Source organism: Phlebotomus papatasi, chromosome 1 (assembly GCF_024763615.1).
Source record: "Phlebotomus papatasi isolate M1 chromosome 1, Ppap_2.1, whole genome shotgun sequence".
NCBI classification, from domain to species: Eukaryota; Metazoa; Arthropoda; class Insecta; order Diptera; family Psychodidae; genus Phlebotomus; species Phlebotomus papatasi.
The window spans coordinates 85282513-85354601 of NC_077222.1; the positions used below are offsets into that span (position 1 = coordinate 85282513).

General features: G+C 32.9%; 4 protein-coding genes and 1 long non-coding RNA gene across 5 annotated transcripts in view; 3 read left to right on the forward strand and 2 right to left on the reverse strand.

Annotated features, from left to right (window-relative positions):
• Positions 1-11286: 11286 nt before the first annotated feature.
• LOC129797897 (uncharacterized) lies at positions 11287-19226 on the forward strand. Its single transcript, XM_055840768.1, has 3 exons — positions 11287-11811; positions 14607-14790; positions 18820-19226. Exons 1-3 carry the CDS (start codon positions 11652-11654, stop codon positions 19004-19006), a joined length of 531 nt encoding a protein of 176 aa, XP_055696743.1. The 5' UTR covers positions 11287-11651; the 3' UTR covers positions 19007-19226.
• Positions 19227-27193: 7967 nt separating this feature from the next.
• On the forward strand, positions 27194-32071 carry LOC129807989 (uncharacterized). Its single transcript, XM_055857661.1, has 3 exons — positions 27194-27403; positions 28000-28198; positions 31930-32071. The coding sequence occupies exons 1-3, from the start codon at positions 27202-27204 to the stop codon at positions 32069-32071; spliced, it is 543 nt and encodes a 180-aa protein (XP_055713636.1). The 5' UTR covers positions 27194-27201.
• Positions 32072-33251: 1180 nt separating this feature from the next.
• LOC129797891 (uncharacterized) lies at positions 33252-47861 on the forward strand. Its single transcript, XM_055840761.1, has 4 exons — positions 33252-33517; positions 35449-36084; positions 36141-36261; positions 46082-47861. Exons 1-4 carry the CDS (start codon positions 33438-33440, stop codon positions 47654-47656), a joined length of 2412 nt encoding a protein of 803 aa, XP_055696736.1. The 5' UTR covers positions 33252-33437; the 3' UTR covers positions 47657-47861.
• LOC129797898 (uncharacterized) lies at positions 41737-45830 on the reverse strand. Its single transcript, XR_008751370.1, has 2 exons — positions 45088-45830; positions 41737-44890 (listed from the first exon to the last, which is right to left on the reverse strand). It is a non-coding gene; the product is annotated as an uncharacterized LOC129797898 (long non-coding RNA).
• Positions 47862-58927: 11066 nt separating the features above from the next.
• LOC129797899 (cell death protein hid) overlaps positions 58928-72089 on the reverse strand; it is a 20996-nt gene continuing 7834 nt past the window's right edge. Inside the window, exons 2-4 of the mRNA XM_055840769.1 lie at positions 69735-69942; positions 66991-67198; positions 58928-64408 (exon numbers count right to left, since the gene is read on the reverse strand). Of these exons, the coding sequence (XP_055696744.1) occupies positions 64334-64408; positions 66991-67198; positions 69735-69942 (491 nt within the window). The 3' untranslated portion in view covers positions 58928-64333. The remainder of the gene's footprint in view (positions 64409-66990; positions 67199-69734; positions 69943-72089) is intronic.

Consider the following 72089-nt stretch of genomic DNA (forward strand, 5'->3'; position numbering starts at 1 on the left):
TATAATAAAATGTGTTTGTCATAAGACAAAGTTTAATTAAAATTTACCACCTTAAAGTTTTTGGTCGATTTTTTTTGCATCGTTTTGGGTGATTCTGAATTTTGATTTGATCACAAAAGTTTACGATTGGGAATTTTTGCCATTATGTATTTAGTCAAGTAGGAAGATATTGCTGAAAGGACATTAAGTATTCATATCACACTTCCCGATGGCATGGTTAATTACTTTTCTGGAAATGTTTTACTGTTGTAATCCAGACGTCATAAAGCAATAATGGCACAATGTTAATGATGAAGTGTTATTTACCTCATTCTGATTGGATGTGATTCACCTCATTGATTGTCTTCCACGTGCATCCACCACGAGATATACACCACTTTTATGTCTCCTCAGAATGTCCAGAATTGTCGGAATCAGTGGATGTCTTGTAATCCAAATGTGTGACAGTAACATGTGTTCCTGTCGTCAAGTGCATGCGTCTCAAATATTCCTGGCATCTTCTGGCAACCCCTGAAGAGAATGTTATTGAAACTATCCGATGTACTTCATAGCTGCTTCTGAAGTCAACCAAACGGCTTCAATTTAATATGTTCATGAATTGGGAGGACTGTCGGCTTCGATATATGTTTCTGGATGTCGTAAAATTTGCAAATTGACCATATGAGGATGTATACACAGTCAAAAACGGTAAGAAACCGTGACGAACAGATTAGTAACTGATTTGTGGAGCATTATTACTCCAGCATTTATATAACACTAAATGCAAAAAATATGGAGGTAAAACGACCGCAATTCGAATTTCAGTATATAAGACAAGATTCGTAAAATAAAATAAAAAACATAATTTAGAATAGAGTTAGGAAAAGAAAGAACAGCTCCGGATAATCGGAAATTTCGTGGAATTAGTGAATAATCTTATAAGTACAGTGCCCGCTTTCTAATCCGGATCGCCGTAATCCGGACAAGTTCACGACGGTTACATTTAAAATATTTTTGAGGTTATGTTTGAATGCGTGTTCGGCAATGAAAATGAACTATTCTGTGATGTTTTTATTTAATAAATGAAGTATAATAGAATAGACTTCTCCAATTATGTCTTTTTAATCTTCTTTGAAACTTTTATTCTAATTCTACAAAAAAAACCTTGTATTATATTTTCGAGACGTTGAACAAATTCAAAAAATCCATCTGGATTACGAAGTGGACATCTGTCATTTTGTCTCCCAATCATCCGGATTACAAAGCGGGCACTGTATTTTTTATCGACAGAGATTTTGGTAAACCATTGAGCCGATAGGGATTGGTGGAAGAAGGCCCGTCTTGACGAAAAATCCCAAGCTAATTAGTTGTCTTTATGAATCCAAGAAGTGCTATAATATAATTAGCCTTGAAGGTCATTATATTTCTAGTCTACACTGCGCGGAGTTATCGTTCGTGCAGTTATCCTAAAACGTATTAAAATGTCTTTGCAGTCGTCTGTTACCATTAAGATGAAGCCTTCTTCAGAAATTACTCGTGACGTAACACGTTTCGGAACGGACTTTAGGGGCTTTATTCCAGGGGGATACCGATGAGCAGTGGTCCAGAAGGTTTGTAGTATGCGTACTACAATACGAAAGCTACAATAGATTTCGAGATATTTCGAGAATTGAAATAGAGCCTTACATTATCTTTTTACAATTATTACATTTCGTTTGTAGGAGACGGTGGGGAAATTTCGTGCACTCATAAACTTTGATAATGTACGATTTTAAATTTACATTTTGAAATAGTCAATATAAAAAAAAAACCTAGCTGTAGTTTACAAACGGTGGGCAAATCAGTCTTGATACAAACTTTAGTTGTGTGAACAGTCAGCATTATATAATTGGATAGGAAATTTGACCGTTTTAGGAAGTAATATGACTCTCTAATGACCACCAAATGACTCATTTTCAAAATTTAATTCCTCGCTCTAAAACAATGTTTTTGTAATTGTTCGAAAACTGTTTTAGAGATTTCCCAGGCGGTCATTTCGTTATTATACGAAAATACCGTTAAATCATTCCTAATACCCTTTTTTTAAAGGTCAAATGTTTAAAAGGCTCTGGACAGTGCACTTCTCAACCGAATGGTACCGTTTGGACTCGTTGGGAAGATCTTGGAATTTCTGATAAATCTGAAGTGGTTCCAATCGGTTCAGAATCGGTTCATAACCGAAAACTAATTTTTATTCGAAAAATATTTTAAATCAGTTGAGAACCGGTAAACAGTGAATCATGAGAAACACTAATGAGATATAACACCTAAGTCAGGAGTTCAAGTATTCCGCAAAGCCTGGGACGCTTCGCCACCCCTTTTATTATTAAATGAAGTAAGTAACTTCAGGAAATACAGCTAGATAAGATAGACAGATTGATGGACAAGTTTAACGGAGAGTTAGGTATTTAAAATTAAATAAATAATAAGACTGAAATATGACAGACAGATAAATAGCGCTACATAGTGTAGCAAGATTACTACAGGTGTCACACCAAAACATACTGGAGCACCCTTCATTGGTTGTCTCGGGAAGTGAGTCCCCACCGCATTGCCCATTATAAGCGAGCCCCGAATCTGGCGTCCTCCTCACTTCACTGGTGAGGACCAACTGAGGAGCCGATTCGATTGTGCCTTCGGAATAACTCGTCTAGTACTCACACTCCATCTAGTGGAACTATAGCTATATCATAACTTCAGGTTAGCCGCCGTTATAGCATCCTTCAGAGTTACCACCCCAGCTGAACAGTGATTGGTACCGTTGGCTTAAAAGAGTCTCTATCAGGACGGGCTTTCTCCCTCCAATTGCTCTAGGCTCAACAGTCTTACTAACAGTAGACAGATTAACTGACAGAGATACGAAAAGATTGTGTTTTCTATTCTCCAGTATAATATTATTTGTGTACATTATGTTATTGCTCTTTAATTTCTTACAGTGTACTTGTATAGTAAGGCTGTTTTATCGTTTCCCAAGCAACCTAAAGAAAGTGCCAAATGCCTCTTGTGTAGAGGACACAACGGTGTAAATATTAAGCTATAAATTTTCATAAGTTTATTAATTTCAGACCGTCCAGTGTATAGACATTGAATTTAAGAAGGTATGCTATATTGAAGATGCATGAACTAAGTGTGAATTCGATCCACTCACGTTAATGCATAGACCCCATTGGCATTTTCGTTTCTGCAACACCATCCGACATGAGAGTAAATATTTTTATCGTTGTCAAGAATACAACTTTTACAGCACTTTTGATTGCACTAGTGTCACATACAATGCGACAATCAATATTTTAGCACTCTCTGTGTACGAAAAACTATAAACTCCCTGCAATATCTTAATCCAAGTCATTTTATATTGGAGCATGAACCCTTCGCAACAATTTTCTCTCAATGCAATTTTATGATCCATCCGGTTTCTTTTTGTTCCTTGGGTTCTTCTAGGTATTTCGAAGGAGGAGAAATAGAGTATTTCAAAGAAGAAAAAAAAAGGTTTTATTTTTTTAAGAAAATTATTCGCTTAAGTGCAGAGAACTTTAACGATTGTCTAAATAAATTACTGTGCGCTTTTTTGTCTCTTCCATCAATTAAAATAATTCCAGGGTGCAATTAAAAAGATGTAAAAATGCACAATAATTCCGCCTTTAGCCGCACCTCCACTGTTATGGTAAATTCTTGTCCCATTGACGCTTCTGGTATCTTTGGACGAGGATATGAAACTCATATTTTTACTATCGTAAAATTCACTGAAATACTCCTGAAGGCAACACATGGCTTTATCAAGAGATTTGGTGGAGGGATGCTTTTCATTCGTTGGGGACATTCGTTTAAAAATAAATGTATAAAATTAACCAAATGTGGAGCATCTTTCTGAAAATGTATTCGAGGTCATAAAAGTGAATTTTAATTTTCATTTTGGCCATAAAAGAACAACGGGTTAAGGGGTTGAGATGCTGCCGCAACCCCCCAAATGAGTTGAATATTTGAAACTGGGCTTCTACTTTTGCGTTTTTATCACAAAAAGCATAAGAAAAAGTCGTAAATATAACTCTTCATTTCATAAATAATTCTATCTCAAGTCTCCAGAGAGTCTTATCAGGGTTTACCGAAGACGATGATGAAAAAATACACAATATAAAACTCAATTTCGAGAAGAATAAAGGGAATATTTAAGAATGTGGCACGGGAACCAAATCAAAATTCACCCCATTCCTTGACTCTTTTTTTTCCATTTTCCTGGGATGTCAAAATAAGCCACTGAAGTGAGCAAAAGTGAATTTTTCAATTTTGCCAGGAAAAAAAAAATTCAAATGCACTTCTGCGTACTTTTTCGCAATTTTGTGGTACATTGAGTAAAGAGAGTGTGTTGGTTTGTTTGTGCAATATCGCGAGACACGCATATAAATTATTTTAATCGAAAAATCATACCGCATGTCAACATATGTGAACAGCAAATTTGATGTATGTCCCACTCGGTTGAAAGGGTGGTTGACTCGAAAATCCCCTCGTTTGGCCTAACAACATTTTCCACCCACAATCCCTTTCGGTGCCAGAGATAGACAGATTCCCCAAACCACCACGGGGAAGGTAGCTAACAGCAAATAAAATATACGTCCCACTTGAATGGGTTATGAGCGCGATTACTCAAATTCACAAAAAAAAGAGGGAGTCCAACCCTCTTCTCTCCATCCTAGATTCTGGCCAAATGGTGGTTAGAATTGTGGTTTCCCTTGTGTGGAAGAAAAGAAGATGAATATAAAATTCTGGAACATGTCACATTGAATTTTATCCGCGGGATTCAATTGATTCCCTGTTACAGCGGATTTTATATCCATGTCGCAACAGGAAGCCGCATTGTGAATTGGTGAAAGATGACACGCCAGAAGAATCAATCAAAAATTAAACTTCCGCATAATGCCGAATTCCATTGAGATATACTATTATGATTTCGACGATAAAACGTTTAGGATGAGTCGAGAATTGCTATAATGACAAACATTTATGGATGGATGCCTACTCACTACCAATCCTTAATTTCTTTCAGGATATTTCTTTATTCTTAGTTTAGATTTAGACATTAAAAAATCATAAAGAAATATTTTAGATATTATTGAAGAATTTCTTTTTACTTATATTCTTCTTAAAACCATGTCTTTTAAGTTACTTGACACTCGTTTTCGTTATATAGTATTAAGACTTGTAATATGGTTTCTTCAGACTTGTGTTGACCATTTCTTCAGTGGATAAGGGTCATTGAGGTTTTATCTTTTGTAGTCTAATAATTTAATTGAAAATTCGCAAAGTATACAGCTACGAACTGCCCCATCTGCTGCCCCAGTTTCCTAATCGTCTTAGTAAGCGCTAAATCCTTCCAAATGGTTAAACCCTTCATTGGTATTTGCATTGATATCATAGATGTTTCTCGGAGGGGCGCCGATTTTTCCTAAGAACGGTCCTAGTGTTAGTCTGTAAGTTACCCCTGCGGGAGGGGTATCGTAGAGAGGTTCAGTAGTGAGAGTTGCTTCATGTTGGATCGTCATAGGGAGTAGGTATATCATTAGGAGGAATTCTGAGTGTTCTGGATAAACCTCTGGCAGCCAAGGCGCTCATCAACACGATTAATTTAAAAGTTTCCGCCCTTACATATTCCCCGACATTTATTTTAACCCTGACATGGCCTTCAATTGGATAAATAGTTCGACATATATTATTATTATGTAATGTTTTGTTTGAGCTAAATTGCTTATACGTACGCTACATTTTTTTCAATACTAATTTTCTATTTAATTTTTTGTGGAGTTTATGAGAGTAGGAAGTAAGGGATGAATTAGGAAAAAAAATATTCGGAGATAAGTTTTTTTACAGGGTGGGGGCCACTGAAGACCGGAAGTCGATATCTCTTTCTGTTTGATCTCTAGTCCGGTAACACAAACTGATCACATTTACTGCTCCTTTTTGAGTTCGAGCAGTAAAATTGAGGCAAATATATGAATCGGAGATTGATTAGGGTAAGTGTGCCAAATTCCGGTCAGCTTGCAATTTCGACCACCTTTGTGTTCCTCGAATTTCCATGAACTTTTAGATTTTACGTACTCTAGGGATTATACAATGGAAAAGAATAACAAAAAATGTAGCTTCGACAAACGAGATGACGTGAAAAAGATATTGGAAGAATTCCCGAAGGGCGAGGAACTATGAGAATGAAGGTGGCCGAAATAGGGTACCAAAGCTATGTCTATATTTCTATTCATTTTAAAATGTATTAAGAATTATTTTAGAGTAAATAAAGACAGTAAACTCTTTACAAGGTTCCAAGCAACACTCATTCAGAAAAAAGAAAAAAATTGTATTTAATATATTACATTTCAAACTTGAGACTTTGACGCTTGCATGCAACTATGCCGAAATTTGGCACACTTACCCTAGTAAGAGCATAACGAAAATGTACAAAAAAATAATTATAAGGTACAATGGTTTATTTTGGAATCGGACCTAATTGGACTTTTGGGATTTCCTACTATTTACTATGGACAAAGAGACAAAGAAGACCACGAAGTAGTACCAGCCCCCTTGGTCTTAGTGGTTTATAATTTTTTCCACATCTGAAAGAGAGAGTGTAAATTTTAAAGTTCAAATTTAGATTCAATTCAGAATCACCATATTGTACCCTTATTGTTATTATTATGTTCTGGTTCTCAATGAGACGAGATTGTCTTAATAAATTTTATTTAATTGTACACTAAGCTGCAGCAAAAAATAGAGGTATGATCATGAAGTCAGTGGGATATTAACCCATTCGTACTCATCGATTAATATATTAATCAAAAAATAGACGATTTTCGATCATTTATTTCTGCGCAATTGATGTCCGAATTTCTGTCGGGAATGGATTTTTCGTTACTTTGGTCTTTAAATTACTTCGAAAAAATAGTCCGACAGCGATGGAAATACATTTTGTTGTTCTTTTCTCGCTTCGCGGAAAGTCATGCAAAATTTTTGCTCAAAATGATGAACAGAAAATACGACATCTCGTCGAATTTCTTAAAATTGACCTACATCCTCATTCCTGATTTGAATTCTGATTGCTAATTCGTGTTCTTAGATAGTTACTCTATCTAAATCAAAAGAGTTTGTAATTATTTAATGTACAGAATTTAAATTCAGTGACCGTTAAGACGCGTATTTGACAAGGGGTCCCCGCGCCCCCATTATAGATAATTCTTTTTCTTTTCAAAAGAATCATCTATTAATCTGTATGAAACTAATTCCAAAATATGAACAATCTATTTCAAGTATTTTTGGTACATTGACTGAATGGGTTAAGTGTAATGGTTAGTAAGACCATAGCTTATAGTAAATAAAGTGGTAATGAACTTGTTTTTAAGGAGCCGTGATTATTTTAGAAAATTAGAATATATCTTACTCAAACTAATCTTCACAAAAACATGGGAGTACTATAAAAATTTGGTTAAAAAATATTTAATTTTACATTTGTTTTATAATGGTTTTTTAGTACTATATTATTTATACATTTGTATAATTTAATAGTGTTACTTTTTGTTTACAATGTAACGTAGATGTAGGTGACTTTGGCCTCTGGGTGTGCCCCTGCTATTCGTAAGCCTTTCTTTAATTCTTGCACTGGTCAGGATGATTTTCATCGATCGGATCGGTGAAGACCATCCTTACGTGCAAGAATTAAAGAAAAGTTTACGAACAGAAGGAGGCAAAGTCACTACTTGAGCATATAGTCACCCCCATCTGCGATATTATAAGTCTAGAAAAATTACAATGTATCACATAAATTCATGCAATTTTGTGTTCTTTTAAACCCTTAAGTTATGACTCCTAAAATAACTGCAAATCCTTCAATCAATGAATTTGTGGTAGCTGACGACAAAGGGTAGTAAAAGTGGGTGTGATGATGATGGAATAGGCATTTATTGCAAGTCTCCATAACCACAGTGAATTGCATATAATATTTGTGTATGGGAATAATGATGTATTTTATTGGACAATCCGCACTCCGCAATGAACACAACTTGTGTTCCTGGAGGGTGTTGAGAATTCCTGGAGGGCTTGCAGAAATGGTCTCTCCAGTCAAATTGGACAAAAGCTGAAATGTATTTACTATGCTATTGCAATATTATCATGTGCATTTAACGTTTATTTATGCAATATAAACGCCAAAGTACTTTGGTTTGAGGTAAGTGATGCATCTGTGAATTGAGGAAAGCACCTTGAGGGATATATTCCACATAATACTCTAAACGACATACTTCCATTTAGAACATCTTTATGACGCTACACTAATTTATATACATAATAATGTCAATTTAAGTGACTTTGTCCATTTCGATTAAGTATGGCTTACGTGAGCTACGACACGATGTTGAACTTGTTTTTAGCGCATTTATCATGTAAATTTTTAGGCAAGTTTGTTCACACAACATTTCATTTATTTTGTATAAAATATTTTTGAACTTTTCACTTGTACTTCCTGTTTCAACTGGAGAGTTGTTTTTCAGGAATTTGAACATTTAGGAAAGCATTGTTAAGGTAATAAGTTGTCAATAAGTAATTTTATTTACAAATTTAATAAACGGACATTGGAAATAAATATTAAACTATAATAATACCTTAAATTTAAATAGCTGATAATTTTCAATTTTCTGTTTACAATATGATTTTTTATAGCTCTGTTTCAATCATTATTAAATGAGTAATTTAAGACCAATTGATTTAAATCAAAACAAAATAATGGAGGTACGAGACCGAGCATTCCGCCAAGTATTGTTACTTACTATTACTTTTAAATCCTTATTAGACCGGTATTCATTAAATCATAACAGAGAAGTGGGTCTGACTTAGATGCTTCAACATCTTCTTACAACCGTTTTGTTGAACGATTACTTTCAAAATTATGCCCTCCGGCTTTCATTTAGTTTAGAAGAAAGGTGGGATGATTGTGACATGCATGATGCTGAAGTATTCTACTCACTATCAATAGATAGGGGAGACTGGGGCAAAAAGTCTCAAAACGGATATTTTATTTTTTTTACGAGCTACTCGAGCGCTTCAAAAATTTCTAATTAGTGCAGTTTTATAGGAAATTTACCGCTCTACAACTTTGTGAAAGTAATTTTCCTCTATTTTGTAAGGAAATACGTTTATCGAGCCAATTTCTAAAAGGTAATTTTGTGACTATTCTCAAAATTGCTGGAAAAAATAGTACCAGACATGGGGTATTGTCATATTTTAATTCGCTTCATTACGGGCTTCCGTAAATTTGGAAAAATACCTAGAGGACATATTTTCATAGAAAATTTATTCATCTACACCTTTGTAAAACACCGTTTTCTCTGCGAGAAAAGTGAGAAAACGAGAAAAGCGCTTTTCAAGCTATTTTAGAAAAAAAACACACAAAAGACTGCAAATCGTTTGACCAATGCAAAAAAAAGCGGCGAGACATGATAATGACGCTTCTTTTCGCCGTGAGACATCAGAAATTGCTTCGCTTTTTTGTTACTTTTTGCTCTATACCTTTTGTTACTTTTTACCCCAAAGTGGCCATTTTTAATAAAAGGATTTCTGGAGAAAAGAACTTTTGTGAAATTCTAAAATAGATAGCGGATTCGTATTCAAAAAATCCGAATTATTTAGAAAATATTTTCCAGTGCATCAATTTTGGAAAATAAGTAGGTAATAATTGTTAGCTTCTGCAAGGAAAATATTTCAAAAATAGGGCTAAAAATTTTGATATATTTTATTTTCTAAATTCCTTGTTCGAATTCTAAGAAACTTACGACATTGAAGAAGGTCTATGGAGGCTATCTATCGAAAAAAATTTGAGTCGCTATCTTTTTTACCTTGGAAGATATTGAATTTTGAATTTTTCGATTTGTGACTTTTTGCCCCAGTCTCCCCTATTGATATCCTACGATTGAACTAAATGTTTAAAAAATATACTTAGTATATAAGGGATGTAAACCGAATAATTTAGATTGAACATAGTTTTTATACATTTTGGAAAATGACATGAAAAAAATTTAGAAGTATTCTACTTTACGAATTTCTGCTCTTAGCTATTGTCTCTATATGATTTTTAAGCCAAAAAATACAAACAATTTACTTTGGAAAGCTATTCATATTTTAAATATTTTGAGCTTTGTGAGTTTACCAACCAACATTACAATTAAATTTATGTAATTTGTAAATGAGACAAATTGCATTAATTACATGCACGCGTAATCATAATATTGCTCAAGCAAGAGTTACTGCAAATATTAGTATTACCGCCATTAAACCAAATATAATTAGGAGACTTGTCGTTTAATTATAGCAAATCGTAAACTAGTTTCTTTGTCAAAAATGTTCTCAGTACTTTCGGCATTGGAAGTGATTGATGCCACCTGGAGGAATAATAGACGAATAGTAATTTAAAATTTATCTGGCTGTGAAAGTATGTAATTCTATTTAGCATTGAAGTTGGGAGTTTTTTTTTTGGCGACTTGTTAATTAATGACATAGCATATTTTTAAATGTCCAACTCACTTAAGATGTTTATTATTTCTATAGAATTTCCTAATGTGAAAGGTTGAATAACATGTTCACGATGGATGGAGATGTGGATCTTACCAATGGGTTGTTCGATGAATTCAAATGATTTTCCGAAAAAAGCATTCTTCAAAAATAGATAGCAATTTCTAACATGATTTATGACCAATTGTATTAAGTCAGGACGATGTCTGAATAATTGTCCATTTATTTATATGCTCTACACTCTCTGCAAGAGAATTTGAATCTTTAATCCAGAGTTTACGTCAGAATAATCTGAATTGCTTGTTCTACAGGTGGGAGAGTTCTATCATTGGCAATACGGAGCAAGGTAAGATAAATACGAGTGTTTTTTATTAATCCATGAGTAGAGGGGATTGATATGGAAATTTTTTGGTACAAAAATAGATAGATAGTCGTTGTATTGATGAGGCCACTCTCTGAAGCACCCAGAACAACAAATATGTCCAGTGTGGGGAGTTTGTATTGTGTTTTACGTGCACAGAGAGCGAAAAACCAAAATCCCACCTTCTCCAGGTGAGCTGTGGAGTCTTTTTCGTGCACCTTCAGTCGATCGTGAGCACTCCGATTGATCGTTTGTCTTGAGGTTTCTCCTCTGTGATCACGAAAATTACACGCTATTGTGAAACTTACGAAATAATTCCTGTGAAAGTGAACATTGTGCGCGGGTGGAGTGTCTGAAGATGCAATTTCTATTATCTTCCCACCTGAAATAAATATTCACAAAAAAAACCAGTTACTTTTCCTCATATAGCGTTCAGTTTTCCACAAAAGACTGAAGATACTTGACCTATACAGTGTATTGTGTTGTGAAAATTTCTCAAGGACTGTGACTTATTCTTTACTTGTGTATTTGCCATCTATTCAACACTGTGAAGGTTCACTCTCAATTTTCTTCTTGCAACAACGACATTCAAAACACTCAGTTTAAGTGAATAAGATCTAGTTCTGAAATCTATCGAAACGGATCTATATTTGCTCAAGTTCTTCAATGCATTTGCGGTGGATTGTTGAGATATTTTAGTGTGATTGAGACTGGTTTTTGCATAAAGAACGATATGGAAGCTGCTTGGAGATTTCGAATAATGCTGCTAATGGCATTTGCTGTGATTCTTTTTGGAGATTTTCTAGGATATGGTAGTGTCAAAAGTGATCGAGCCCCCACTAGAAATCCATCCAATCTCAGGGATGACGATGCAGATTTACACATTGTTGATGGTAAGGAACAAATTTTAAAAAAGTAAATTTAATTTCTTTTTTATATAATAAAAAATTTAGAAAGAGATATAAAGATAATAAAGATATGAAGATTAAGAAAACAATGTAGTGGAGTCGGAGAACATAAATCTTAGTTTTATATTTCTAAATCGATCTTTAAGGTAAGTGTGCCAAATTTCGGCGTAGTTGCATGCAAGCGTCAAAGTCTCAAGTTTGAAATGTAATATTTTAAATACAAATTGATTTTTTTATTCTTTCTTTTGTAAGAGTGTTGCTTGGAACCTTTTAAATAGTTTACCGTCTTTATTTACTCTAAAATCATTCTTAATACATTTTAAAATGAATAAAAATGTAGACATAGCTTTGGTACCCTATTTCGGCCACCTTCATTCTCATACCCTTCGGGAATTCTTCCAATATCTTTTTCACGTCATCTCGTTTGTCGAAGCTACATTTTTTGTTATTCTTTTCTATTGTATAATCTCTAGAGTACGTAAAATCTAAAAGTTCATGGAAATTCTAGGAACAAAAAGGTAGCCGAAATTGCAAGCTGGTCGGAATTTGGCACACATACCCTAATCAATCTCCGATTCATATATTTGCCTCAATTTTACTGCTCGAACTCAAAAAGGAGCAGTAAATGTGATCAGTTTATGTTACCGGACTAGAGATCAAACAGAAAGAGATATCGACTTCCGGTCTTCAGTGGCCCCCACCCTGTAAAAAAAACTTGTCTCCGAATATTTTTTTTCCTGATTCATCCCTTACTTCCCACTCTCATAAACTCCACAAAAAATTAATAGTTTTCTCAAAATAGCTCTAACGAAGTCTAAGTTATATCAGTAGTAGGATCATTTTCTCTATCGGTTTTGTTGAATTTGGATTTTTAGAAAGCTCTTGAAATTTTGAACCCGACAGGATGTGGCTCAACCAGGAGTGAAACGCTAAACTATTCGTAAATTATATTTTTTTTGAAATTTCTTATTTTGGAAAAGTTTATATATTTTTTCATCTCTAAAATTTTCTAAAGAAAAGCCTAATTTTGAAGAATCTTGCATCTTCAGAACAAATCGGATTATATCATGAAGTTTAATTTATTATGATGTAAAATTTTAACTATTTGTTTCAATTGCACTTTTGTTCAAATTTCTCTTAGAAAGTTTAATATCTTCCTTTTTTTTTTACTATTTCACAGTTTTAAAAAATTTTGTAAATATTAATAAATTAATTATAAATAAATTAATTATTATTCTAAATAAATTGTGTTACACAATGTTTGTCAAGTAGTATTGTAACTAAAATTTAATTTACGAGTACAAAGCAGTTTCAAAATCTTTAAATTTTCAAAATCAATTTGAAGATATAGGGGGAAGTAGGGCAATTTTAAATTGGGGCACTTATGAGATAGGGCTATATTATATCGTTGTAAGGTACAGTTCCATTTAGGTTTAGGAGAAAAATGTTCTGTTTCAAAAGTGCCCCAAACTCAAAGGTACCCCACTTCCCCCTACTTCATTTGAGATACCTTCACAAACTTCTCCAACTTCGATTGATACAAATTTTGTTTTTGGAATAACATGAATAAAATCTATGTATCACAAAGTCTTTCAGGTGTTAAAGCTTCTTTTATTTAGATAGGAATGTAGCTTGGTTTCACATTTTTAATTAAATTACTTTAATATGTAAATAATTATGTTTTATTTCAAGGTTTCACAAAATATTGACTTTAGTTCTTTAACCGGTATCAAGATCAAAATCAAGAAATTTTCAATACATTTGTATTCAGAAAGTCAGACAAATAATTTATAATTTTGGAATTCAGATATTCAATCGAAAGCCTCGGAAACTTAAAAAATTTAAATCTTGGAATGTTTTATCAATGCTTAAGATAATATTTATTTCTGCTTCTTCTGTTTGTTTTTAACACTTTTATAAACAGTCTTAAACCATTCTAAAAATTGTATAATTTAGAAATAACATTTGTAAGTGTTGGTTAACTTCTGAAAAATGTTTTCTATGAGTGTAAAGTGTAAATTTCAGTTCCCACAAATTTTTTTTCAGGAAAATTACCTTTCATGTCTGATTAGTGCAATTTTTCTCAATATCTCAATATACCAATTAATAAATTTCTCAGATTTCAGTCAATGAAAAATTCTTGTGAAACTGTTCATTGTTTTAATTGCCTCAATCCTAGAGTCTGCAATTGTATTCATTAATCCCATCGTGATTTTTTTTCGTGAAGCTTCACAAACACAATTTAATAATACCGTCTGAGAGTTGGAGAATGATAAAATTTCAATGTCGGACAGTTTTAGTATAAATTCCGTGTTTATTGTCCCATACTTTACACGTCACCATAGACTCGTCCCAGTCGCTGTTGCTAAATAGCGACAGAGAATAGCGATTTGTCCGATATATAGTTTATTGATATGGTATTTTTTTTAGAATAATTTACGAAGTGGTAAAAGCCAAGGTTAGATATCAGTCATTGGCAATTTTACCTCAGATTTCTTTTTCTATTTTTACGCACCTTGCACCAAGTGCAATGATTTTTTCAAGTTAATTGCACTTTTCGTTTCACGATACTTTGCATTGGATTAAATGTGGTGCGGTGTACATGGATGAGATTGATGTGTGGGGCCGAGAGTGACCTCCGTGAATGTCAGTTACCTCGGCTGGAAGTGAATCTGAGAGAGACTGGTTTTTCATCTGCATCAATTCACTCACCATAGTCACTTCCTTCGAGTTCTTGAGTGGTTTCTCATGACATTGTTTTGCTGTGTCTTCCGTTGCAGGAACAGCTCTCAACATCCTGGAAAGCTCCCCTGAGACCCATACAGCTGCCACGTATCAGATCTCAAAGAGGAAACTGACTCAAACCCTCAGAGAATCCTGTTTGCCCAAGATGCTGTGTGAGATGGCAGCAAGGCCCAGTTACAATTTGAGCGACAGGGAGCGTGATCTCCTGACTCTGATAAAGTAAGAAATGCTCTTGATGGGGTATTCACTCATGCCAAAGAAAATGCCATGGAAGTGTTATTTATGACACTTGTCTTTAGTGCACAATAACATAATCACTTTCACTATTCTCCACGTCGAATGATCACATAATACGCGAGTGTTTTGTGTAATATAAAAGCGAGATTACGTCTCTATGTACCTTCGGAAGTATACATTATGTGAATTATTTTCATCAACAACTTCGTGGTGACTTTCTTTGGCCAGTGCCGAACTTAACTACCAAATATTTTGGCTATTATTTATAAAAGCGTAAGGTTTTTGAAAATGCCCTTAAGCAGTTCTTATTTACATACATAAAATGATCAAGTTATGTTTGTCGTTTAACCGTATTTAATCACTGTTTTCACGATGCATTCCTAAATTTTATATAGAAAAATATACTTTTGACAAACTTTTAGTAAACAGTATCACGAACCAATTTATAAATTTGGTAATTTTAAAGCTCTTTCAATTCTAGGCTAGACTTGAAAGTCTCAGCATTCAAAAAATAAGCCACACCCTAAATTAAAATGTATGGAACTTTCAGAATCCCAGAACTTTCAGAAACCTCTTGAAAAAGGTTATAAAGATGAATTGGAAAGCATCTGAACTTAACGAAAACATTGAATTTGTAAACTCGAACCCTTTTGATAGCTTTAAATAGTCAGATATTATTTTCTTACGAATTACCACCAGTGACCCACCGGCCATAAAAAGTTTAATGCGATCAAAATTCGTTGCTAAGTCATCATCATTTTCAAAATGCAAACCACTTTATACCGCTTAACCCTATTGGGATTGCGGGCCTAACGGCGTTATCACACTTGCACATTAAAATTTTAATGTGATTCACATTAATTTTCACTTGTGAGCGTCCAAATATGTTATTTGTGTCTTGGAGTCATTTAATATTTGGGGTTTTTCTATTTATTGATAAAGAAGTGGACTTGGCCTCCAAAAATAAGTTTAAATTTACCTAAAGCATAAATATTTTCACATTAAAATATTAAAGAGAAAATCGCATTAATTTTTCGCATTAATGCTACACCCAGCGAAATTTAATTAAGAAGTTTGCATAAAGTGGGTGGTGTGGGTCGTGTGTAGATCCGATCAGCCTAAAATTTTTTTGTACAATATAGGTCTATATAACAACTTTTTCTATGGTAGTAAGCCGCGCTCACTACCATTCGTGCGTGCACGAGAACCATTTTTTAAAAAATTTGGTCAAAACCGGCGCGAAAATTAATTATGTTGGTCATTAATTTTTTAATAAAAACCTAAAAAAATTAAAAATATATTATTTTTATATTCTATGCGGTCGTTTTAATTCAAAATAACACACTAGAAGCTTATTTGTAATCCTGACATATAGTTTTTGAAGCGGCCCTGCAGTAATTACCTTCCACACCCATTTTATGGCAGTTTCAGCGCTAAAGTCAAACTGTACTGACAGCAGCTCTCAAAAAATTACCTAGATAGTATCACATACAAGTTTTTATAATGGATTTAACCCCGAAAAGAGCGCTGATTAGTCAAGAACCTTTAATTCCTTTTCAAAAAACCATTGTAAAACTCGTTGTTTTCTTGAAAGATCACATTTTTAAGGGGCTAGGTCTGAATAAATGGGATCAGTAGGATCACAAATCAAAGGTCTTAACACCAAGAAGCATTTACATCAAATTTTGGCTACATTTAATAACTTTAAGTGTGGAAAACCACCGGAGAAACCTATCTTAAAAAACATCAAAAAATTGTTCGGTGTACATTGTCTGAAAGGAACACTTAAATGAGTTTGGAGTGTAAGGACGTTACTTTTTCGGAAGAAGAAAGGTTTATTCTATATGGTATTGATGAACTAATAAAATATTTACAGTATAAGTGGCAGAAAAGTCACTTATTGATGATTAGAAATTTTGGCGATGAAAGTATCATGATAGAGGCGTCCTTTTTGTACTACAGAAAGATACCCAAAATCTGGATTTCCGGTAAAAAGTTAGCAGAGATCTATAAGAATCTTTTAAAGATCATACTGACCTCGGTGATTCAGAGCTAGACCCTTCAAAATGTGATCTTTTAAGAAAACAAAACTTTTAATAACGTTTTTATATAAGAAGGAATTAAAGATTCTTGACTAATCAGCGCTCTTTTCGGGTTTAAATCCATTATAAAAACCTGTAAGTGATACTATCCAGTAAAATTTTTAAGAGCTGCTATCAATACAATCCGACTTTAGCGCTGAAACTGCCATAAAATGGGTGTGGAAGGTAATTACTGCAGGGCCGCTTCAAAAACTATATGTCAGCATTACAAATCGCTTCTAGTCTGTTATTTTGAATTAAAACAACCGCATAGAATATAAAAATAATACATTTTTAAATTTTTATTAGGTTTTTATCAAAAAATTAATGACCAACATAATTAATTTTCCCGCCGGTTTTGACCAAATTTGTATAAAATGATTCTCGTGCACGCACGAATGGTAGTGAGCGCGGCTCACTACCATAGAAAAAGTTGTTATATAGACCTATATTGTACAAAAAAATTTTAGGCTGATCGGATCTACACACAACCCACACCACCCAATTTATGCAAACTTCTTAATTAAATTTCGCTGGGTGTATAAATCACTTTCTACATCAGTCTACCTTTTTATCAACAAATAGATCAAATTTTGAATATAAAATGATTCAAACACACAAATTACACATTTGGACTCTCAACAGCGACAATTAATGTGAATCATATTAAAATTTTAATGTGCAAGTGTGATAACACAGTAAGACATTCAGATTAACATCCACGCCTGTAGATCCTCCGTCACTTTAGTAAGATGTTCGTGTTCGATCCCAAGGCTCTCCTAGACAAAATCCTGAATTTGATTCAGGCACCTTGTCCTAGGTCTACCTCGAGATCGAGGCCCTTTACAATGGCTTACATAGCTTTTGGTTGCTAATTAATTATTTATATTAGGAAGTTATTAAGTGCTGTGAATTAGGAAAAGAATCGTTCTAATTAAGATTAAACGTTTCGCTAAGTTTTTTTTCCATCTTGTCATTTATTTTATAGTCATTTATTTACCGATTAAAGCACACATGATTTCACGCTTTCCTTAAAATTACTCAGGAGTTATACAATTAAATTTTGTGGTACAAGTAAATTACCGGTTCGTAATTGTTTCAAAGTTATGGAGGAAATATACTTTTATTCCCGAGTTCGAGCTTTCTGCAGTTTTTTTTTACTAAATGAGCGTGCTTTTGAGTTGGTTTCACGGGCTATTAAACCGGTTATGAATCTATATAATAGGATTTGTTAAAAAAAACAATTCTACTACTTTTATGAATTTTTATGGGAAACTTGTAAAAAATTTTTGGTAATAAAATGACTCATCACAAAAAGGACTTCAAGAAATATTCGAACTCGTAAGCATGTGACTTTTATTTACATGGCTTGGACTTTTAAAAAAATTTATAACTTTGAAAAGCCGTAATTAGTTTGGTCTCTAGAGATCACGAGTTTAAGTTACGATCACTTGCCATAATTTTATCAAGTAATTTTTAAAATTTTAAATAATTTCACTTTAAATAGGACATTAAAAGGGGTGTGGTCTACTTCTCTTTTATTATTTTTTCATTTTATTAAGCATGACCTTATAAATTAATTAAAAATTGAATTTATGTAAGTTTTGTAACTTTACAGTGTCATTGATGTGTTCGTATTAAATATTGAAAAAGCCGAAAAAGCAGAGTAGACTTTAGTTGCACATAATTTTTAAGAGGGTGTGGTTTATATTTATTTATAGGTGGAGCTTATTTCGTAATTTCCCCTATCAATGTATAGGCAGAAACATTAATTTTTTTTAAAGGGCAATTTTTGACGAAAATTGCTTCTAGTTTGTAGAGACGTCATAAGTCAAATGCTTTTAGAACAAAATGTATAATTAAAAGAAGCATTGTGATATAAAGAAATTATTTTACCATAATTTTTAGACAAAATGCTTTTTTGTTGCAGATCAACAACACTCACCCTGGCCATGGCCGTAGCCCCAACTCGATGGCATTTTGCTGCTCATATGGGCCAACTTCTGAGATCTGGAGATTCTCTCTCGGGCACCATTGGGTGCTCTCAACTCTGGCCACAGTGTCCATTTAGTTCGCAGAAACTGATGCAATTGAGCTCAAAAGTGTCACTCAAATAGATGCCAATATCGAATTAATTTTACGAAACTCTTGTGATCTTGTATGAATAATGAATGATCTAGTCTTATGAGGAAACTTTCATTCATGCAAATTTGTTGATATATTTTGACGATATTTTTGTTACTTTTAGAAGTGGATTTAACTTAGGATGTAATATTTTGTAATGGATACTTTTGTTACACAATAAGACGGCTCAATAAATTGTGTTATTGTACTTTATTCGCCAGAAATCTTCATGTAGTGAAATTATTTCAGAAAAGGGCTAAAGCACAACTGGTTTTCAGCGCTATTTTTAAAGCCTCGGGTGCAACAAAAGAAAGAACTTGGTCTTTTTGGTCAATTTTCACGCAATTGCATAATTGCAATTATTGATTGAGTCACTGTTGTCCAACGTAAATACCAAAGCTGAATGACTGAATTAAATTATGAATTGCAAGATGCCATAAAGGTGCAAAAAGCATTTCTCAATGATTGATTGCTGGAGAAAAGCTCCTCTTTTGGCTGGCATATTAATTTATTTTCACTTCAGCTGAATAGAGGACTTCAATAAGACTTTGTAACATTTGTATTGTGATTGGATATGACATTTGAGGAAGCATCACTTAATTGCAAATTTATCTTTGAAATAGTAATTTATTTTTGAAATATTGCAATTAGGCATAATGTCAGACTTTGAGTTTATTATTGAATTGGAATGGAATTTTTATTTACCTATTGGGACAGTAATTGGAGAATTATTTATTTAGCCCTCTATCAGGTAAGACCGGTAAGACTATTTCAAGACGGTCTTCATAAAAATCACATTTACAGCGACAATAATGGTTTTATTTATTTAAAAGTCCTATAGTGTCCTCGGTAATAGTCTTTCAGACATCTCTTGAAAGTTTGAACTCATTTTGACTCTTCGTTTAGTTGCTATCCCCAGTTTCATGTGACAGGTCAAAGAAAAAGCAGCAAAAAATATTTATGCAAAAAAACTCATTTGCAATTTCCATAATAATACCGATTTAAAGTTATCTGATTAAAATAAATTCATTTTTTACAGAAAGATATGTCGTTCTACTTTGTGTATTTTATTTTAAAAAAATTGAAAAAAGTAAAAATGTCAATTTTAGAAGCAAAAAGTGTTTCAAATTTTTATTTAATATTTTCTCACCCAGCGCCTAAATTAAAATAGATAATAAAGAATGGATGGTACTTTCCACTTTATTGGGTCATAATTATCATAGAAACACTTTCTTACAATTTTTTTCGCGTATTAAAGAAAACACTGTTAGAGGTTAAGGAGAAGATATGTAAGAAACTTAGCAGTTAGGGAAGTACTTTATGAAGTATTTTACCCATTTTACAAAATAAGCAGTGAAAAACAAAATTCGATCAGCAAGGAAAAAATCAAATTTTAAAAGTGTTCTATTTGGATCTTTATGGCGTCCACGTATTTTTCTTCAAATCAGGAAGATTTCATGAAATCGCAATTCTTACTTTAAACATCACAACAAATTCATTTTAGCTCAATAGAATTTGGAGTGCGAAAAAATTAGACAGACATATGCAAAACGTGTTAGAGAAAGAAGAAGATGTGAATTTTGATTTCATAAATTTTTTTTGATCTAAAAGGTGTGCCAGAGCCATTAAACCTCCAAAACACTTTTTAAATCGGTAAAATTTAATGAAATCAAAATTCACATCCCTTACATTCTCAAACGTTTTGTATATAACCATCTCACTCTTTTGTACTCAAAATTCGATTGAACTAAATTTAATTTGATGTGATGTTTAAAATAAGAAGAAGAGTTCGAGAATGTTGGATAGGCATATACAGAACATTTGAGAATGTAAGGGTTGCTAATTTGGATTACATTGATGGGAATCGTCCTGATTTAAAAGGCGTGCGAGAGCCATTATAATGCAGTAAAAATTACATTGAATTTTTTTTTAAAGATTTTTATTTTTTCTGCAACTATATTAAAAAAAAATTATACGGTAAAGTGATGCAAGTTGGACAATGGTACAATTTGGACAGGGCTTTTTGTCTTGATAAATTTAGTACTTCATTTTTATTTGTATATTTTTAATGCTTTAGTTTTATAATTTGGTTCCATGTGCTTAAAAACAAATTTTGTACTGTATTTATGAAGAAAAAAGCCAAGTCCAACTTGTACCGGCGAATTTTCCAACTTGTAACACTAATTCCAAATTATATCACTTTATTCTACATAAATAAGACATTTTTTCTTTAAGTTTACTGACAGAATTTAATGTTTTTACTACTTAAATTATTTCTCATTGCTCATTTATTTTTTGAGTATTTGTGGTAAGTAACATTGAATTTCAAATTCTAAATCATAAATTTTTGAATAATTTTCAAAGAAAATATCAAGAGGTGAACCATCTTTACATCTCAAGTATGACCTCATATTAACAATTAATAATTTATTTATCGTAAAACATAGGAATTTTTTAATATTCACTTTTTATTTTTTATCGAATGGAGCCTTATCCTTGATATGGTTTTTGGACACAAAGTTATAGGAAGTCAACGTGAAAATAAATCAAAAGATATCACGGAGAAAAGGTTTGTTTGTACTTTACTTAAAAAGCTTCGAAGGTAAATTGTCTCATTACTCTTTCATTGTAATTTAATTACAAGATAGCCTTATACCTTTATTTCAGCATTTCAAGTTCAAGAGATTATTAAAGAAGTGTGTAACTTTTTTTCTATTAGTCAACTTTTAATAAACATCAAAATAAGAGGATATTTTTGAATTTATTTGAAATAAAGGATGATTACAGACATTATTAGACCCAAAAAGTCATAAAATACGCGTAGCGAGAAATATTAAATTTGGATTATAAAAATAAATCGCTAGAAGAAATTAGCTGTAAAAACACTTAAAGCAAGTGGCAACAAATTTCCTTCTTATAAAGAATCGTTTGAGAAGAGATTTGCCCAAGGGCTTAAATATAAGCTTTATAAGTAATTAGAGTAGCTCGAGTTCCTGATTCCCCAAAAAAAATATATGGGTTCCCCGTGAGTTGCCTAAGAAATGTATTAGTTCCTCGGGTTCACTAAAAAAAGCATATGCGTTTCCCGTGTGTTCCCTGAAAAATACATGGGTTCTCCGAGTTCCCCGAGAGTTCCCTGATAATGCATATTTTTCCGGGTTCCCCAGGTTCTTTGAGCGTGTCCTGAAACATATATGGGTTCCATGGTAGTTCCCTGAAAAATGTATGGCTCCCGAGGTTCCCTAAGTTTCCCGAGTTCCCTGTGGGTTCCCTAGCCAGATTGGTTCGAGTTTCCCGAAATTAGTTACAACTTGGATTTTTCACACAAAGGAAAAGATTTTATAAGGTATTTTAGAATACATATCGGAATCCAAATTTAGCGAATTTTACCTTAACTCTTTCCGGACCACAACATATCCAGCGAACGAATTTCAGTAAAACTCACTTTATTGTAAGTCTTACTGGTCAAATATGATACTTTTGTAGAGAAAGAATTTTCTCCGCCTCTGGGAAATTGGAAAACTCATGGGAACTCTAGTCCCCTAAAGAACGCAAAGGATACAAACTTGGGCAAACTTCAATTTTCCAAAATCCAATAATATCAATTTTGTGAATTATTTTTGCATGTCAAATGACTCCTTAAGGAAAAATTATTTTTCAAATTTATGTAATCTGTAATTGTTAGTTATCATACTTATTGACCCCGAGAGATTTTTCCTTATTCGGGTCTAGAAATATCAAAAAAGTCACAATATCTGAAAGGAAGCAGAAAATCGAAAATTCACGATTTTTGAACAAGAATATCTTAGCTCAGGAGTTAATTAGGATCCTGCAAAAAATATCCTAGATTTGGACATCCTTATAGTTTGTAATCATCCACAAGAATCGGATTTTTATCGATTCTAAATAGTCCAAAAAATTCTTTTTTTCCATGGGTACCCAGAGTCCCAAAGGAGACGAAAGAGTTAAAAGCAAAAAAAGCTTTTCTCAGTAATTTTTTTTATATCACGAAAAAATTCAATGTATTATCCACTTTTCTAAACTCGAGACATTTAATTCTGACCAACTTCTTATTGTAGTTTAAAAGGAATTATTTTTTAACCACAATATGATAAAGTGGAAAAGTGATAATAACATATATAAAATTACTAAAATCTTTTACAAGGAGTTCGTCTTTCATCTGATTGAAAACAGAAGACAATTTTTTGGTAATTTTATTATTCATTTTTTTCCAGCATAGTCAATGCCAAATTGTGCCATTTAATTGTTCCAATTGTTCCATTCATTTTGATATTTTAATTAAAGTGTGAAAAACATCATTTGATCACATTCCTTTTTTCAAATATAGTCTGATGATAATTTTATTTATTTAAGTGTAAAATTTTGAAGATTTGGAAGGTCTTTTGTAGCGATGTGATTTTGTAGCTTTCGAGGCTGGTCAATAAATTAGATATTGAGTTACAACAAGGGTTAATTGTTCAAAATCAAAACATATTTATGATATTTCTTTTTGCGATGAAAAGTTATGATGATCAATCTCACGATCGTATAACAGTTTTATAAGTCCAGCCACAATTCTGCCTAATTTCAGGCTAAAACCTTTTTTAAACTTGACTGTTAAATAGATTGAACAAGAGCGATAAAAATGCACGTTTTCTCTTTCAACGCAAAAATTGTGTCATTGAGCAGTCTTGCTCAAAGATCTCATTGAAAGTGATAAAAGCCATATATATTTTATTGTTTCTGAAGAAATTTCCGTAAATCACAAAGTGGCGCTTTCTTCGGTTAAAAGAGATGAAAGATGAGTGAAATTAGTAGAAACTGTGAAATTTTTGTATTTTGTTGGCACATTAATAAATTATAAAACAACAATCATAATAAATCCAGGTGCTATTTTAATTATAAAAGAGTGATTTAGAGGCAGTAAATGGAGTTGATTTCACGTTTTCTTCCGACCACATTAGTTTTTCTCTTTTGATATTCTCTGCGATGGAAGGTTGTTCTGCGGGAGTTGCATAACCGAAAGTGACTTCAATTACTTCATCTTGCAGTGGTATTGTGTGCAATGGCTTGGATGATTTTCTGTCTGGGGATTCACCTGGGCGAGATGTTGGGCGAAAGTGGAGGGAGTTCTTGTCCATTGCATGTGTGCCTCGTTACTTACTGCTAATATTTGTAAAACATTACGTTGCATGCTTGACTGGTGTTCCACTCTCTACCACGTGGGGATTCCTCCTTGTCGTCGGTCAATTTTCATAGGCTGTCTGTAAAAAAAAGCATTTAAAAAATCATTGGACTCTGGTTGTAAATCAAAACAGATTTTCCAGTACTATGATTTTAACCTTCCTAGATCGCATGCATTTTGTTCCTGTTGGCTCAGGAAAATAAGCATGCAAACATTTTCGCTTCCTGGCAGAAAGAAATGCACTTTTTCCCCTTAACATTAAACCTGAGAGATAATCGACGGAATTATTCATTAAACCGTGAAAATACTTAGCTTAATCGATACATAAACAACTCGCGTTTACATCTGCTTATGATACGTGCAATTTGAGGAAATATCACTCGTCTCTTTGGCTGCATCAGGAAGTTTTCACTTTCCTTTGCAGCATCTTGTTGCTGCATGATGTTGCTGCAAGCCACGGAAATCCATTTGATCTACATTCAATCATTTTCTTTGACCCAACGTGGAATACATAATCGGCATTCCTCCAAGATGCACTCATACAAGACTGGATACCTAGAAGAATAACCCTGTATCATGAATTCCAACGACAAACAACACATAACTATCTTTGAGTGACGACGTAACAGTTACCAAAAGGCCTCGTCCAATGCACGTCGCGTTAACTTTCACTTGCTGTATGCTCCAAAACTTCACCATATGGAAGAAGTTTGTAGAGCAGAGTATGGAGGCTTCGCAGACTGCTCAAACAATTTGGAGTTTAAATTCAGAATTGATCAGTAGCTTTTTCAAATAGTATATAGGTATTAAACTAAATGTTAAATATATTTTGTTAACTTTATCTTTGCTTTATTTTAATTTGATCCTTAAAGAATAATTAGTTATTGCACTCAATTTTCCGATAAATTTTTAATTTTTCAAATCGTCATTTAAAAGCTAATTGGTATTCACTACTACTTCAAGATCTTAAATTTTAAATTATCATTCTGTTTCAAAATTGAAATTCACAAAGTTCTTAATAGAAATTTCAGTTGTCTGTAATTTTATTAAGGTATTTTATTAACTGGTTAAATCAGTGCAATGGGTGGAGCTGTTTTGGGGTCTAAAGTTTTCTTTAAAGATTCATTTGCTAAATGTTTATGTACTATAATCAATCTTTGTAATGCAGAATAATTCACGTAGGGGGAAATAGGGCACCTTTGAATCGGGGCATCTTTAAAATTGGGCTTTTTTCTTCCTCTTTTAAATGAAACTAATTTAAATGATTCATTTTCAGATCTAAGTTACATCTTGGTGAACCTAGCTTTGCGGAATGCTCGATCTCATGAGATAGAGCTCTCCGTGAATTAGTTTTTCGCATGATCTTCTGGTGCTTACTGGTCTACTAGAGATCAAAAAATCGGTATTTAACTGATTCATTCCCGATGAAGACCGATGCACCCGTATTCGAAATTTCAATACATTTCCAAAAAATCCAATTTAACCAAATCGGTTGAAAAATCGGCCTGGTTGATCTTTGACAAAATGGGGAATTTTCCGGTCATAGATATGTTTGGATAAAATGTTCGCCTGGACTACATCTAAAACATATTCGAAAATTATTGAAAAGGTTTCGGCTTCGGCCAATTTTGAGAAAAACCGAAAAAACATGGTTTTTGAGGGGATTGAGGGATATAGGGAAAACTGGAAAAAGACCGTTCGAAATCATGTCCACTTATGGGGGGTCATCGAAGACCGAAAGTCGATATCTCTTACCGTCTGGTCTCTAGCTCGGGAACAAACTTAAGGCCAAGAAAAAAATTGAAAATTATTCAAAAATCGGTACTAAATCGGTTCATTACCGATGAAGACTGATGCAGCCGGCTCGTTTGAAAAATGGACACTCCAAAGTAGTTGAACTTTGACCTTAAATAATTCAAAATGGGTATATATATGGGCAGGGGGGTGACATTAGCTCTGAAAAATGCGACCAGTTTTAATGTAATTTTTTCCCTGTTTTCGTACACATTTCACGAGATATCTCCAAAACTACGTAGGTTGCCAATTTAGGGTTTTCAGTAGCCTCTTCGTTATTAAATTGGCTTTTTATTTTGTATTAGTATTTTTTGCTAATTCATCCTACAATGACAGAAAACAGCTAATAAACTCAAAGGTTTTCTCGGCTCATTAGAAACATATGGGAAACATAGGAAATGTCATGGGACATGGACATGGGACATGGGACATGTCATGGGACATAGGAAATGTCATGGACCTGTAAATGGGTATATGGGCTTAAATAATTCCAGTCATGGGTGTATTTGGACGAAATGTTCGCCTGACGAGAGACGCCAATAAATTCCCATCAGTTTTCCACTAACTAAGCCGTTTCTTGGCTTAAGCCGAGAGACGAATTAATTGGTAACTGATTGAAATGTAATTATTTTGATTATAATTATGTTAAGCGGTCTCTCAGCTTAAGTTGTAAGTATGTCTAGGGCATAAGATAGTTCAGACTTTCCCAGGATATAAGCTTAAAAATAAAAGCTATGTAGCAGTCTGATAACCCAAAAGATACATATACGATGACTTCGTCAATGGATTGCAATATAAAATTTCCAGTAACCACCTAAACGACGAGCCATGCAAGAAGTGTTGTGGCTTACAATGAGGTGCTGGTAGAGACCAACTTCAGTCACTCAGTAAGTTGCCAATGATCCACAAGACAAGTGTGTTTCCGCCAGTACCAAAGCTCAGTGTCTGTCTATCGACTGATGCGATTAACTATTGATCTATCGCTCTGTTAATTGGGAACATTTTTCTCTTGGTGAGACACAGTGCTAAAGAAAGTTTGACTGAGAAAAAACAAGACCCACGAAAGTTGATCCAAAGAGTGCAATCTACGTGACAAATATCATTATACCAGATAGTGCTTTCATTTCTTTTTCCCATACAATTGTTGAACTTAAATGTTTAACCATTATTTTCAAGTGTGACAGTGCAAATAAATAAATAATCTTTAAGATGAATTTCCACAAGATATTGTCGTCATGTGCAGTGTTACTGTTTGTGATCATTATGGCGATGGATTTACCTGATACTGCAGTGGCACAGGCAGAACAACCCCTATTTGAACTACCCGTCCAACTGGTCGGCTTTCCTGTTATCATAATGGCTGTTCGCCTTACGAATTTCGTAAAGAAACTTGCATATTCCCTCAATCCACGTAAGTCTAATTTGAGCTTATTGTACGCGAATTGCCAAATTTTTACAAAATTATTTAACTTGACCCTGGAATTATTTCTCCATAATCTTACGACACGAGATGAACCTTCACTTCTTCAAAGTAGTTCCAACGAGTTTCTTGAGGCACTTCTTCAAAAAATCGTGAACATAGAAAAAGTCGTTATATAAAAACAGTTAATTGAAGACATAAATTGTGCCTTTCTTCAGTTAAACCTCCTCATTTCAATAAATTAGCACAGACAATTTCTTCTCAAATCTCTATGGAACTTTAACATTTTTGTTTTAATTCTCTAAACTTCTGAATGCGGCAGTTATGCTCCGCATAAAATAAATTCAAAGTGAAAGCACATCAAATATGTTTAATATAATTAATTATGCTATGAACCGAAATATAATTTGAAATAATTTAAGTGCGAAAAAAACATAAATTCCTTTCATACTCCAATGCTAATGAGCATTGCCTCTTACATTGTTAATTTCATGTAAACTGAAAGAGGCGCGAATTTGACAGTAATCAAAGCTTTTTAATAGCATGATTGAATGAATGAAAGTCTAACTTCCAAAACACTCTTGCAGAAACGTATCAGTCTCGCACTCGACGCTCCGTCGAACACGGGACGGATTCTTATGCAACAGTAGCTATTGATGTAGTTCAGGCCGAAAAGAGAATCCTCTCTGAATTCGGACCTAAAGCCTGCGTCCTCGAAGAACCCTGCCGGATACATGCCTGGAAAGCTGTACCGGGAGAACAACCCGACTGGAACGATATTTTGAGGTAATACTAAACATTCAGATTTATCGGAAATGTAACCGTGCATTTTAGGTTATTTATTTGATGCGATAAAATATTTATAGTTTCCGCATATTATCTAAGTACAAAGTATTATGAAGCAGATGAACCTGTAAATTAATGCAAATGGAGTTTTAATTCAAAAGGTCTGCGGTGAACTAATGTAGGAAACTGGGTCGATGAATTTTGGAAAAAGTTGTTTGCTACAGCCACCACGCGGCAAAAACTGGAGCAATTATAAGAAAATTGTTGGCCAAGAAAACGAAAGCTCTTATTTGTGAAGTGATTCCAAAAATTTCACGCTCAAAATAAACTAAGAAAAATAATTATTTCATGGACCAATCATGTTGAAATTAGCATAAAGACTATTTTTTATGCAGTTGGTACGTTGTACATTTAAATTAATCATATCGGGATCGGGACTACATTGCAGATACTTAAAAGAATATTTAGAAAAAAAACATGGTACAGGAATTATTTTGATTTTATCAATATTTCACTGAATAAAAGTAGGTGAAATTGCCATTTGTATCTATATATTATGGAAATATTTTAACTCTTGAATGGAATTTTTATCGAATTTAATGCACTTTTAATTCAAAAGGTGTGTCAAGTTTAACAAAATTGTAAATTGAAAATGTAAATGTTTTTCAAAACTACATTTAAATTATAAAATTTATTTTTAATCATTTTTGACCGGTTTGCGAATTTCATTAAATTTCATTAAAAACTATTAGCGTTAACTATAAATATTCTTGTCGTTGTCTTCTAATTAATATTGCTTTTAAGGCCTCTACACATTGGAAGCAATTTTCGCCAAGAAATGTATTTTTGACAGAAGTTTGACATTTCTATCTACAAAAGTGCAGAATATTTCCTTCAGAAAAGCAAGTTTTGACGAAACTTGCTCCCAATGTGTAAAGGCCCATACGGGGATTTCTTAATTATAGTATTGATGCTGTGAAAGTTAATGCTAGAATAAACCCATTTAGTACAAAATTCTCTCTTAAAAAAAGTATATTTCTAAGATTTGAATCGTACAGATCAATTGTAAAATTTTCAATTGATTGATTGAGACATTAATTGATGTTTCGTTACAAATTATATTTTCGCCAATCCGAAAAGTTTTCCCTATCGCTATGTCAGCCGTCCTTTTCTGTATAATCACCGGTTTATTGATTTTTATGTGTTTACTCAAATGCATGAAATAGCATGACGATACAATAAATCAATTTAAATAATTATTCTAATTACGTAATTATTATAATAAATGATTAGACTATAGAGAGAATTGAAAACATGAGTGAATCCGCGTTGATTCACTAAGTACTTGACAAAACATAAATGAACTGTAAAATATTAAATTTTATTTAGTAAAAATCTTGAATATATACAAAAAGAGTTTAATTTATATAATTCACAATTAAGATGGTTCCAGATAAAATGTTTTTGTCTTTTGAATGATAATTTCACTTCTTTAAAATTTTAAATAATTGAGTAGGTACTGCCATTGTCTTTGGATCTAAAGACAATGGTACTGTTGAATTTTGTTTTATTTAGTAATCAAATTTAATATTTTGTAGCACATTTGAACAGAATCTTAGTATTTAATTAACAATAAAAATCAGTAAGAACTTAAATTGATCGGTAAAAAATTGAATTCAGCCAAAGAAATCGTCAGTAAATAACCTAATCTTTAGAAAAAAACGGTTTATAGAAAGTCACTGATTTTTAAGTTCTTATTTGACTGATCAAATTTTATTGTTTTATTTCTCATTTGAACAGTGACATTTTATTTTAGTGATATCTACTGATCGTTGTTGTAACAGATCATTCAATGAGTTCACAGGATAAGGATAACAAACAGACAGCACCATAGATCTTGCATCAGCTATCTTCCAAATGATATTAGTCAGAATTTGAAAACAATCAGACCATTAGTTCTCATGTTACATGTGTTAGAGAAACCTACCGAAGCTTTTTTTTCAAAATTGAAGATTCCTAATTTCGTTTTTTAACTAAACATTATTATTCACGTATGAAAGCAATAATTCAAACCGAATCCAAACTAAAGAAGCCATTAACCGGATGCTTCATCGTTAACTGGGATGATTCAGATTTGGTTTACGGACTTTCATTGTGGCTTATGGCATTATATGAAAAAAATGTGCTAAAAATCGGGACGCTGAAAATAATATCAATATTTCAGAAAATGCCGAAAAATCAATGTTATTGTGTTGAACTACCCTAATGTGAAATTAATGGAGTTCTTAAGGTCACAAGGATGTCATATGATCGGATGTTTAATGTTCTACATGATATTTCGGAGCTGCCGTATTTGTCCTTATTGGACCAAATCCGAAAAACCAAAATTAGGCACAATTACAAGAAATTTCGTTTGAAGTGGTTTTTCAGTAATCATAAACGGAAGATTAGGACTCAAGGGACACTGGTAAGAAAGGGTCAAATATATCCAAATTTGATCCTATTTGCAAAGGATGGATCAAATTAACATATTCTATTTTGATAAATGTGCTTTCAACGCTTGAAATTTGATCCATCCTTTACAAAAGGATCAAATTTGAATCAATTTGATCCTTTTACTTTTACCAGTGGATTTTTACCCGAACAGATGGCTAACCGATTAGTCATGTTAGTCAAAAGATGAACTAAATCTGAAATTATGATTTATTTTGGTGAGTTTTCGAATGCCTCGTTTTTTAGGCGCGAAAAAAAAATTTGATAATCGTAAAAAAAAAACTATATCGAATTTTGTCGGTGTTTCATTGATAAATAACATCGAATATTACTAAAAAAGTTTTCTTGCTCATCTTATGGGCTTACTGAATGACATGTTATATTTGCAAATTATGCAAACGACAATGTAAACGTCGTCGTCTCTTGTATAAAATTGTTATTTAAAAGAAATTCAGGTACGACAATAGTCGATGCATCCGACTTTGTATAGAGACTTTAAGTATAAAGAGTTCAAGTAGTTGTGCGTTTACAATAATTTCTCCTTGAATAAAATATCATTTGTAAATTCATTTTGAATTTTCAAACTATCACTTTATAATTAACAATTACTAACTTTTAAAAATAAAGGTTTAGATTTATCAAAAATTCAATGACCTTTTAAAGTGAACCAAATTTAGGGAAAATATTTATTAAAAACTATATTCTCTATAATTCAATTAAATTGTTGTCTTTGCTAAGAGCAAAATAAATTTTCTCAAGGTCAATGTGAAGCATAAAGCAAAATATTTGATTAGGTTTTTTTAAAATTTTTTTTAATCTAAAATGCGAAAGTTTGTTGTAGAATTTTTTGGAATTAAAAGAGCTTATTTTTTAAAGATCTGGATAAGTATTGACGAAAATTTAGAGTTCATCAGGGGTGTTAAAGATCGAATTTTGAGGTGGTTTTAAAGTTTGCTATCAAGTTCAAATAAAGAATATGAAGAATTTTGCTTGGTATTTCTGATTTAAAAATGAATACTGAAATGTGGTCCTGGGAAAGTAGAGTTGCAAATATATTACAACATTAAATAATTATATTGTTTTTTTTCTTATTATTTTGAACATAAGTATTAAAAAATATTTTGTTATATTAAATGTTTTTGCTGAACATTCAAATTAAAATGGTTCATTGTTTTATTTGATATTAAGGCAGAGCTATAAACTTTATTATTAACTATATCTGTTTTTTATTTCTTTAGCAATTACAAGATTCACACTGTTGGAATGCGCCAGTGGTACTTGCTGTCCGTATTTCTGGGTGATGTGATAAGAAGTCCTACCCTCTGCAAGCAACTCTCCAAGAGATTAGACTGCAATCGAGCGAACCGAGAACTTGCGTGAGCCTAGTCACTATTGAAAATCAAACCGCAATTTAGCTGTAAAGTGTTTTCATCCCAAAAAGAGCTTTTCAAAAGAGTATTGCAAAAGTTTTTTTTTCTTCAACTTCTCAGCAAAGAATTATTGCTATTGCGAAATTGTGTCTCTGCATTCAACATTTCGGTCTTGAGCAACGGACTTGATGGAGCTTTTGCATTAAAAGCTCGAAGGTAAAGAAACACCTGTTTGCGCCTGAAAGTCTCGGTGATCACTCTCACTTTCCGCTAGATGTTGCTTTCAAGTTTGAAAGTGAATTTCGCGAACATGAAGCAGGTCATACCGGCAGAGTTTTCTCCGGTAAATTTTCTTCAGGTGAATACATGTTGCGGCTCTTTCGTAATTCTTCTTGTTGGATTTTCTGGTTTTATCGAGAAGAATCATGTGAAAAAAGTGCAATTCGGAATTTCTGTTTCTCATAGAAAAAGCAAGATCACACGTTTAGGTTATTCCAGTTGATTGATTAGCACATTTTCTCCCTGTAATTACTTTATTTTGATCACATTCGGTTGTGCAATATTTGGCGATATCGGATATTGATGGGAAAAAAGTGAAATTTCAGCACTTATACCGATGACGTCATGTGGGTTAAAGTATTTAAAATCATAGTAAAAGACCAAATAAAAAAATTGCGCGGCTGTTTTATGTGGTCAGCGACGGTTTTGGAGAGAAGAAAGTGATCTTTTTTGTGAGTGGGCGTTCTCTGCAAATACGACAAATTATAAATGAGAGGTTTTCATCAGCTTTTGTATTAAAATTAAACCATTGAAATGAGGTCCAATGGTTGGCAAATTAAACCGGCCTGACCTATGCAGAAGTTGCAATGATAAAATTTGGAAGTAGGTTGATGATTGTGCGAGAGGTAAAAGTTATATCATTTGGAGCTCTTGTAAACAAACAAGAGATGCACATAAAAATCTACATAATCTAGAGCTGAAAAATACATATCTCTTGTGAGTCAAACACCTTGAGACTTTCACAAAAACATATATAGCAAATGTATATCGAGGAATTGGTTAAAATTATGCATGTATTTGTCTGAGGAAAGTTCATCAAAAAAGACTTGGACTCCCCACTGCAGGCATTTCTTCTCTGAAAACCTTTGCCTCACAGACTTTTTGCCCACTAAATCCGCAAACCCAACTTCAATAGCCGAAAGATACTTCAAGAGGATAGATGCATTTGGTTGTGGATTGGATGTGATCTCTTTTTCTGTGCTGCTGGAATTTCCATCAAAATAGTGGAACGTGAGAAGTGCAGAAAGTGAAGAATTATTCAAGTGAGCAAATCGATAAATTCCTTTAGTGAAATGTTTTGAATTGTTTAGTGAAAAATGTGGAAACTCTGCTTTATTGTGATTGTCTCAATTTCACTCTCAATAGCCATTAAGAGTCCCGAGAACATCAGTTCAAGGTGAGTTGAATTTACTAAAGATGACAGGAACCGTTAAGTAATTTACCTGGTGCTCGGGTGATGCATTTTCCGTGAAGAATAGAGCAATGCCCCATAGGATAGGATAGGATTTGCATAAATTAATTCACGTTATTTATCACACTGATTTTAGGGATGAAAGCTTACAATGAAAGTTTCATTAACGATAAATTGTGCACTGGCTTGTACTGAGAAAAATAAAACAAAAATCCGTTGATTTTCAGTTCGCATACCTTAATCCTGATTTTTTTAAATGGAGTTTTTGTAAATGCATTGAAATAATTTTCTTTGAGGTATTTTCAAAAAATATTTACATAAATTTCTTTGTTCCATTCAAAAGAAATTTTCGATTTATATTAGTCACACAAATTATTATAAGCCATGTTACGTCAGATAATTAAAAAGGGGTGGCAAAGCGTCCTAAGCTTTGCGAATTGCTCGATTTTATGACTTAGGTGTTATAGTGCTATACCTCAAAAGTACTTTCGCATCACTTACCATTTACCTGTTCTCAACCAATTTGGATTGATCCATGAATCACTGAAAAGATCTCCCAAAATAGTTGTAAGAGCAATAGCATCGATTTTCGGACACTAATTAGTTATCGGTTTATAACCGGGTTCACAACCGATTTGAAACGATTTATAAATCAATGCAAACATTACCCTAAATACACTTCAGGACTAATGTAATTGAATTTCAGACAATAATTAGTTATCGGTTATAAATCAGCAAAGAACCGGTTCAGCTTTATCGGAACTTCCAAGACGTTCCCAACGAGCTCAAACATGATACCATTCGGATAAGAAATACGTTCTCTAGAGCGTTTTTTTTTACTTTTGACCTTGAAAAACCGTTATTTTGAATGATTCAGCGGGATTTTAGCATAAGGACGAAATGTCCACTTCCGAAAATGAAAAAAATTGCACAACGCGTTTAGAGCATTCTCAAGAACATGGTTTTTGAAGGGGAAGGGGGAATGGTTTTGGAAGGGTTGGAGATGGGAGAGCGGGAGTAAGGGGCATATTAACGATCTTCGGGTTGACAATATTCGGGGGGGGGTTCTTCGAAGGTCCCAAATGGCTATTTCTTACCGTTTGACCTCTAGAGCTGACAATACCTGGACGGACAGACAGGCAGACGGATACACGGACAAACAGCGTGACAACATTTCTCAGAAATCGCCTGAAACGCGAAGATTTGTTAAGAAAAGTGGTCTCCGGGCGATGGAAGGTGGAAATTTTGGGGAGTAAAAAAATCGACGGATTGTATGCTGCTCTATCTCTCTCTGTCTGCAGAGTTTGAGCATTAAAAAAAGAATTTTCTTTCGCTTGTGCATTTGAAACATTAAATCGTTACAAGTTCCGATATTTATTTTTTTTTAATTTTGTTTCTTATTTTTTAATTATTTTCATTGTTTCTTAATTTATTTTTTAGTAATTTGATAAATATTTAATACCTATATTTAATTCAAGTGTATATAGGGATTACAATTTCCGTTCTTACTTTTCAAAATAAATTAGATTGTTCTAATATGTTACATTTTTCTAATTATACGAAATGATATTCACTGAAAATACTTTTTGAATTTTTTCTAATAAGTGATCCATTTTTGGGATAGAGATACGGTTTGTTTTTATGGGCTTTTTCTTAGTCCTTTTACTTATCTGCCATTAGAAATAATTTAGTATGACTGAGTGATATCAAAAAGGGAAAATAATGAGGACTTCAAACAGTCTCAAAAATTGCTGATAAGTAGTTCTGCAATAATTATTTTTTCTCATTCAGTGTGTTTTTATAAAATTTGCACACAAATAAGTTATTCAAATATTAATTTTATGAATTTTAATTAATCCAATATCTCGCATATTTCATGAAAATTTTGAAATTTTTGAATTTCATGATAAACCAAGACGCACTCAAAATGCGGTCAACTTTTTTCCCGATGACACCCAAGAGAATTACAACACAGCTCATGGTGTTAACAACGATGTCTCGTCATTTCGTTTCCAAGATGATCAGAGGGATTTGAATCAAAATGAGATTCTAGTGTCACCAGCGCAGAAATTTCAGCAATCTCCCTACCAGAGACCACAATCCCCGTATTACTTGACGCAGTATCCTAATCTCGGCGGCACCGCTAATCCTCAACCCAACCCCTATGCTGGCTCATATGGTTACTATGTACCAAATCAGGAGGATAATAGAGAGGGAGGCCGCGCACAAATCCCATATCCCTTCCAGAGGCCACAACAACTTGCCGGTCAGTTTGGGCCAGTAAACTATGCGGCTCAATTTGCCAACAACTACCGTCCCGGAGGACCTGGTGTCAACTATCCTGGCAGCCTGCAACAAGTGGGAGGAAGTCCACTATATGACGGCTACAGACGACCACTGGCTAATGTAGGTGTACAATTTGGGCAGGCCATCGAGAATATCGCACGGTATGACGATTTGCAGTGTGTACCAAAAATACTCTGCCAGATGGTGGGAAATCCCAATCGACAATCGAATCTCCCGTCATTTCTCAGTGCACCATCGCTTTCAGCGTGAGTTACTCAATCATGTGCAAATTCCCACTGATACCCATTGAATTCCTCCGCAGTTTAATTTCAGCACTTCCTTCTACATCCCCGGCGCTGATTTTTGGACGTGCAGCACTCCTCGGATTCAGTGGTGGTGAAAGTCGATGTGATTCCGCGTACCCGAGGTGTCCCAAAAATGAGGTAATCATATTGGAGTTACTCACCTCAGAGTCCATAGATAGTAATACGAAAATGCATGTTTCGATGAAAGTGAGATCACACGCGTAAAATTGTTGCAGAATTGAATTGAATATTGAATAGCTAATGAGCTACAGTTCGAGTTTAAATTAATTACTTAGTTATTTGGTTTGAATTTCAGACATAGGTTTTTATGGTCGAATTAACAAGTATTTTATGATTTAAATCAAACAAGTCAATTAAGAGTGACAATTCGGCGATTACTAAAAATTTTCAGATCATTAATTGAGATTGCGAACTCTTTTATGATATTGATTGGAACTATCAAAAAGTAAGACATGGCTTAGAAACTTTTTGTGAATTGCTAATTTGACTTAAACTTGCAATGTGTGTGTTGTAAAACATAGGCCATATTTCATCATTGACAAAATGATTCAACTTCATTTTCAATAGCTAAAAAACAAAATCGCAAATCTAAAAATTCTACTCTCTTTTACATTTTAGAAGAAGAGGTACATTTTTTATTTAAGTGTAAATCAATTAAAAATAGGAGAAAAAAGCCAATTTCAAAGATGCCCTACTTCCCCCGTAGTTTTCTTTAAATTCTGAGCGAAACATCATTCTCATTCGAAACTTTTAGTAAGTTTACCATTTACAAAATTTTCAAAATTTATTAAATTCATTGAACCCTGCAGATAAGGGAAAGTGGAGCACTTTTCAATTGGGTACCTTTGAAATTGGGCTTTTAGCTGAGATTTTCTCATGTTTTTAAAAAGGGTGGCAAAGTGTCTGAGGCTTTGCGAGCTGTTTGAATTGCTGAGAAGGGGCTCTGCCTTATATTCATTTTAGCAATTTTTTTGAATGCTTATATAAAATTAATTTCAATTAATTGTTTATAAATTACCGCAAAATTTGAAATTTGAAATTTTAATTTACCGCAAATTTTAAATTGATCTTGATTTATTCAAGATGGCGATTTAACCAGTAAAAGGTGTCGATGGATTAATGTTCAGTTGGACTAACTACAAAATATATCCGAAAATCATTGAAATCGCTTGCGCCAATTAGTGCAGAGCAAAGTTATAAAAAAATATCTCATTTTTGACTTATTTTAGGGGGATAGGGAATGCATGAAAGGGGAGGGAAGAAAAGAAAGATATTAGCTTCGAGATTATATCATTTTTGGAAGGTTATTGAAATACGTAAATCGACATCTCTTACCGATTGAATTTTATATGGGCCAAAAGTCAAAAGACTGAAAAAGTGCGATAAACAGTATCTTAAAAATGGAGCTATCATACCGTTATTTTACTGATCCATCACCTATCGTGACCGATGCAGTCAGGTTCAGAATTAAAGGAACTTTAACAAAATCTAAATTTTTCTAACGGGTCTAACGAAACCCGTTGAAAGAAAGGTTTTCCAGTGTGGTCGACCTTTGACCTTAAATAATCCATAATGGCGAATTATGCCCAGCGCACAATAACTTTTGTTTGTAAACATGTTTTCAAAATTTTCTATGAGAGTGAGTGAGATGACTAGATCTAGATCTCACTCATTCTCATTGAAATGTCAAAAACATGTTTACCAAACAAATGTTATTGTGTGTTGGGCATTAACCGGTGAAAATACAAGACATATCTGAAAATAATAGAAATCGCTTAGGCAAATTTTGAGATAAGTCAAAAAATCATGTTTTGGGAGGGGACGAAAGGGGTGGGGGTGATTTGGATAAATTTGTTCGCTAGAGAATGTTGACTTGTTGGGGGTCATTGAAGACCGGAAGCCAATATCTCTTACCGCATAGCAGCCAGGATATTTGAGTACATTTAGAGAGCAAATGAATATTTTTAACGAAAAAAAATTTAAGGAAAGTTGAGGATTTATAAAGATAATTTAATTTAGTATTTAAGTATTTTTTAAATATAAAATTTATTAGATAGAGGTCATATTTATAACAGATTTTGATAAGAAAATATTTTGCAAAATTGCATTTGTCGATAAAATATTTAAAAATTTTAATGACTGAGTGTGCTCTTATTCACTAGTAAAAATAAAACGATGAAATGACAAAAATTTCAGTGTTTCAAAAGATGATATATACTCCATCATTTTGAAACAATGATTTTCATCTTTTGTCAATAGATGACCAACCATCTTTTTTCAAACACTGAAAATCATCTTTTGGAAACAATGGAATATATAGCATCTTTTGAAACACTGATTTTCAGCGTTTGGGAACAATGCTTTTCGGTGTTTCATATGATCAAAATTTTGCATTTCATTGATCGAAACACTGTTTTTCAGCGTTTCTGAACAATGATTTTTAGTGTTTTACACGATGAAAATATTGAACTTCATTGTTCGAAACACTGTTTTTCAGCGTTTCTGAACAATGATTTTTAGTGTTTTACACGATGAAAATTTTGCACTTCATTGTTCGAAACACTGTTTTTCAGTGTTTCAGAACAATGCTTTTCACCGTTTTACATGATGCAAATATTGCATTTCATTGTTCGAAACACTGTTTTTCAGTGTTTCTAAACTATGCTTTTCACCGTTTTACACGATGAAAATATTGCATTTAATTTACTGGAACACCGTTTTTCAACCTCTCAGAAATTTATTTGATTAAATGAGACGCTGTTTCCTCGCTTTTCAATAGAAAATATTTATTTTTAAATTTCAGTGTCACAAGGGTTCTATAAAAAAAATTTGTTATTCGTTGTATTTTTTACCTCCTTTTGTATAGAAAATATTGCGCTTCAAACTTGGTACTTACATGCAAGCTGTCCCAAACTACCCTTAAATATATTTTATTTGCTTTGCTCAAAAATATTTCGGACACGACATAAAGGGCGTATAGGATGGTATCTCGCGCTTAAAGTTTTCCAAATGTTAAAAATGCTATATCTTCGGAACATGTTGAGGTTTTTTTTATTGTTTTGTTCTTTTTTAAGAGATAATTTTACTATATTTAAGACTATATTTTTGATTTTCAATATCATCGCTTGCATTAGCTATCCTAACTTTCTCATTACTTAATACGCAATTATTGCAACAATATCGAAATACACAGACTATACAAGAATTGCTGGTTAAGTGATCAGTAAGTTACGACAATCGCTCATTCATGCAACGATATTTATTTTATTTTTTTGTAATATCCTTCTATTTTTTTGGAATATAAAAAAGTCTCAAATTTGCCAGACAAAAAAGGATATTTGGAGCTTTCACTTTAATATTTAATTTTATTCGGCATTGAATAAACGAGCAGTAAAAAGTCAAATTTGCTCAGCAAAAAATCGAAATGATCAGTAAAAAATAAAAAAGGGCAACAAGAAGTTTAAAAAGATCAGTAAAAAATTAAAAAAGAGCAGTACTTTATTAAAAGCGGTCAGTGAAAAATGAAAAGTGGTCAGCAAAAAATTAAACATGATCAGTAAAAAGTAAGATGATCAGTAAAAAACAAAAAGTGGTCAGTAAAAAATAAAAAGTGGTCAGTAAAAAATTTAAAATGAGCAGTAAAAATATTGAATTTGGTCAGCAAAAAATTAAAAATGATCAGTAAAAATATTCAAAAAAGCAGCAAAAAAATAAAAGTGATCAGCAAAAAATTAAAAGTGATCAGTGAAAAATAAAATATGGTCAGTAAAAAATAAAAATGAGCAGTAAAAAATACAATTTGATTAGTAGAAAATCAAAAGTGGTCAGTAAAAAATAAAAAGTGGTCAGAAAAAAATTAAAAATGGTCAGTAAAAAATTAAAATTGATCAGTAAAAAATGAAATTTGATAAGTAAAAAATAAAAAGTGATCAGTAAAAAATAAGTGGTCAGTTAAAAATTTAAAATGAGCAGAAGAAAATAAAATTTGATTAGTAGAAAATAAAGTGATCAGTAAAAAGTTCAATAAAAAAACAAGAAATTAAAAATATTCAATTCAGTAAAAAATTGGTCAGGAAAAATTAAAAATGTGCAGTAAAAAATAAAATGTGGTCAGAAAAAATAAAAAATGGACAATAAAAAATAAAAAGTGGTCAGTAAAAAATTAAAAATGAGCAGTAATTTTCTTCATTTTCAAGTGAAATTTCGCACATCTTGAGCCTAAAGCAGACTTTAAGAGGGTGTAAAGTATGACGCCTCTATCTCTCATAGTTTCCAAGGGTTTGCGGAATCTTTGCCTTTTTCCAATTTGTTTTTTTTTCCAATTTGTCTTTGGAATCTTTGTCTTCGGTAATCTTTGTTTTTTAGAAACTTTGTCTTTGGAAATCTTGTCTTTTATATATTTTAAACAAATATATTTTATTAAATAAAATAGGGTAAGTGTGCCAAATTCCGGCCAGCTTGCAATTTCGGCCACCTTTTTTGTTCCTCGAATTTCCATGAACTTTCAGATTTTACGTACTCTAGAGATTATACAATGCAAAAGAATAACAAAAAATGTAGCTTCGACATACGAGATGACGTGAAAAAGATATTGGAAGAATTCCCGAAGGGCAAGGAACTATGAGAATGAAGGTGGCCGAAATAGGGCACCAAAGCTATGTCTATATTTTTATTCATTTTAAAATGTATTAAGAATGATTTTAGAGTAAATAAAGACAGTAAACTCTTTACAAGGTTCCGAGCAACACTCTTTTGGAAGAAAGAATAAAAAAAATCAATTTGAATTTAAAATATTACATTTCAAACTTTAGACTTTAACGCTTGCATGCAACTATGCCGAAATTTGGCACATTTACCCTAATGATATTACAATGGTGTTTTTTGAAGTTTTTAGATACGACCTTCAGGGTAAAGGGAAATTTTCTGTGTTTTGGGAAATTTTTAGTTTCGTCTTTTGGGGAAAAGGGAAATTTTGTTTTGGCAAATTTTTAGTTTCGTCATTTTGGGAAAAGGGAAATTTTTAGTTTCGTCTTTTGGGGCAAAGGGAAATTTTCTGTATTTTGGGAAATTTTTAGTTTCGTCCTTTGGGACAAGGGTGTTTGGGGAAGTTAACAGTATCGCCTGTCGGGACAAAGGGAAATTTTCTGTTTCTGGGAGGCTTTTAATTTCGTCCTTCAGGGCACAAGGAAATTTTCTGTTTAGTGAAATTTCTAGTTTCGTCTTTTGGGCAAAGGAAAATTTTCTGTGTTTTGGGAACTTATCAGTATCGTCTGTCGGGGCAAAGGGAAATTTTCTGTTTTTTTTTGGAGGTTTTTAGTTTCGTGCTTTGAGGCAAAGGGAAATTCTCTGTGGTTTGGGAAGCTTTTAGTTTCGTCCTTTGGGGCAAATTTGAGAAAAAGGAAATTTTTGGAAAGTTATAAAATATACTTATGCAAACTGTGTTACAGACAAAATTTATGAAAATTATGAAAAATATATGAAAGACAAGATTGTCAAAGACAAAGTTTTCAAAAAACAAAAGTTACCGAAGACAAAGATTCCAAAGGAAAAAACTGGGAATAATAAAAGTGTAAAAAACAAAAAGGAAAAAGCGAAGATTCCCGATCCCGAAGGAAATGCACCTCTATAAGCTGATTTAGGATTATCACTGGCGTAATTCTTCGTTGATAAATTTATATTTTTTACTGACCAATTTTAATTTTTTACTGACCACTTTTAATTTTTTACTGACCACTCTTAATATTTTACTGACCTCTTTTAATTTTTTGCTGGCCGCTTTTAATTTTTTACTGATCACTCTTAATTTTTTACTGGCCACAATTAATTTTTTATTGTTTACTTTTAATTTTTTACTGATCAATTTTTATTTTCTACTGACCACTTTTGATTTTCTACTGATCAAATTTTATTTTTTACTGCTCAATTTTAATTTTTTTACTGACCATATTAGGTGAGATTTTTTACAATCTCACCTACTTTTTATTTTTCACTGATCACCTTTAATTTTTTGCTGGTCACTTTTTACTTTTACTGACCGCTTTTTATTTTTTGCTGACAAATTTTGATTTTCTACTGATCAAATTTTATTTTTTACTGACCAATTTTTATTTTCTACTGCTCGTTTTTAATTTTTCGCTGACCAATTTGTATTTTTTACTGACCACTTTTAATATTTTACTGACCACTTTGAATTTTATACTGACCACTTTTAATTTTTTACTGACCAATTTTTATTTTTTACTGCTCGTTTTTAATTTTTTACTAACCGATTTTTTTTACTGGCCACTTTTTGTTTTTTATTGACCTCTTTTAATTTTTTGTTCAGCAATTTTTATTTTTTACTGCTCCTTTGTAATTTTTTGCTGACCACTTTTTAATATTTCACTATTTTTGCTGATCAACTCGAATATTTTTACAGCTGATTAATTTTTAATTTTTTACTGATCAACTCGAATATATCTACTGATCAATTCGAAGTTTTTACCGACCAAATTTAACTTCTTACTGACAAAATGTTACTTTTTACTGACAAAATTGAAACTTTTGCTGATTATTTCCAATTATTTGCTGATCAAATTTGATTTTCTGCTGACCACTTTTGACTTTTTATTGACCATTTGTTTTCTGCCATTTTATTTTATAAATATTAATTTAAGGCAAAAAACAAGTGGTCAGTAAAAAGTCAAAAGTGGTCAGCATAAAATCAAATTGGATCAGCAAATAATTCTAAATAATCAACAAAAATTTTCAATTTTGTCAGTAAAAAGTAAAATTTTGTCAGTAAAAAATAAAAAGTGATCAGCAAAAAATTAAAAATGATCAGTAGAAATATTCGTATTGATCAGTGAAATATTAAAAAGTGGTCAGCAAAAAATTAAAAAGGAGCAGTAAAAAATAAAAATTGGTCAGCAGAAAATTCAAAGAGGTCAGTAAAATAATCAAAGTAGTTAGTAAAAAATAAAAATCGGTCAGTAAAAAATTAAAAACGAGCAGTAAAAAATAAAAATTGGTCAGTAATGGCGTCTACACACTAGTAGAAATTTTTTAAAAAAGGCATTTTAAAAAAAAAATTCTACTAATGTGTAGACGACATATAAGATTAAAAGTGGTCAATAAAAAAAACAAATTGATCAGTAAAAAATTAAAAGTGGTCAGTAAAAAATAAAAATAGGTCAGTAAAAAATTAAAAGTAAACAATAAAGAATTAATGTGGTCATTTAAAATTAAAAGTGGTCAGTAAAAAATGAAATGTGGTCAGCAAAAAATTAAAAGCGTATAGTAAAAAATTAAAAGTGGTCATGAAAAAGATAAAAATTGGTCAGTAAAAAATTAAAAGTGGACAGTCAAAAATTAAATGTAGTCAGTAAAAAATTAAAAATGGTCAGTAAAACATTAAATGTGATCAGTAAAGTATTAAAAGTGATGAGCAAAAAATTAAAAATGATCAGTAAACCACTTTTTATTTTTACACTAACCACTTTTTATTTTTTACTGACCACTTTTTGTTTTTTACTGATCATCTTTTATTTTTTACTGATCATGCTTTATTTTTACTGATCACTTTTTATTTTTTACTGATCATGTTTAATTTTTTGCTGACCACTTTTCTTTTTTTACTGACTGCTTTTAATAAAGTACTGCTCTTTTTTATTTTTTACTGATCTTTTTAAACTTTTTACTGCCCCTTTTTTATTTTTTACTGACCATTTTTTTTTATTTTTTACTGATCATTTCGAATTTTTTCTGACCAAATTTGACTTTTTACTGCTCGTTTATTCAATGCCGGCATTAGAAATATTCGAGTTGATCAGTGAAGAATTAAAAAATGATCAGTGAAAAATAAAAAATGGTCAGTATAAAATAAAATGTGGTCAGTAAAAAATAAAAAGTGATCAGTAAAAAATTAACCAATTTTTATTTTTTATTGCCCACAGTTTATTTTTTTACTTCTCATATTTAATTTCTTACTGGTCAATTTTAATTTTTTACTGACCACTTTTTAATTTTCGCTGACCACTTTGCATTTTAAACTGATCAAATTTTATTTTTTACTGCTCATTTTAAATTTTTTACTGACCGTATTTTATTTTTCAGTGATTTTCAATTTAATTTCTTTTTACTGATCTTTTTAAACTTTTTTCTGCCCTTTTTTTTACTGATCATTTTCAATTATGTGGCTGGACTGATCAGACGCGAATATAAAATTTTCTGTATAAACTTTTAACCCTCTAAGGACGATGGGATTACCGGTGACTCCGGTTACCCAAAAAGAGATATCTTTCTTACGCCCGTCTAAAGTTATGTTTCGCTCGCAGAAGTCACTAAAAAGTATTTTTTCTGCATCCCCAATTTTCGAACTTCTTGTCCTTAAAGGGTTAACCTATAAAATTTTATATTAAGCTCACCTGAACCATCAGAACCACCTGAATCACCTGAAACCACACCATCATCCGCGAATTTATTTATCTCTTTCCGGTAGTGGTCTGGAAACCATCTTCAATCCCAGCAGTGGTCACCTCGATAAACTACGTCGATGATGAATGTAATCTTCTTGATGATTTCTGACGGGGAATGCTGATCTCCAATCCTCCCCTCTCTCTCTCTTGTGGCATCTTGTCGTATGAGATCGCATAACTTTTAGCTCTCTGCAGCTTGAGCAGCTTACCTCCAGCACCCAGGGTGTCTTCCTTTGTAGTAGATTCTTTAGTAGGGTGTCTTCATTTGTAGATTATGTCTGGCATCCAAACTAGATCCAATAAAATACATATATAAGTTAATATAACCTCACTTTGGGCTTTTCGGGAACTATTTTTCCCACCCTCAGCCCAAAAACCTAATCTCTGAGGGTACTTGTGATACGCTTATCACATGACTCCAAGAGGGTCAAGAGACTCCCTAGAGAACCAGACAGAGGAGGATAGGGATGAGGACAGAGTATCTTACTTGACAAAATTCCTCCCTGGAGGAGCAATTTCACCTGCACACATGCACTTTCTGATGTGTCTTGGCACCGATGACACAATTTGTCCTGAGATCGAGATGACGCAGGATCCGGAGAACTCAACCAGCCTCAGATTGGAGTCCTTTGATGCATTTTTGACAGCCACAAGAGTCAAGGGATGTCTTTCACTTTTCACTGAACACCAACATCCCTTTCACACCATCATCACTATCACTTCCACTGCACTTCACACACGTAGGGCATCTCCAAAAACTTTTGGTGGAGAAATTCTGCCCATTTCTTTACTTTTCTGCGACAAATTGCACAGACAAAAGAAAGACGCCACCGCACTGACGCCATTTTCTTTGACAACTGACATGTTTGTGATGTGTCAACCACTGATATTTGTAAGCGATGTTTTTCAGTGTTTCAATAAATGAAGTTGCACGAAAAATATTACCCGTTTTACAAACAAAATAGAGCAAATTGAATAAATAATTCATGCTTAACCTACTTTTTGGGACAGAGCAAAGGCAAAAAATGTGTAACCTGCTCAGTCCCACCAATTTTTCCCCAAGAAAAACCCGTCTGAAAATATTAGTAATTTTCAGTGATTTAAAAGTTGGTTTGAATGTATGTAAAATAAGCGACGTTTTTTTCAGTGTTTCTAATAGATGAAATGACGAAGACTTTTTACTCGATTTTCTTGTGGAAAATCGTGAAAAGTTGCAAGATTTTGTTCTCAGAATACACTTTAGATCTGAGCAAAAAGTTTTCCACAGACATCTGATAGAATTTATTGTTAAATCTGAAAACACTTTTCAGCTTTTTGAATAAATGACATATCATCAATTGGGAAACACTGAAAATCAGCTTTTCAAATCAATAAAAAATAGGCGAATTTCGATCAGCTTTCTCAAAAGATGACCGATCATCGTTTTATTTTTACTAGTGTTCATATAGTTTTTTTTTTCAATTTTTTTCCTTTAAATTCAGGACGATGTCTTGAATTATCTAAACAACCATCGTGGAGGATTCTTCAGGTTCTTCAATGGTGGTGCTAGCTTTGGAGATGACATTCCAAGTTACCAACAAAATTACAGACCCGGTTACCAGCAGCAAGGTACCTATCAGAATCCACAGTATCAGCAGAATCAGCAAGGAACTCAGGGGACTTTTGACTTAAACTCCTTGCAAGCTCTTCTTCAAGGTGGAGGTCAAAGTAGTGGAGGTTATTTAGGCAATCAAGGATCAAATACTATTAATTTGGGAAGTTTGGCTTCCCTCATAGGAGGAGGAGGAGGAGGAGGAAGTCAAGGTTCTGGATCTAGTACATTGAACTCTCTAGGATCTTTGGCCTCTCTTGTTGGAGGAAGTGGTCAGGGTTCTAGTTCTAGTACTTTAAACTCTTTAGGATCCCTAGCTTCTTTAATTGGAGGATCTGAAGGACAAAGTCAAACAGCAGGCCTTAGTCAACTTGTCGGAAATCTCTTGACAGGAATTGTTGGAGCTAGATTTGCTGGCCGTTCCAGGAGTTCAGGAAGAAGAATCCAGAAGAGACACATTGATGATAAGCTGGATGAAGGCTTCAGTGATAGTGGAGAGCTTGATAAGTTGCTGAGAAGCTTTTCGGAACAATCAGGTGCTGATACAAAAATTAGCAGCAAAAAGAGGAATTTAAACGATGAATTAGGGAACTTGGGTAACTTGAAAGACACACACAAGAAAAAGAAGTATTTAGTGGATGAAACCAAGAAAGATCAGGTAAAAACCCTCCAGAAACTTTTAAACATAAAACCGAAAATTGTTAAGTTGGACAGCAGCAAAGAAATTGAAGCTGAAGACAGGATTCTAAATATCAGTGATGAGAGCATTGAGGCAGAAGATAGGATATTAAATCTAGGACAAAGTTCTAGTGTCCACCAAATCTCCTTCAATCCTATCACCTTTCCTCAGGAATATCTCTATGTGTCTTCTGAGGAAGCAAACAGGGTGCCAAAGCTGATAACATTTGGACCTCCATCAGGAATCCAATTTCCCACTGAACTGCACCTTCAAACAACTGGTGTTGCCCTGCCACAAACTTTCTTCCCAGAACCTTTTCAGAATCAAGATGGGATTATCCTGGATATACCCAAACCCCTTCCTCTTGAGTACTACGATAGAAATAAAATGATTTTTCCTGATCGAACTGGTACAGGAAATCTACGATTTGACAATGACTTCTTCAGGCAAGACTCATTCCAGAATAATCGTTTCGGTCGAATTTTGACAGGATCCAAGAGGCCTCAGGAGGGAACTCATACAGGATTTGGCGGAAATGGAGCTAGCACTATAACGTACAACAATGGAGACATCTTGGTGCTTCATCGGCCAAATCATGTTCAACAGCAGCAATACCCAGTTAATTTTGTTGGGCAGAATTATGCATCTTCCAGTCAAAATTACCAAGTTCCTCAAGTTAGCCCCAATTACCCTACCCGGAGTGACAGTGGAAATATCTACGTTACGAATTCTTTGGGTGTCAATGAGTACTACATTAATGCTCAGGGACAGAAGATTCGACTGTGAGGAATTATTGCTGACCCCTGAAGGCTAGAAATTGAGGGTTTCTTTATTTAATAATTTATCAAACCCTAAAAGTGTGTAAAACACCATGTCATCCTCCGTCATCCCTTCCTGTAAATATCCGACTAATCCATCATTGGACGTGATTGAGATTCCACAACGAATTGTAATTTTAGGTAATAAATTCTTTTTTGTAAGAAAGAGAAAAGTCTTAGATGTTTGCGTCACTTTCATGATCTATTTTCGTGATGACATTTCCCCAGAGACATAGCGTTGTCTTATGAATATTGAGGCTCTTGCAGATGAATCACTTTTGAATTAGGCAACTTTCTTACTCTGGGATCTCCATTGAGTTTCACTGAAAGAAAATAGAAACATTCAGACTATTGCAAAATTACACTGCCTTGGCAAAATTTAGGGAGACTTGAGGCAATTTCATTTAGCTTTTAAATTAAAGTAATGTTAGAAGCAATATTTCTCAACAGATTTAATAAAGGAGACAAGCTTTTGATAGTTTCAACAGTTCCAATCAATCAATATTAAATAGATAAAATGATTTTATTAATCCGTAATGCTTATAAAACGCAACATAAAATAAATCACTTGAGGGAAATTGCAATGTAGGTTGTAGTTCTAGCGTTCATCGCTGTATTAGCGTTGATTCATTCTCCGAAAAGGAAAATCGTATAATTGTAACGAATGGGGGATCATCTGGTTATAAAACCTTTATAGAAAATACCAATCGGAGAGTCCAGGGCAGAAGTATCTAACAAATACATTTTTTCATTGCGTATAATTTGTAAAAAAATGTTTATAGTGTGCCCTTCCGGCACTACCGACGCTTAGATGATGGTCCTCTTTTAGGGATTCGCAGGCTCAGCATCCGCATTCTGAACCTTCCCATGACACACTGACTCCACCACACATGGCGCCAGGGTGTCATACCACTCACTCTGAAGCAGGTCAGGGAGAAAACCTTGAGATTGCAATAGGGGAGGGTTGCCAACGTCGAGGAGCGTTACGACACGATTGCTACTTTGTCGTTGTCTGGCGGAAAAATCTTCTACAATAGCAGGTTAGTGGTTTCCTTAATATTCCTTATAAGGCAAACTGTAACATCTTACTGTCTCTTCCTATCCGTGGCTAATTCTGCCCTGATCTCCCCTATCTAATTTCTCAGAATATATCATAGGGGAAAGTGCCTAGTTTATTAAAATATATTGCGGACTCACATTTATTCAGAAAAATATGAAAAATTGTCATTACGATCCTTGGGATCGTATTTACAGAGTATTATTATTATTATTAAATTTTGAACCTATAGGGAAAATTACTCTTCCTTCGAACGTTCATGCCTTCGAATAATGTGAATTTTCTTTTATTTTTCCTAAGAGATTTACACATTTTTATTGAATATTAGTTAGCTTATCATAAATTATTGATAATTACTTGAAAACTGTATATAAATCTCTAGGAAAAATAAAAGAAAATTTAAATTATTCGAAGGCATGAACTTTCGAAAGGAGAGTACTTTCCCCTAGACACTGTTTCAAAAAGGAACAGTTAATAAGAAATATTCCCACATTGATAGTACATGGTTTTGTCATTATTTTGGGTATCATGTTGCTGATGCTTGCATGCTTTTGATTGACAATCCGATTTCTGCGTGATATTCCACCCCGCGAACCGTGAATTCATTAGCACTGATGTTGCGGTCGATGTTCAGCAGCTCTATCAATTGCCCCATGAACACTCACCCCTAATCCTGGGACGACTATTTCAAAATATGACGTAATTGTCACGGGTGGTTTTACAAAACTCATGTCGTAATTTGATCCATCTATCAAATAATAATTTGACACACCAATCAAACATCTCCCAGGATATAGAGTTAGCGTGAGAATATTTCTTCATGTTGACGGTTTGTTAGCAATTTAATGTAATTCTTATCTCCTGATTGATTGTGCGTCCTTAACGGAAAAATGGAAAATATCGCGTCTTATCTGCCTTTCTATCGATATTTTTCGGGGGTGTTTTCCGCGGTATCCTTAAAATCAATTTCGTGTTCGTGTAAAGAAGAAAAGTGAAACTCATCAAATTGCTTCATAATCATGTTGGATTGAAAAGACATGATTTTGGTGGATGGAAAAGTAGAAAAAAACTGAGGGTGGATTCATGTGACATCTACTTTTGACACTGAACGATTATTTCCGTTTAAGAAGCCACGTGTCCGGTTGTTGGCCATCACCCGAAAATCACAAAAACATCACAAAGAAATACTCAGACGACAAAAGGGAATCCCAGATAATAATTGCTATTGCCACACAATAAGTTAATCTCATCTCTCATCTTGCAGATTGAGGGTGAAATTCGTCATTGAGTTTGGCTGATCGTGGTGAATGATTCTTTTTTATTCCCGGTCGAAGGTGAAAGGCGTGCTGGACAGAAAAAAAATAGATCCCTATATGAGAAATTAATTTACTTCGGATCAAATTTTACATTGTGGAAATTTTAATTAACACTCACGTACTCACCGCAAAATGAACAAGTCATTGAAACATCCATGCTTTTGTAAAACAGGAGGCACTTGGCAATATTGGCGTGTGCATAATGCGCGCCAAAATGAACACTTCATATAGCACATCGTTTGGGGCTCCTTTATTTAGTTGCTGCCTCCTCGCGCTTCTGCGGCGTCACATCAAATGGAAATGCTCTCTCTACCACTTTGTTGCCAAAGCCAGGAGTTTGGGTTAATATCCAATAATGCGGCGTGAAAGCATCAAACACCAATGTTCAGCATATATCCAAGATAAAGGGTGGATTTTCCATACAAATCACCGTGTGTGGAAACATGGGGAGGAGTGTTCCAAAAGAGGTATCGGCGTTTGATGTCTATTTGACAATTATTGTAATACGCATCCCTTTCCCAAAACGTAGGATGGTAGGATAATACGTGCATTTTTCGCACTTCCTAATTTCGTTTACTAAAGTAATTAAGAGAGTAAAAGGACTTAAAGAGAAATTGTAATTTCAATTTCCACAATTCATTAGCGGTTAGGCACTTTAGAACGCATTTAAATGTCTGGTAAAAAGCGAGATACATGGACGTTTGTAGGGGAGAGCGGGGCAGAATTAGCCATGGATAGAATTAAACAGTGAGATGTTATAGTTTGCCTTAGAATGAATATTGAGATCACTATTAATTCGAAGTAAGTAAACCTTAATTTTTTTTTAAAAGTTACATATAATGAAAAATTTCATTTCCTGGCTAATTCTGTTCCGACCCCTCGTAGGTTACGAAAAAAGTAGATAAGCTTTCTTATTTTGATGTACTGGCCTATATGTTTCATTTTGTTCATTGATTGTTCAGTTTACAAATTGGGTGGAATTCTTGTCAATCCCATCTAATAATACTAACAAAATCTCTCGATTTTAGATCGGACCGAAATTTTGGAAGAATGTATTATGTCGATTTTGTCACTCCTTGATCAGGAATATATGGGTGGTTAATAAACTTCCCTGGTCATTCGTCCATACGTTCGTTCGGTCGGCCCCTCTGACGAGTTTAATAGCTCCTAAACTAAGAGAGATATACGGACTTCAGACCTAAGACTTATCCATATAGATAAACTACTCTAAATTCTTATCAATCTTGATTTTTTGGAAAAAATTAACTTAGGATTGAATTATTAGAGATAAGTGACCTATAAGGTTCCCAAAAAGCAATAAAACAATAAAATTGTTTGCTATTCAGGATTTTGAGATCTTTTGGAACTAGTCTAACCTCAAGTCCGAAGACCGCTATATCGTTTTGCGGTTTTCGGCAAGGGTTATAATTTTATGAATACGTTTTCGATAAGCTTCTGGCTTAATTTCAAAATTACGTATGCAACGTATGGAACCTATGGAACATATGGAACGTATACGTATGGAATGACGTATGCAACAGACAGAGGAGGCAGCCAAAATCCCGAACGCCAAAATCCCGAAAGCCAAAATCCCGAACGCCAAAATCCTGAAAGCCAAAATCCCGAACGCCAAAATCCCGAAAGCCAAAATCCCGAAAGCCAAAATCCTGAAAGGGATAAAATTATATGGAGGAAAATGTTTAGAATAATTTCCCAAGACACAGAAGATTTCCCTTTGCTTCCAGCAAGCGCGGGTACAATCGAGGGAGTAGCTATGACATTTTTAAGAATTCGGGATTTTGGCTTTCGGCATTTTGGCTTTCAGGATTTTGGCTTTCGGGATTTTGACCGGGACCCAACGGACATATATATTCTATGAATATCCATTGCATTAAAATTAGCTCCTGCTGTCCCTATGTGTCCGCCGATTCCAATGTAAGCACAGTTAGTGTACGAATCCAAACCTTACGTGTTTCTTCCCCATTATTTTATTATACCTGATGAAGGGGACATAGATTCTCGAAACGTAGTGAGTTTTGAATATTTCCGTTCACCACTCATGATCCCCTATATTTTGACCTTTTCTTCCTTAAAGGGTTAAATCGTACACAGAGAGTTTCACTGTCAACAAGGAGTTTTGCAACCCTAATCGCTATATAATAAAACCTAATAATGTAGGGGAAAATTCCAAGCCCACGCTTTGTAAAATCCCAAGCTTCGTAATGATTAAATTTTTCCTATGTTTCTAAATGAATGCGACCGTTTAATATATTTTAAAAACTGGGCACTTTCTCCTAGAGAAACATAGAAAAACTTCCGTCATTACGAAGCTTGGGATCGTACGGATCACTTTCTCCTACATATGTACATCTAAAAATATTGTTTCCCTTAAAATCTAGTATCTCCGAAGGAAGTAAGTATGTCATTATTGAATTGAATTTTAATTATCTTCATCAAATTTTTTCACGCCTTTCATACGCCTATCGCCGTCTTAACATTGACTCTAACCATTAAAACTTAATAGTATAAGAGTCCCTTCATGTTATGTGTTTTGGTTCTACAATATCTGTCAGGCCCGATTATATGATCATAATTATAAACCTAGATGAGAATTGTAAGATCATAGAATACACTCTTAAGTAAAACATGTCATAAAGGATATTTCAGGAAAGAATGAATTCTTAAATTTATTTTAAGTATATTAAAAACGTAAAATCTGTAAAATGAAAAGTACCACAGACCAATTTGCGCAAGCAAAATTATTATTATTTTTTAAATTTTTTTTATTCTATTCTGTATGAAGAATAAAAGAGTGGAAGTTTTTCATTACTTTTGTTTGCTAACAAAATTCATTTGTAGGAATATCTAACATAATGAAGATTAAAACATAAGCACACCTTCGTATTTGCACTCTTCAAAAGCCATTTCTATTATGCTACTAAAGACTTTACGTGTAATGCTATTCTGAGTAGTAATTAATCTTGTACCATTTGAAGGACAGGTTGGTGGTCTGATTAATTAAGAAGATCGACCATCTGTCCCACTTTGAGGTCTATTTCAGTGCTCTTTTAGCCCCGACGCCAAATCACAAAGATCTCTGTGGTTGGATGACATCCTCTTTTGAGGTAAACATCCCATTATTGAGTACTTACCAATGTTTCCACCTCCATTGTCCGAATCGGTGTATTATTAGTGAGAAAAATAGTGTCATTGTCATTGTGTCATTTGTGATCAAATGGGAAGATAATCGCTCCTCGCCACATGAACTTGCTGGAAATGCTACTTCCATTGGGATTTTCAGTTCATCAGACTTTGTTGACACGCATCACAAAGTCCAAAAGGGGTTGTATTGTTTCTCTTTTTCACTTGGGGTAGATTTAACGCAATTATTTATCGGTGCGTGACATAATACCAATGAAGTGTTATTATTTCTACAATATTTTCCCTCAAAAGGCAACACAGGATACTTTTCACGACGAAGGGACAAAGAGCAGAGTTATTCTTTTGCTTCCAAATCTGTTTTCAGTTCAAATTGAGAGCAATTAGAGATTCCTCATTATTTAATTGAAGGGATGGGAGAGATTGTTATGACACAAAATATCAAAATAATTTTTGAATGAGAGATAAATAATTTTCACTTGTTGTCACAGTTACAGTGTTACCCTTCTTTTGTAAAATTCAGAACAAGATTTACGAGAAACACAGGAATGCTTTTGCTTTGCTAACAGAAGAATTTAAAGAAACTCAGTTTCGTTTGCATCTGTTTGATCTGCTGAAACTTTTTAATTTTTCATGTAAATCTTTTTTCAAGTAAACCCGTATTAAAGTCTGCCCATAATTTTTTAGGTCACGCCCTCTGCTGGACTACATAGGGGAAACTGGGGCACCACCAAACACGGGGTAGCACCAAACACTAATTTTTATTTCTAAACTACTTGGACTATCTCGACTTTTCATTCAGTGGGCAAGCATCCCTATAGTGCCTATAAATTCCTATCGGTCTTATCCTCTGATATCCAATATCCGATTAAAAAATTGCAGTGTTTGGTGGTACCCCGTGTTTGGTGGTGCCCCAGTTTCCCCTATATCAACTGAAGTTTATTTTTTTGAGTTTTCAGTATTTATTAAAAAAATTTTGAGAGAAGAGAAATACGCTGAAAAAGCTCAATTCTTTAAAGGGATTTTGCAGATATTCAATTAAATATTTTAGCAACCGCTTTTCTGTAAATAAAATTATTTATCTAAAACTATTTGACTAATATTTTGTCTCAATTCCCTCGATTGTTTTTTGGATTGAATTTATTTAAATTCTTTAAAGAGCAATTTAGTAATTTTTTATAGAAAAATTGGAATACCGTTGTAAGGGTATCGTACAAATTCGATTCTGTTTTTTTTTCTTACAACAAAATAAGCAAATTGGTTCCACATTTTAATCTGGTAATACTTTTCGTCTAAGAATATTAGCCAACCATAATCTAAATTCTTTCTTCCTGCTTTTATCTTGAGGGCTTTCTTGAAGGGTTTGAGAAATTAATAAAAATCGTGGAATTGCATGAAACTATCTGTTTGGATCCCACGAATCATTTTGTCTGACATGAATGTCACATCCAGATGAAGAGTAATGAGAATTCGTTCCTAAATTTATGATGTCAATGGCCATGGTAAATGTGCAATGAAGCTTTCAGAGCATATGGAGACACATGTAATATTCTTGTCCACTGTACCATCTTCCGCACATGATGTCGATCCTAATGAAATATTTCTGGTACCTCCTTCCCCATTCCAAAGACCATCTTACCCATGAGGGTGGATGGTCTTTTATTAGGGAAAATAATCCTAAATATTAGATAGTTTGAGCACAAGATTAGACGCACTTTTTCCGTCAAGGCTTGAGATTCCGAAAGGTTTTGCAATTCCTATTTTAAATAACTTACAGCTAACAAGGTGACAAATATGGACAATGGAAAAGCCAAATGCGGGAAAAAATATTTTCTCATACATGGAAGTTCACGTTCAATCTAATCGCATATTTCATGCAGAATTGTGAACTTGACGTTGAAAAAGAGTTTTAGAGCTTAAGCTCATGCAGTGGAAAAGTTCTTCTTACACCATCTCGCATACATTTTCAGTCCATATGACTTACAGTGAGTATATGTGGAAAATTATTATTATATTTTGCAGTATAAGTTGTGGCTTGTATGTGGAAAAAAAAGAATGATATAAAAATAAATAAGCAATGTTTACATTAGCAACAAAAAGGAGACACAAACTGAACACGTGCAAATGTTTCAAAGTTCTTTGTCTCGGCTTGTCGCACAATCTAACACACATACAGAGTGCATATAAAATTTTTAAATTAATTCTGACGTTTTCCCACTATTAGTTCTCACATTAAGACGCGCAATTAAATTATTAATAGACTGAGTACCATGCAATATCCACCGAGGAAGATGCGATATGAGCCACAATTTATGATGCAATGAAATGAAGAGTGTGAAATATTAATTGGATATTAAATTGTAAAATTTTCTGACTGAGGGTGTACGTATATTGACAATTCATTTCTTCATTCTTTTGCACTTGTCATCCTCATCTCACAATCGCATCACTTGCTCCTAGGGAAAAGAAAGATTCAATAAGCATAACTTACCTTTAAGGGATATACTCGTAATTAATTGAAATTAACCATTAATTAAAATTTTGCCGTAAGAAAAGTGAATGAGATAAAAAGAATGCAGTGTTAGGAATGCTAGGATTGTGATTTATGACTTTTTGCTGAGCACTTTGAAGGACATGTGCTATTTTTCATCCAAGTCTTCTCGCACAGCAAGAGTCATCCAGTGAGAAAGCATTCTGCAGGCGATGCATCAAGTGAGCCGAAGTGGCGGAAAATTCCTTCAAAGCTGACTCAGTAAGTGACAGGACTTGACTGACGTACTTCCATATTATCAACATGAAGGATTTCAACTTAATAATATACTTCAGTCGAAGCGAATCATTCAAGCGGATATCATTTTAAAGGTATTCAAGAGGAAAAAGGAACACTCAATGGGTCAAGTGGTAGAGCACTCGCTCTATGATGCAAGTGTCCCGGGTTTGAATCCCCTTTAGGTCACCAGGAATTTTTTTGGCGTTAAAGGTGTTCGAATTGCATCCAGTGAGCTTCACTGCACTTGATTCCACGGGCATGGGACTGACAACCTCATCCCGTACAAGAAAAAATAATAATACATGTCTAGCAATCCCCTTGCGGAAAGGCCTTGTTCCTTCATGGAATGCTGTGCCAGCATTATTATTAATATACTTCAGTCGAAGCGAATTTAGATGTTACTGATTTTAGCTTATTAGAAAGTAGATGCATCCTTACATCAAGTGACAGATTTAATTAGTAAGAATTAGAATTAGAGCATTCAGTAAAAATAATTAAACATTTATTCTGAACTACCATTAATAGTCACAGCCTAACCCAGGACTCTTATGCCAAAGACAGACTCATGTGCTGGACACACCTACGAGTGCCGAGGGACGGTTTAACGTACTAATAATCGAAATGATGATTAGATTACATTTCCATGAATTTACCACTAAGCCGTCTCTCGGATTGAGCCGAAAGTCTTCCGTAAACTGTAAGTCCGTACGACTTACAGTGAAGTATGTCGTGACTTGACTACTGCAATGGTAGCCGGGCTTTACGGGTACTTGTACTAATGCACAAATGGACTAATCATTATTCTGATTATAATTGTGTTAAGCTGTCTATCGACTTAAGCTTCAAATCTGTGCAGAACATTAGCCGTTCGAATCTTTTATGCAGCAATGTTATAATTTCTTACTTTTAGAAGAGAAACACCCCATGGAAAAGAGAATCCTAAATAAAAAATAAACGATTTCAGGCAGATCAAAGATGAATTAATAATTGAAATGAGCAACAATACAATAAAGAAAAATATGTATAATATCTAATATTGCAGGGAATAAGAACGTGAATAAAAAAGGTGTTTTTAGCCCGTGTTCCCTAGAAAGAAGAGTTTCAATTACTAGAAAATACTAGACTTTTTGTGACCGATTTTTTAATTCTGTGGTTCTTAAAAGTTATTTGCAAAGAACTTCGATCAAAATTTAAGAATCGATAGAGATTTCAAAAATTGACAGAATTTACGAATTATAACTGAAGGCTTGATACAGGGTGTTGCTTCATCGTAGACTTAAGCAAAGAAGTTTATACTTTAAGACGACTTTCCAAACTGGTTCTTTATAATCCTTGTGAATCATATGATCAGCCCCTTATAGCTGTTTGATACAATACCGGCCAAAATCCCGAAAGCCAAAATCCTGAACGACAAAATCCCGAAAAGGTAGAATCCAGAATAGGTCGAATTTTCGAAAACCAAAATCCCAAATGGGTCGACATACAGAATACACGTTTGATGATATGACAACATTAAATTTTCGGTAGCACGTGACGGTTATCAGTGGCTTTTTGTTTCTCACAAAAGAAGCTAACAATCGCCATAAGATTCTCCTCTCAAATTTGTAAAGAGCTTGTAGTCAGCAGGATTCTTTACAGAAGCTTAAACATCTTAATGTTAAAGTATCTGGACCAGACAATTTTTGGTATACTGAAATAGTGTAGTACCTAAACCTAACTAAATTCTAAAAAATCTAGAATAAGTTTATCTGTGTTTTTCAGTTTCGCTCCTGCAAATATTTATATGGCGCACAAAAAGTAGAGCTTTCGAATTTGCAGTATATAAATGGTTATAAAACTTTCTAACACTGAGAGAAATCCGAAAAAGTCAAAATAACATTCCGGAAATGTTAATTTTACCCTGCAGTATTGATCAAAAATCGGTGTAAATATTACCCTTTTTAGGTATATTATGGGTTAAAGTTACCCTTTTTTCATGTTGATTTTACCTTCAAAAGGTATAAAATTAACATTAAAAAATGTTGATATATTTTTACATCAGAAAAGTGTTAAAGTTATGACGAAAAAAAGTTAATCGTAGCCTCTTTTTTTCTTAGTGAAGTAAACGAATCTCTTTAATTCGGTAAGATGCCCGTAACCAGGGCGTGGACTATTTTAATCTCACATTGTCTTAATGATTCTTCCAGTTTTTAGGTATTGGGCAAGGTTTACTTGCTCGAGAAGTCTCGATGATTTAAGTCTTATAATTTCTGACAAGCTAAGATTGAATTAAATGATCTTCACAGCACTCTGGAATTGTATAATTACTAAAATTGTTACTAAATTATCTAAGTCCGAAGTTCCAAGACTTGTAATTCAAAAATTTAACCTATCCCTCTACTAAATAATATTGAAAAATTATGAATTTCATAAGGTTATGGTTTTTTAACACGGGGTTAAGACAGTAAGCTTAGCTGAATTCTCGAGTGTCTCCAAATGCTAGATAACAAAATATTTCAGTTATTTGTTAATATTTAATGTTTCTGTTATCCCTTACTATATTCAATCCTTTTTCTAATTTTTTCTAAAATTTTCTAAAATTTTTCTAAAATCTTTCCTGATAACAAATTAGAGAAGTTAAGCCGTAACGGCTAAACGGCAACAGGCTAAACCTTAGGTCTGAAGACCGTTATAAGAGAACGTGTTTTAAATTGTTCATTAAAACGGTTTGCAGAGTAAATTTTTAATTACTATATCTCATTAATTAAAAAATAAACATTTCAAAGCAAAATACTATTGTAAAGGTTATTGGCTTAGCAGATAGATTACTTACCTGTGGCCAATTAAAATTTCTTAGCTCACAATTCGATTAGTCACCAGCACTAATTAATAGCACATTGCAGAATGAGTGGAAATTCACAGTGAAAAATACAGCATTAGAAGTTGGAATAAAAGAAATTTTCTCTTGGATTTAACATTTATTTCATTTCTTTAAAAAAAGAGCCATTATAGTAATTATAAGCAGTTTTCTGAATCAATTTATATGATTTGTATTTTATTTCATCATGTTTTTTTTTCAAATGCAAAATATTCCTTAAAATGTATTTTCTTTTTATTATGTCGCATTATGATTTTTCTTTATTCATTATAAAAAGTATATATACACTTTGTCGATTTCTTTTCAAATATAAACTATTTTTTTTCTTTTTTCTTCTTCATTATAAAAATGTAATAATATAATTGAATGTCCAATTGGGTCGTATATAAATTGTGTCATTTTTCATCTTACTCTCTTTTTTAGTCAAATTCATTGTTTTTTTTATACAGTTTACCAAATTTTTTTTTTGTAAGAATTTTCTCGCATGGGCGTTCTTTTTTTAGTATAACAGAAACATAGAAGAGTATTTAAACTAAACAAATAAAATCATTATTTAAAAATATATTAAATTGATAATTGCTTAACATTTATAGATATATTTTGAATTATATTTATAAATATTAATTGATTTTATCAACATTTTGTGGCTTTTCACCGCTTTTCGATCATTTTCTTTGTTTGAAAGTTGAATGAAAAGTTGAGAAAATTTGTGTCACATTATCTTACATTGTTTTTTTTTTCAAAACTATTGTTGATTATCAAAGTACATTTCAATTTTATTACTTTTTCGCAATAGTTTAATTAGGAACAATTCTTGTTGGTTTTAATTTTTTTCTTCGTTTTTTTTTAAATTTATTTAGAAAATGTGATCTATTCTATTGGTGGTTTCAAGTGGCAATTTATGTACAATGGTTTTACCAAACAATAATTTTTTTTCTGTAAGAAAATGTGATCTATTGGAAAAATACAACAAAATGTCAATTATTTCACTTAATTCACTTTACTATTTATGAATGATAGCTGATAAAAATGATCAATGAATATATTTGCACGATGGTTTTTTTTCTTTGCAATGAAATGAATGCAATTTTGGATGAATTTTGCCGATTTTGGTCCACGAAATTTTAATTAGTTTAGAAGCACTCGTTTTTTTCCCGCCAAAATAATTAACTGAGAAAATCCAAATACACGGCAAAAAATATTTTGTCAATTTAACAGAGTAATTTCTGTATTTTTCTCATGATATTGATTTATTACAATAAAAAAAATAAACAAATTAAAAATTGGTAAGAAAATGAGATCAATGAATCACAGACCCGCTCTGAAGGGCAATTAAGACTAGGTTTAACCTAATTAAACTTATGGCTTATTTTCGCAAGTTTACTTGGCTATGTCTAATTGTTTTACTCGATTTTTTTCTGTTTTTCTTTCGTTTATACTTTTATGTTGAGATACGATATTCTACGTAGAAATGTCATTTCCCTTACTTTAACTACAATTATATTAGAGTTTGTTGTCTGTTTTTTTCTTTTGTTTTCTTAAAATTTAATTTCGATTCAATTTACTTTTGGACATCTATGTATGTTAAAAAGTATTTAATACAAATGTACTCAGTTTCCTAATAAATTATGTAGGAAAGCTCTCCAAATACTCTAAAATGGTTTTGATTTTGTTTTTTAATGGTTTCTCATCTCAAGATATTTATAGCAAGAAGTTAATTTGTTTTTTTTTTGTTCAAAAGTTCAAGCGGTTTGTGTTGGAAATTTACAATATTTATCTCCTACATGCTACAAAGATTTTTTGTGCTGCAATAATCACAAACGGTCAAAATTTGTTGAATTTGTTTATCAAAAGTGGCTAAAAACTGGTCATTTTTTTTGTTGTAAAATGGTTTGTAAATTTCCAACGACATGGGTAGCTATAGACAAAGACATTCACAGAATATTTTCTTTTAGAAATAAATTACTATTTAGTGTAGAGATAATTTACTTTATGTTGAGACGGAAAATTGTCATGATGGCTACGTCGCAATCACTGGCAAATTGTCAACATCTCATGAGACTATTTTAAATACGCAATTTTCCACTATTAAATATTCATCTTTTGTCACATTTTCCTTAAATATTGTTATCTTGTACTTTCTCATCAGCCCTTTGATGTGCAATTGTTGACTTTCTGTCGTATTTGGCAAATACGACAAAGTCAACATCTTTGTACGATTTATTGAAATCAAAAGATCAAAATGCAAAATTAAATGTTTCGTTTTTTTTATAGTTAAGTATAACAACGATTTGTTGCATACAATGAAACCGTTTCATTATTCTTTCGTTAATTCAAGCAAAATTTAAAAAATTTAAAGTTTGCTATAACGGACAAGGGGGGACTATTTCAGTTAACCAAATGGCTGAATGAGCTGTTAAACAGTGAAATTATGATGATTTTTGGAAATTAGAGATGGAAATAATAAAAAAAAAATGTAGGTTTATGAAAAATAAAAATATATTAAATGCCATTTAGAGTACATTTATGGTATGCAGTTAATGTTGGGAAAAACTATTTATTCCAAAAAAAGGAATTCCTTATTAATACACAATTAGTTTAAAAATAAAACTGCGAAATTTAATTTCATTATATGGATCAAAACATTAACTAACTGTCTACGTGTATTATTTACAAGAAAGATCGGTCCAATTGCTAGCCAATTTTCGATGATGTCATATGGAGGATATTTTTTTATAGCATTTTATAGCATGAATTTTTCATCCGAAAAATTTGTTAAAAATCCATATGACATCATGCTTTGGACCGTAAATACAAAAGAGATCATTCGAAAACTCTGAAGAACTGTACAAACTATAATCATTGCTGACGTTTCTTTTTAGAATTTCTTTTTTTTTATGTGGATTAGTACTTTTTACCATATCAAAATTGATTTTTCAATTGCAAGACATTACGTCAGCAGTTCACTAGTACCAGTCAGGGTAATTCGAATTGATTATAGTTCATAAGCCGAAAAAATGTACATTTTATTCTAAAAATTGATAAGAGAATGATGCAGTAAGTTATTACTAAATTTTACAAAGAATATACATTGCGATATCGATGATTTCGTATTAATTTGTATTTTTTCTGTTGCTGTTACTTTTTATTAAATTGACAGCCCAAAAAGGAAATTTTTCAATTACACATTCGATTGCTTTTTTTTTACTTACAGTGTACCATATTAATCTCCTTGCTCTTGCTGTTTGTTTTTTTTTGTTTTAAATTAAGAAAAAGAAATGTATGTTGCGCTCGAGTGTGGCAATGGAATCTTGTGTTGTAATCCTGAGAATTTACAAAATGCTTTGTTGAAAGTATCGTTGGGTTTTTAGCAGTGTACACTGGAAATAAATTTGAATGCTTCGTTGAAATTCAATATTGCTTAACCAGGACATTTTTTTTTGATAGAATAATTTGAATGATTGCATGAAGCTCTACGAAATAATTGATTCTTTTAGCACACCTTCAAAAATCATTCTCCTTGCAGCAAGAAGGAGACTTGTACCAAAGTGGAAGAAAAGATTTTTTAAATTGGACTGTTATGAAAACCATGATTTTTTGTTGTTTTTGAAGTTTTGTACTTGGTAAATTTTAATTTTTCATCACTAAATGTCTTTTTTGTAAGTTTGTTTTCTTGGTTTTAGTACAAGTCTCATTCTTACCACATATTCCCTTCCCAAAATAGCTCAATCATCTGTTTTATGATCACAATGCAGCTCATTATTATTACTTCAATACCACTCTTTCTAATCTCTACTATAAATTTACTTAATAATTTTCATTAAAAACCTTTCGTCATTTATATTCGCAATAAAATTGTTTTGTTTAAGAATTGTTTTTCATCTTTTCTTTAAATTGCTATACAATCCATTTTCACTAGAATGAAATATTAAAAAAAATAATGTTTATATGAGATCAAAGTTTGTTCAATTTTTGCCTTGTTTTTATTCACTTTTCATCTTCAATAACACAATCGTAATATTGTAATTCTTTGGGGCTCTCAAGTATCTATTTTTTTGGCCATTTGTATCCTCTAATTTACTCTTCCTTTTAAAAATTGTTAATCTTTTTTGCTTCAATATCTTCGAAGAAATCTATATTATCTTTGTTTGTCTGCGACAGAAAAAAATGCAGTTAAACTGTTACAAATTCTATCACGTCAAAAGTTTTATTTTTTTTTATATTTTCAAATGCATCCAATGGACATTGTGGAATAAATTTCCTGCAATGGGACAAGTCTCCGAAAATGGTTAGAACTACAATGTAAATTTGAGAGATCCACAACGTGACAGTATCATTTCAGTAAATCAGTCGTTTTGTTCTCAATTATCGTTTTTTTCTCACTTGGATTTTTTTCTTGTTCCTTTTTTTTCAATCACAATGCGCTTTAATGAGCTTTTTCTGTTGCTATGTAGAAATAAACAAAAAAAATTAACGAAGACAGGAATTGGTGAAATAAATGAGAATGATGCTCTTAAATTGATGCTTGAGTTAAAACAAAATTAATGTGATAAACATCAAACATAAATTGATTTGTTCGTGTCTTCTAAAATTTGTCTCTTTCTCAGAAAGTATTTTTTTCATTTAAACGAATTAGCTGCAATTTAACTTAATTAAATTATACGCTGTTCTCTAGACAATTTAAATGGTGCTGTATTTTGTTTTTGGAAATAAATAATGAGAAAAAAAACATTAACTCATGCTTCAGTAAAAAAAATCATCCTGGAAATGTAAAATGGGAATTTTACTTTCATTTTGGGGTAATGTATTAAACTGTTTTACTTTTCAATGATTTTTTTCTACGTCCTTTTAAATGACGTAGTTTTCTTTTAAATCACAATCGCTTTGGGTTACAATTAATCCTTAAAAGCTACATTCACATTTTTGTCCTACACGCTACATTGAAAAAAAATTATCTCCACACATTTTTTCATCATTTATTTATAAAACAACATTGATTTTATTTATAATTACATTTAGAGTATAAAATAGTATCGCTGAGGATATTATCAAATTTAATCCTCACGAAAAAAAATTATCCTCTAATATTCAAATATTATTTTACTTTAATTTTCATTTGCCTTCAATCAAATATTTTACTTACAAAATATATTTTTTTCCATCTTCACCATCTTTTACGAAATATCTATAAAAAAGTTATTACAATATTTTAAGAAGTGTGTTATCCAAATATGTATATGCAATTTTTGCCATTCTTATCAAAAATCTTCTGCTTGAAAGTTTTTTTTTATTTGCGCCAAATTTACCAATCTTATACTCTCTCCAAGTTCCATGTCAATGGCAGTGTTGAGAAAATGAATTCAGCAAAATTTTCAAACAAAAAATTGGTCTCCATCGAAAAATTGTATCGTTGATTTTTTTTTAATTTTTGTGTCTTTGTGTGCTTAATCTCTGTCTTTGCACGGAATTTTCATTGCACGGAAAATTCACCGCGAAGCGAATATCCCGCATCCGACCACAATAAAGAGGGCAGTCACCAGCGACCAATTGAAGCACTGCTCCTGAAAAGAAATTGGCGAATTTTGAGTATTTTAGGTCATAAATACCTGATAGACTATTAAGGAGTAGAACAGGAAGGCCTGTATTAGATCACTATGCAGGGCTGTAATTTACAGGACTATTTAAAGTCCTTCATTTAAACTTTTATGCGTCTGTAAAGAAGACCTACATAGCCGAACTTATGGAGCTTGTAGACTATATACGTTTAGTACATTTCTGTGCTAATTAAAATTAATGCAGAATTTATAAGATTTTCTTACGTCTATTCTCTTTGCAGAATATGATAATTTCTTGAAATCTTATTTAGTAATAAAAATGTGACAATAGACTTGTACTAAATACCATGAAAGTTAAAAAAAAATCCCTTTCGTCTAGTTTTAGAACAAGTCGAGTGACAAGCAATGTGACTAATGTCAATTATTTTTTTTAATGAAAAATTAGATATGTTTACTTTAGTTAAATAAACAGATTCCGTATTTCTTAGGTGTTTGATTTTAGTACAAATACTTGTCGTTGAATGTCAAAAGTCTCATACCTAATAACAAAGATGAACTACACCCAACGAAATTCAATTAAGAGGGTAGCATGAAGTACCTGGAATAAGTGGTGTGTAAATCCAATTAGCTTAGAAATTTTTTATACAAAATAGGTTCTTATAAGAGCAATTTATGTTATACAGACCAATTTTGTATAAAAAGAAATCTAAGCTGATCGGACCTATACACCACCCATTCCATGCTATCTTCTTATTTGAATTTTGCTAGGTGCATTACGTTTCTTTTATTAATTTATAGTCTTTGTTCTACTGTAAAAGAATAAAAGTATCGCTAAAGCTTGGTTTAGCACATGCCTGTACTAAATTAATTTATAAAAGTAATTTGATATTTTGTGTTTCATGTGTTCATTGTCTATTAATGGCTGAGAATCTTCATTTTTTTTGTATAAAAATCACAATAATCCTCAAGTTACGTAAGATCTTATCTGTACTAAATTTCAAACGTGTTTTGAAAAATTCTTCATTGGATTGGTTTGAATTTTATTTCAAAATCGACAGAAAAGCTTTTAAAACAATTTAACTGAAAGAAAGGGAAAGAAGTTCGGGAATATCTGAAAAAATGTGCTGATATTTTTTATGCGCCTATGATTTAGTACAAATATATACTGATATGTTTGACTTAGCTTTATGAGCATTTGTTAATAATTGATATATCTGCGATATCTTCCAATAATAATCTTTGCTGCTTCAAAATTTGTATTGTTTGGGAATTTCAATTTTCAACCCGATTTTAGCACATTCCTGTGCTAAATTAACTTGCAGTAGTTACTTATAGATTTACCTCATAACTAGCTTATTATGTCGCTTTAAAATTTTAAGTGTTTTTTACATTGTATAGCACGATATATATGTTCGTGATTGTTATCTAAAATGAAATCATAAAAAATCTCAGCTAAAACATGTATCTGTAGTTAAAGCATTTTGACTTTATTTATGATATTTTAAGTAGTCTAATTGTACTGTAAAGACGTTGGAATATCATATTAGGTTTTTCAGAATCACACTCAAGTAATTTAAATCATGTTAGGATTGTATTTAGCACATGCATGTGCTAAAATAATCAGCTTAAATGCATTTCTCAAAATTGTGAAATTTTCTAATGGACCTATCTGTAGCAGATATTATTTTGTTTGATTTTTTTTGTAAGAGCTACAGACATACATATCACAAGAAACAGAAGTAGGAGCAATTTTGACGAGAGAATTCGGCCATAAAAATGAGATATGAACACTTGTGTGGAGACGAAAAACTATCTTGGGGAACAAGTGTATTATCACAGGGTCACTTTTATGGGCCATTATTGATGTCAAGAGTGAGAGATGGGCAAGGGCAGAGGGTGAAGTTGATGCCATCACCCCTCGACTTTGCTCACGGTGAGCCTGAGATCGAGGGTCCAACCTTGCCTCTGGGAAAAGGTCTAAATACATAAATAATAAGGGATGCAGAAAATATACTGGGAATTATGATGAATAGCTATCCAATGCAATTATTACGAAATTTGTCTTAACCGAATACACTCACTTAAGTGCATTTGCTATGAAGAGTGGATTTCCTCAAGGGGATTGCAGTTCATTTCGGGGTGACAAAAATGTGTTAAATGGAACAGTCACTTTTGTCTCGTCAACACACTTCATTGTTGATTCATCACATAGCTCTTCTTGTAAACACCGTCCGATGGTGGTTTATGGATGGAAAACTATTCTTCTGGGGTGGATTTTTTTGTGTGTCCCCATACATACAATAATATGTTCCGAAAACAGTTTGGAAAAACATGTGTAATTTGGTATTTTGTTTACGGAAAAATTATTATGCGTTCGCGCGCCATGTCTTTGATATTTCAAAATATTTATGCAACACCCATTCACACGTGTTCAGTCTTCGTATTTATGAAAATATTTAGAGAATCACAAGTTCACGCATTTATATTGTATATAAACTAATTTTTGTCGAGGAGGCCTTCCATGGGGGGGGATTAAGGACAGGAATAGTGTGAAGATGTGGGTCTTAAAACAATGACCTGACACCTACCTTTGGCTTGTCTTTTGGTGTCTCTGTCTCAGTGGCAGGAGGAGGTGGGAGTGATTTGCCTTTTTTGCGCTCTGGAACACGCCCTGGAAATTCCGTGAGTCTCTCACGGGCTTCCAGGTGATGAAAGTGCTCCTGGAAATCATCCAAGCTGCTATCGTGATCACTTGGACAATCATCTTCATCCTCACCAGTTGACGTCAATCGAATTCTGCGGGGTAAGACGAAAGATCATGGAGCAAACACACTCTTCAACAGGGCAAGATCCACTGCCAATGACTAACATTGTTTTGTTAGAATTAGAACAATAGCTCTTGCAATGAGTCTAATCATGATTGCAAAGAATGAGCGTGGGAAAATGCGATCTCATTGAAGAAGAAGGAAATGTTCAATATCGAAAATATCTTATTCTTTCAGAGGATCTCAATGTGCACCAAAAAAAATCTAATTACCTTTATCATAAAATGCAACAATGAGAATAATAGATAAAAATCTCGTATGGAATCCAAAAAATAATCTTTCAGGAAGAATTATATTCCTAATAAAGATGCCAGAAGATTGCACGCATTTTTTTTTTTTCGAAAAGTACCCGAAGTAATTCTGAGTAAATTACTTGAATCACCACTAATTAATACAAGATGCGTGTGGAATATTTAATTATTGAGAAAACATTGTATATCTAATTATTTTCAATATTTCATTTAATGATTTCTTTCGTATTTCAATTACTGCGTAAAATCTTTATGGCACATCATAAAATTCAAATTCAAAATTTATTTGAAAATAAGAAAGATGTACTGGTAATGACTAGCGCACAATAACTTTTGTTTGTAAACATGTTTTCAAAATTTCCCATGAGAATGAGCGAGATGACTAGATCTAGATCTCATTCACTCTCATTGAAATGTCAAAAACATGTTTACTAAACAAAAGTTATTGTGCGTTAAGCATAATGCTTAATTTTCTAATTTTAAATATTTTGTTTTTAGTTTATTTAAATCTGTTTAATGTTCGCCTTTTTTTTTAATTAGTGCTGATACTATTTTGAATATCTCTCATCATTGAGGATATGGTTTGAAACATTAAAGCAATCTGTGCTATAATATTATTTTAGGCCACGCCCCTTACAAGAGTTCAAAGTTCAAATTAATTATGAGATTTCTTTTAAATTTTTTTAATTGTTTACACTGTAACTGCGTACAAACAAACCGGTATTACAATTTTAAATGTGTTAACTTCAAGTATCCCTCCCATTAAGAATAGATTAAGCTGTAAATAAATATTCCAAAATTTTCGTATTCACCAATATACCTTGAAAAAGTTTACAGAACGGCTACTAAATTTCAAAAGCCTTGGATAAGAAAAAAATAATTCGTAAAATTGTTCATAAATGTTTGATAATAACTACTGGGTACTTAAGATATAGTCGTAAAGCGTATAACCCAAAAAAAAATTGTAAAATTTTCTTTTTTTACAAACATTTTTCGTAATGCTATCACTTGACGAGAATTTTGTGCTCTTTTACAAACATTTGTCAGGTAAAAATTTACGAACAAATGACGAAATTTTACGAATTTTTTTTGCGTGTTTACCAACATTTACGAATGAATGTTTCTGAAAGAACAAAATAGGGGAAACTGGGGCACCACCAAACACGGGGTAGCACCAAACACAATGATTTTTTAATTAGATTTTCGACTTCTAAGGACAAGATCTATAGGAATTTATAGGCACTATAGGGAAGCTTGTCCACTGAAGGAATGGTCGAGATAGTCCAAGTAGTTAGAAAATAAAAATTAGTGCTTGGTGCTACCCCGTGTTTGGTGGTGCCCCAGTTTCCCCCTATACGCGTCAAGGGATCATGTTACAAACAATGTTTGTGCAAAAAGTATAAACTCTTGCGCACTTGTTTATGAGTTATATGATTTACGAGCATTTCGTAAGTCCCCAAAGTTTGTTTTAACCCTTTAAGGACGATAGGGACACCGGTGTCCCAAAAACAAAATTTTTCCTACGGCCTTCTACAGTTGTGTTTTGCTCTAAGAAGTCAGAAAAAGAGATTTTTTCTGACCCCCGATTTTTGACCTTCTCGTCCTTAAAGGGGTAATTCACAAACGATTACGAACATTTTTTCTGTATACAGCTTTTTAGGGGCGTGGCGCTGTTTCTTTCTTTTTTTGTAACAATTTTGTATATCTTTTGATAAAGACTTTTTAATTTTTTATACAAATAATTTGCTTTAAAGCATTTTACAAGGGGAATTAATTGTTTTATTAACCAGTTCAGATCGTTTAGCCTCCACCCACAACTAAGTTTGTAGGAGGTTCTTATTGTTTATTAAACGTAGAAACATTAAAGGGGGCAAGGCATAAATTTATTTTGCAGAGTTTATCTTGAAAGATATATATCTAGATATATTTATATACATGCACTGAGAGAAATCCGAAAAAGTTAAAAAAAACATTTCGGAAATGTTAATTTTACCCTGCAGTATTGATCCGAAAACGGTGTAAATATTACCCTTTTTAGGTGTATTATGGGTTAAAGTTACCCTTTTTTATGTTGATTTTACCCTTAAAAGGTGTAAAATTAACATTAAAAAATGTTGATATATTTTTATACCTAAAAAGCGTTAAAGTTTATGACGAAAAAAAGTTAATCGCAGCCTCTTTTTTTCTCAGTGTACCAAAAAGCTTTCAGTTAAAAGAAATAAAAAGTAAAGAATTAACAAGGGTAGTTTTTCTTACCGTCTAATTGGCAATCGTTGCTGTTCGATGGAGTGCGATGGAATACGATGTACTTCCTCGAGGGGCTGATGGGTGTAAGTTCTGGGTGTTCTCGGTGTAGATATGGATCTCGGGAAGAAAATCTCGCCATAGTGGCCAGGAGTAGTGTGGGCAGTTGCATGTGGACTGCAGGAGGGACTTGGTGGTGGCAACGGAAATGCTGGAGTTCCTGAAGGGAGAGCGTGAGACAAAGGTGAGCAAAAAATGGTGCTAAAAAAGACTGTCACCATTGAGTGAAAAATACCCCAAGAATTAGTTATTCATGAAAATTCTTATTGGCACGAATACTGACCTAAGGCGACAAAAAGGAGTTGAGCAGACGCGATAAAATATAACCCAGAGTGATATGACATGTTTGCGTGTTTGTCTCATTTTTAGGATTTTTCTTTTTTTTCTCCGTAGTAATTAATTTTGTTAATGACTCAGTTTGTCTTCAATGTGAGTGATAAAATTTGTCTTTGTGCTACTCCTTCATCTCTAAAATTATTTTTATGGCTGCATGGTGCAAAAAACACCTTTTTCGCATTTAATGCAATTAAAAGGATTAAAAGACGCTCCTTGATTTTTAAATAAAATGTCCTCCTCGAACGTGTTGCTTGTTATCTTTTTTTTGGCTAAAATGACGAAGACAATTTGTCACTATCTTAATCAAGTATTAAATATGCAAATAATAGTGCGGCGAGAGCATATTTAAATAATTGACTTGAACCATCAATTACAGAATATTTTGCTTGATGGATTGAGTTGTTTTGTCGTTTGGAAGTTTATGTCCGTTGGGGAAATGGTCAAATACGCAATTTGAAAATCATGTTGAAACAATTTTCTTTTGCAATTTTCGCCGATTAAATATTTAATAGGCGGGTTTTTATGCAAACTGCATTAGCTGCAGTGTGTATTATTGTGTTTATTTTACGTGCAATTCTATGTGCATTTTCATGATTGCACTTCAACGTCTCACTTGAAATTTTGTACATAAATACACTGAAATTCGATGGAAATGCTCAATTGTTGGTAATGAAAAATCAGATCAAGTGCAACGTCAATGCATTTTTTATGTTTTTTTTCCGGGGTACCCTCAACATCTAGTCAAATAGATGGTCAATTGATAAAATCATTGTGACAGAACATGAATAATTGATATTGTTAAAAGACAAAAAAGCACGCAATGTGCAATTATGCATAATTATTGTCATTTTTGCATTAGATAATTTGATGGGAGGGAGAGTCTCTTCGGTGTTTTGGCGCGATAACAACATGGTAATTACATTTAGCAAGAATTTGAGTGCAATTTCTTATCGTGATTGCGATGAAAGATAATTTGAGAAGGGTTTAGAAATGCTAAAATGTAGGCGGTGAATAGGGGGAGATGGGGCTACATTGTTATACGATTTTTCGTATTTTTCTAAAGGAAACTGGGTTTTAAGATGAATTTGGCTAGTCAAAACAATTGTGCATCTAAATAAAATAATTGTAAGACCTAGCTACATTTAGAAATAGGCGAAAAAATTAGTGACATTTCTCTCTACAATTGGGCGTATGATCGAATGGCTCACAGCTCAGTTTGAGCTAACCATTCCCATTTTTCTCTCACAATGCTTAAAACCGCGCAAGTTGGACAGATCAGTGTTTTTCCTGTTTCTTTTTCTTTACGATTTTATGTGAAAAGATTTTGTTACAAGGTGTTTTTTTATCATAAATTTGATGAATAATTTACCATGGCATATACAACCTACGAAAGAGCTTTTCCACCGTTTTGCTCTGGAGGTTGGGCACCAACGCTAAGACGGCGGTGGACGCAAAGCCACAAACATCTCACAAAAATCCTATTGTAACGCGCTATTAAGACATTTTTGATGAAATAAATTATCTATCTATCTAAATCAAAAACAATGTAGCCGCATAGCTCAAAGTAGCCCCATCTTCCCCTTTTTGAATGAGTCTTAAAGTCGTATTCTTATGCTTTTTTTCTCAGTTTCAAAGGCCTCACTTTAAGTACATTAAATTGACCGTTGAAAGTGAAAATGACTATCCAAGACACACTCCAGGAAACCGTAAATGATAATTGCAAAATTGCAGATTGGTTAGTTATTTTTATTTCATTAATGTTTATTTGTGAAAAGATCCTATCTCATTCATTTTCTCGAAAAATAGTAAGTTCTTGCAAAATACTAGCCAACAAGTAGTTTTCAGAGTATGTGCCTCGGCTTTATTTTTTTCAAGTATTGTTCGTTATTTTTCGTATTAGGGTAGAATCATGTTTTCCATCAAATCGTACAAAACTTAGTCTTTTAACAGAATTCTCAGAAAAATTGATAA

Excerpts from the sequence above, each read along its gene's own strand:
- LOC129797897 (XM_055840768.1), top strand. The coding sequence starts at position 11,652 with ATGGAAGCTGCTTGGAGATTTCGAATAATGCTGCTAATGGCATTTGCT. Across the intron at positions 11,812-14,606 it reads AGATTTACACATTGTTGATG|GAACAGCTCTCAACATCCTG; the intron begins GTAAGGAACAAA and ends CTTCCGTTGCAG. Across the intron at positions 14,791-18,819 it reads GATCTCCTGACTCTGATAAA|ATCAACAACACTCACCCTGG; the intron begins GTAAGAAATGCT and ends TTTTTGTTGCAG.
- LOC129807989 (XM_055857661.1), top strand. The coding sequence starts at position 27,202 with ATGAATTTCCACAAGATATTGTCGTCATGTGCAGTGTTACTGTTTGTG. Across the intron at positions 27,404-27,999 it reads TGCATATTCCCTCAATCCAC|AAACGTATCAGTCTCGCACT; the intron begins GTAAGTCTAATT and ends ACACTCTTGCAG. Across the intron at positions 28,199-31,929 it reads GACTGGAACGATATTTTGAG|CAATTACAAGATTCACACTG; the intron begins GTAATACTAAAC and ends TTATTTCTTTAG.
- LOC129797891 (XM_055840761.1), top strand. The coding sequence starts at position 33,438 with ATGTGGAAACTCTGCTTTATTGTGATTGTCTCAATTTCACTCTCAATA. Across the intron at positions 33,518-35,448 it reads CCCGAGAACATCAGTTCAAG|ACGCACTCAAAATGCGGTCA; the intron begins GTGAGTTGAATT and ends TGATAAACCAAG. Across the intron at positions 36,085-36,140 it reads AGTGCACCATCGCTTTCAGC|TTTAATTTCAGCACTTCCTT; the intron begins GTGAGTTACTCA and ends ATTCCTCCGCAG.